The following is a 72,089-nucleotide window of genomic DNA, read 5'->3' as shown; positions in this document are numbered from 1 at the left end:
TTATTATTATTAATTTTAAGCTTAGGCCTATGGTATCTTTGGAAATGAATTCCTTTGAAAGTAGTAGAGTTATAATCTTTTTTTTTTTTTTACTTCCAGTTAGTCCTATGTGCCAGTAACCACACCCAAAGTGTCTTCTGCACATAATTCTCAAGCCTGATTTACATCTTTGCTTTCTCACCTCTAAGAATTTCTTTTAACATAGTGAAGTCTGGCTTCAGACTGGCTTCGAGATCTGGCTTAGGTGGAGAGGCCACTCTCTTCAACGTTCTTTGCAGCAACACTTTGTTTTAATAGACTCTGTGGCTCAAAGGCTTTTTAAACTCTCATTTCATATTTTCTGGGTGTAGAAACTGCCAGCTTTTTAAAGCTTTCAGAGCCCCAACTGTCTCAATTCTATTTTATTTTTATTTGCAAACCAGCCAATTCTTTTCCTGAGTTTATTTCTTTCCGATAATACATTATTAAAAGTCAGCTAGTCATAACCAACATACACTATTATCATGATTCTTTTCAAACATTTCCCCTTAAGCTGGTAGACCTGTGATCTATCCCCTTCCAAGTTACTGTATGCTATAGTTCTCCCAAACATTTGGCTAACAAGGCTCTCCAATGCACTAGTTTCCTTTGACCCTTTACTTTCCATCTAGTACCGCACGTTTTTGTTTAGTAGTACTGAACTCTGAGTTACAATATCTATATTGGCCAGGCCAGTGTGGGCTGAATGTTATAACATAATCCACCTAACACTAAGACTTACTTTGACCAATGAATGTCATGGAAATTATGTGAGTGCATATCCCAGCCTTTGTGTTCTTGAGTTCCTTTTCTCACTTTCTGGAGCTCTGAGATCACCAGGCTATGAAGAAACCCTGTCAATTTTGCTAGCAGATGAGAGGCCATGTTGAGGAAAACCGAGGCACCCCAACAGATAGCAAGCAGCAAGGCTTTTAGACATGTGAGAGTAGGACATCATGAAATTTCCACCACTGAGCTTGAAACAGCTCAGCAAAGCTGCGTTAATGAACCCCAGTGGGACAAGCAGAACCAACCAGTAAATACATAAAATTTGAAAAAAGTAATTGCTGTTTTTAAACACTAAGTTTGGGACAGTTTTCTATGCAGTGAACCTGATAAATTAAGTATTGTAAACTCTAGGCAACCCCTAAGAAAAGGAAGAATATTTAGATACCAAGTAGAGTAGACAGTCTCAATACACCAAATTAACATACAGTATACCTCACAAACCAATTTTTGGAGAATACTTATGTAAATTTAATTTTTAAGATTCTAAATATTATTGGCCTGCTATGACAAAAGAACAAAAGAATTTTTTAGTAGAATTGTGTTTCTTTTACTACAGTATAGATTCATTCTAAATTCCAAAGTAAGCTATTATCAGAAAACTCAGAAAATGGTGAAATTTGCACAATTACCTACTAGCCTTATTTTTCTTTAGAGACATATTGCACTTGATGAGCAACCTTTGAGCTTTCTTCCTTTTTTTTTCTCAACATATAACTTTGTATTAGCTGTAATTATAGAATATCATAAAAGTAAGATGATAAAACTTGGAATCTCAGGAAATATAAAAAAATGTGTGGTAATCAGACATTTTTATAGAGAAAACGTGACAACCCCATTAAGCTGGTAGTTGACTATGAAGAACGTAGAAAAAAAAAATCTAAAATTGATCATCACTCCCTCTACTTTCCATTTTCACTAGATTCCCCTGAAATTTCATCTCATTTTGTAAAAGAAGAATTGGAAATGTGGTATAATTATGTATATAGTTAATTTTTCTCTACTGGCATCTTCCTGGAACTTTTTCCCCATTGTTTTTTGTTTTTGTTTCTGACAGCCTTTGAGAGGTAATAAGCCTTTAAAACTTTCTGAATTTGGTAGTCTTTAGGGAGGTGGGGATGAATCTCAGTATGATTTTTGAAGAAAGTAGTTACAGAAGAATATTAGAATTTGATGGTTAAGGAAATTACACTAAGGAACCCTTGGCTTTAGTCGGATTTTTTTTTTTTATAAACATGGGCATATGCTGTTATGTCCAAATGCTTTCTATATCCCTCTTCTTTCATTTATTTACAAGGTGATTGAAGATAAAAGACTAAAAGTTTTGACTACTAATCAGAATTCTCTGTTATAGAAAATTCCCTGAAGAAGAATGGATTTCCTGGTTTCAAAGTATGGATACATAGTAAAGTGAATTGCAAATGTGTGCAACTGTGTATATAAAAAAATGCCATGCAAACATTCTTTACCTATGGGACACCTGGGTGGCACAGTCAGTTGAGCATCTGACTCTTGGTTTCAGCTCAGATCATGGTCTAAGGGTTGTGGGATCAAGCCCCAAGTTGGGCTTTGAGTTCAGCATGAAGTCTCCTTGGAATTCTCTCTCTCTCTCTCTCTCCCTCTGTACCTCCCACTCATGTGTTCTCTCTCTCTCTCTCTCAAGTAAATAAATAAATCTTAAAAAAAAAAAATTCCTTACATGTTGATTTGGACAAATAGTTTACTTAATTATTTATATTTTGTGTTTAGATTTGATAACATTTTGTACTACTGATACACTAAAAATGGAAAAATAGCAGATTTTCAGAACAGTCAAAATTGCTAATGTCATCAATTCATTTGAATTTCAGGAAATGATATAGTCTTAGATTTGGAAATATAGTTTAAATCATCTCTTCTGATCCCTATATTGCAAAAGTATACAATCTGTTGCCTCGTTGGAGAGATTGTAAGACCTACTACAGATCACGAAGTCTTTCTTTAGTTTTCATCAAATATGTAGTTTCATGTTTAGGAATGGCTGGAGGCAGAAGAAGCAATGTTTCGGAATTTTGGAAAACAACACATAGATCAAGCTTCCATGTGACAGATTTCCTAACAGCTGTGATGTTTGCCAAGGAAATTCTGCTGGAAGCCCCAGATACTGAATTCAAAGTAAGTCACACATCCCATTCAAAAAACAATCTAAATATGAATAATGTGCTTTGGAGAATAGGGCCTAGAAGAAAAACTCACTCTAGCCTGCAATTCTGAATAGTGCATTGATGCATATTCCATTCATGAGGGAAATTTATTTATTGACTTATGTACCTTGATATTATGTTACTCTTTTAGCAGATAGTACTCATTCCTGAGATAATTCTAAAATAAAAATCATTAAGAGCCTACTAATTAATTACCCTTAGAATTAAAGAACTACATTATCTGTAATTTATGTTCATTTGACCTAAGTTCCCTTTTTTTTTTTTTTACAGATACGTTGGAAATTAAAACAGAGATTTCCAGCTCTTGATTACATTAAATTCAAAGCTCACTTAATCTCTGATGTTTTGTTTAAATAGCAAATCTTGACTTGATTTGAATAAATAACTTCATTTATTATTGGAGCCTATTTTCTTCTCTTCTACTTTTTATTTTGTCAGTTTGATAGGTCCTTCTTTTTATTGTTATTGAAATGCTAAAGGAATTATTCCATCTGGCATCTGCAAAAATCCATAATCATTTTCTCTTTCAAACATCTCTATCTAAAATGTGTGTCGTAACTATGAAGCACACCAAAGCCTTTCGTATTTTCTCTTTGAAGACTTCTCTTTTTTTAATAGCAGAGAAAATATATTATTCATTTCTATCAACTTGCAATTATTTGAAATATATTCATTTCTTTATCAAGTCTTTACTGAACAACCAATGTCTTGCCATAGGCATCTGTATGAACAGATATGTATGAACAGATACATATCTAACATGATCTGACCTTTGATTGTTTCTCAAGAATCACTTTTTACCACTCTTCCTCATTTATTTCGGACACACTGGTCTTATTTCTGATCTTGCCAAGCATCAAATTCATCTGTTCAAAGAGACTTTCTCAAAGGACTCTGGAATGGCATCCACCTCTGTCATTCTCTGTCCTCTTATCCTGATTTATTTTTCTTCAGTTTGTATCACTGACTTATATTTAAATATGTATTTCTCCTTCTTTTCCACAATGTAAGGTTCACAAAGGAGAAATTTTCTTTGTTGTGTTACTATTTCTACATAAGCAATAATTAGAATAATGACGGGCATAGAAATGAAAACATTTGAGTAGTGACTGTTGAATAAATGTAAAAAAGAATGGGGTCAACGGGTCAGGAAAAAACATATTTGAGTTAAAATAAGGAAAACAAATTAGCCAGATGATGAGGCAAACCAGGATGATAAATTACAAACAGTAGAAGCAACAACAGTATTTCTTAACATTTGCACACAAAGTTGATCTTAACCAAATACCTCCAGTCTATAAATATTTGTAAATGAAGATGTCAGAGACAGGAAAAGGGCATTGTCTTCCCCAACTATTAACCAAATTTCACTTATAACACTATTTGAATAATTTTAATACATACATATTATCTATTTCTTATAGGAATCCTCTCAGGTAAGAAGATAATTATCATAACAGTTTAATGAAACACATATATCTATATTATACATTTTTAAGGTCATCAGTAACATGAGACTTTCTTATGCAAAGTATGAAGTGAAAATTCATGGAGCAATATAAGTCCATACTGCTTATCCTCAATTGCAAATTCAAAAAGATATGCACATCTAGAGCTTATTTCTTTTGTTTGTTTAGGCAACATCAAAAATCCTTTGGAGGACCTGACATGTTATATGGAGGCTGGTGTATGAACATACATAGTTTTTACCTCAGAATGTTAACGTGTTCAATTATGTGATGCCATAGGGGAAGGAATGCTACATATTGTGTAGTTAAAAATATTTATTTCTTCCTAAATTTGGATAAAATTCTGAATTTTGGTTTCAGGGATATCAAATAAAAGATGTGGATCCATAGAAGCAAAAAATATAAATTAAAATCTCTAAATTTTTAATTTTCCAATAGAATTAAAAAGAAAACTAAATATTTTTCTACAGTATGACATATTAAGATTATATAAAATAGAGGTCAATAGCACTGCAGCTCAACCTACGAAAACTAAGCTACATTTTATATATATATATAAAGAAAATGTCTCCTTTGTGAACCTTACATTGTGGAAAAAAAGGAGAAATACATATAAATATAAATATAAATATAAATATAAATATATATTTATATAGAGAGAAAGAAAGAGAAAGAGGGAGAAAGAAAGGGAGAGATAGAGAGGAATGGCCACTAAATATATAAAACATTTAACTGCATCAATAATAAAATTAAATTAAGATGCTATAATTACCCTTAATTTATCAAATTAATACAGATTTTCTATTTTAAACATAGGCAGTAGACAACCTCAAATTTTAATGAAAGGATAAATTAGTACAGGATTTCTGGAAAATATTTTGAGGGTATATATATCAACAGCCTTAAAAATGTCCATCCCCCTTTATCTGAAACAATGACACACTTCCAAAATGAACTAAAACACTCATCAACAAACTTTGTTGAAGACATACACACAAAGGAAGATTCTTCAACACTGTGTAACAAAAATACAGCAACTGCATACAATGAGTTTGTTAAATGTTCTCTAATTTAATCATGTGATCAATCACAGTGGATATTTAAATGATTATAAAATATTTTAATAATATATTAAAATTTATATTAATTGAAAAATATAAGCTACAGAAATTTATATATAAGAATAATGGTTAAATATGAAAGTTAGGTTAAATATGAAATATGAAAATTAGGTTAAATATGAGATATGAAAATTAGGTTAAATATGAAATCGTAATTTTTGTATTGAAAGTGACCTTATTTTGGCAATTTTATATAATTCACTTTGATATATAGAGTTCAAAAAAAGACTGTAAGTAGATACACCAAAAATGCTATTAGAGGTGATCTCTACAAGGTAGAATTTCGAGTATTTTCATTTATCCATTGTGTCTTTAGTAGTTTCAGGTTTATGAAGTGAGAACAACACTATTATTATTTTAAACAAAATATTTTGTCAAGAAAATATTTTTTAAAGTATGACATTTAGCAATATTGATAGGTTTGTATACAAGGCTGTCTATTAACAACTAGCTTATTTCCTACTAAATATTTTCTTTTTTTTTCTTTTTCAAGTCTTTGTTCCAATTTCAGTTAGTTAACATACAATGTAACATTAGTTTCAGGTTAGATTAGATTCATTAGATTCATCACTTACATACCAGTGCTCATCACAAGTACCCTCTTTAATACCATTTTAACCCATTCTCCCACCCACTTCCCCTCCAGAAACTCCCAGTTAGTTCTCTATGGTTAAGAGTCTGTCCCATGGTTTGGCTCTTTTTCTTCCCCCTGCCCCTTTGTTCATCTATTGTGATTCTTGCATTCCACATATGAGTGACATGATACAAATACAGTATTTGTCTTCCCCTTCACTTAGCATAATCCTCTCTTGTTCCATACACATCATTGCAAATGGCAAGACTGCATTCTTTTTGGTGGCTGAGTAATATTCCATTGTATATATAAACCATTTATTCTTTACTCATTCATAAGATGATGCACATTTGGACATTTTCCATAATTTGACAATTGTTGGGAATGCTGCTATAAACATTTGATGCATGCATTCTGACAAGTATTTTTGTAATCTTTGGGTAAATATCTAGTATTGCAGTTATTGCATTAGAGGGTAGTTCTATTTTTAACTTTTTGAGGAACCTCAATACTATTTTCCAGAGTGGCTACATAAGTTTGCATTCCCACCAATAGTGTCAGAGGATTCCCCTTTCTCCACATCCTTGCCAACACCTCTTGTTTCCTGAATTATTAATTTTGGCCAATCTGACTGGTGTGAGGTGATATCTCATTATAGTTTTGATTTGTATTTCCCTGATGATGAGTGATGTTGAGCTTCTTTTCATTTATCTGTCGGCCATCTGGATGTCTTCTTTGGAAAAAATGTCTATTCATGTCTTTGTCCAGTTTCTTAACTGGGTTATTGGTTTTTTGAGTATTGAATTTGATATATTTTTAAAGATTTTGGACGCTAAGTCTTTATCAGATATGTCATTTGCAAATATCTTCTCCCATTCCATAGGCTGAATTTAATTTTAGTGATGGTTTCCTTCACTGTGCAGAAGCTTTTTATCTTGATGAAGTGCTAATAGTTCACTTTTGCTTCTGGAGCCATATCTAGTAAGAAGTTGCTATAGCCAATTTCAAAGAGGTTGCTGCCTCTGCTCTCTTCTAGGATTTTGATGGTTTCCTATCTCACATTTAAGTTTTTCATCCATTTTGAATTTATTTTTGTGTATGGTTATGGTATAAGAAAGTGGTCCAGTTTCATTCTTCTACATGTTGCTATACAGTTTTCCCAACACCATTTATTGAAAAGACTTTCTTTTTCCATTAGATATCCATTGAATATTCTTTCCCATGTCTGTTTTTGTGCCGGACCCATACTGTCTTGATCACTACAATTTTGTAATATAAAGTCTGGAATTGTGATGCCTTCAGGTTTGCTTTTCTTTTTCAAGATTGCTTTGGCTGTTCAGGGTCTTTTGTGGTTCCCTACAGATTTGGGATTGTTTGTTCTAGCTCTGTGAAAAATGCTGGTGGTAATTTGATAGGGATTGTATTAAATATGTAGATTGTTTTGCATTTTAACAATATTTCTTCTTCCAATCTATGAGCATGGAATGTTTTTCCATTTCTTTGTGTGCACTTCAATTTCTTTCATAAGTATTTTAGTTTTCAGGGTACAGATCTTTTACTACATTGGTAAGGTTTATTCCTAGGTATCCTATTGTTTTGGGTGTAATTGTAAATGGAGCTGATTCCTTGATTTCTCACTCTGCTGCATCATTATTGGTGTATACAAATGCAACAGATTTCTGTATGTTGATTTTATATCCTGTGACTTTGCTGAATTAATGTATTAGTTGCAGCAATTTTTTGGTGGAGTCTTTCAGGTTTTCCATATAGAGTATCATGTCATCTGCAAGTTGTGAGAGTTTGACTTCTTCCTTGTTGATTTGGATGCCTTTTATTTCTTTTTACTCTCTGATTTCTGAGGCTAGGACCTCAAGTACTATGTTAAATAACAATGGTGAGAGTGAACATCCTTGTCTTATTCTTGACCATAAGGGAAAGGTTCTCAGTTTTTCCCCATTGAGAATGATATTAGCTGTGGGTTTTTCATATATGGCCTTTATGATGTTGAGGTATGTTACTGTGTCCTGACTTTGTGGAAGGTTTTTATCAAGAATGGATTCTATACTTTGTCAAACACTTTTTCAGCATCGACTGAAATGATCATGTGGTTCTTATCCTTTCTTTTATTTTTATATCCTTTCTTTTATTAATGTGGTGTATCACATTGATTGATTTGTGAATACCGAACCATCCATGCAGCCCAGGAATAAATCCCACTTGATTGTGGTGAATGATTCTTTTAATTACTTGGATTTGATTTGCTAGTATTTTGTTGAGAATTTTTGCATCCATGGTCTTCAGGAATATTGACCTAGAGTTCTCTTTTTTTAGTGGAGTCTTTTTTTTTTTTAAGATTTTATTTATTTATTCATAGAGACAGAGAGAGAGAGGCAGACATAGGCAGATTGAGAAGCAGGCTCCATGCAGAGAGCCCGATGTGAAACTTGATACTGGGTCTCCAGGATCACACCCTGGGCTGCAGGCAGCGCTAAACCGCTGAACCACCGGGGCTGCCCTTTTTAGTGGAGTCTTTCTCTGATTTTGGATTTAGGGTAATGCTGGCCTCATAGAATGAGTTTGGAATTTTCCTTCCATTTCTATTTTTTGAAATAGTTTGAGAAAAATAGGTATTAACTAATCCCTAACTGTTTGGTAGAATTCTGGTCCTGGACTTTTGGTTTTTGGGAAATATTTCTGATTGCTGATTCAATTTCTTTGCTGGTTACCAATCTGTTCAATTTTTCTATTTCTTTCTGTTTCAGTTTTGATAGTTTGTTTCTAGGAAGTTATCCATTTTCTTCCATGTTGCCCAATCTGTTGGCATATAATTTTTCATAATATTCTCTTATAATTGTTTGTATGGTGTTGGCTGTGATTTTTCCTGTCTCATTAGTGATTTTATTTCTTTGGGTCTTTTTTCTTTTTGATAGATCTGGCTAGGGGTTTACCAATTTTATTAATTTTTTCAAAGAACCAGTGCTTAGTTTCATTGATCTATTCTATTATTTGGGGGGATGTGCATGTTTCTATTTTATTTATTTCTGTTTTAATCTTTATTATTTTGCTTCTTCTACTGCCTTTAGACTTCATTTGTTTTTCACTATCTATCTCCTTTAGTTCTAGAGTTGGACTGCATATTTGAGATTTTTCTTGCTTCTTGAGGTATACCTGTATTGCTATACACTTCCCTCTAAGGACGGCTTTTGCTGCATCCCACAGGTTTTGGACTATCATGTTTTCATTTTCATTTGTTTTAATTTTTTTGTTTCTTCTTTAATTTCTTGGTTAACCCATTCATTGTTTAATAGGATGTTCTTTAACTTCAATGTATTGGTGGTGTTTCCAAATTTTTTCTTATGGTTCAAATTTCATAGCATTGCATTTGGAAAAGATGATGGTATCTTTTTGTATTTGTTGAATCCTGCTTTATGACCTAGTATGTGATCTATTATGGAGAATGAATCTTGTGCACTTGAAAAGAAAGTGTATTCTTCTGCTTTAGGATACCTTCTGAATATATCTGTTAAGTTCACCTGGTCCAGTGTGTCATTCAAAGCTGTTGTTTCCTTGTTGATTTTCTGCTTAGATGATATATCCATTGCTGTAAGTGGAGTGTTATTGTTATTGTATTGTTATCAATGAGTTTCTCTGTTTGTTATCATTTTATATATTTGAGTGTTCCCAATTTGGGGGCATAAATATTTACAATTGTTATAGCTTATTGTTGGGCAGCCCCTTTTATTATGATACAGTGCCCTTCTTCATATCTTGTTAGTCTTTGGGTTAAAATCTAGTTTGTCTGGGATGCCTCGGTGGCTCAGTGGTTGAGCGTCTGCCTTTGGCTCAGGGCGTGATCTTGTGTTTCCAGGATCGAGTCCCACATCAGGCTGACTTTATGGAGCCTGCTTCTCTCTCTGTCTATATCTCTGCCTCTCTTTGTGGGTCTCTCATGAATAAATAAATAAAATCTTTAAAAAAATTCTAGTTTATCTGATATCCGTGTGGCTATGCTGGCTTTCTTTTAACCTCCATTAGCATGATAAGTGGTTCCTTATCCTCTCCTTTTCAATCTGCAAGTGTCTTTAGTCTAAAATGAGTCTCTTGTAAGCAGCAACACAGATAGGTCTTGTTTTTTTGTTTTTGTTTTTGTTTTTTAATCTATTATGATACCCTTTGTCTTTTGATTAGAGCATTTATTCCATTTACATACAGAGTAATTATTAATATCTATGAGTCTAGTGTCATTTTATTGCTGGTTTTGTCATTGTTTCTGGAGATTTTCTCTGTTCCTTTTTTAGTCTGTGTGGCTTTTGATCTTCCTTTTCCACTCAAAGAGTCACCTTTAATATTTCTTGCAGGGCTGTCTTAGTGGTCACAAACTCTTTTAGCTTTTGTTTGTGTGGGGAGCTCTTTATCTCCTCTTCTATTCTGAATGATAGCTTTTCTTGATAGAATATTTTTGGCTGAGATTTTTCCCATTCAGCATATTGAATATATAATGCCATTCTCTTCTGGCCTGCCAAGTTTCTGTGGAGAGATCTGCTGCTAATATTTCTTGCCTTCCCTTGTAAATTAGGGACTTCTTTTGTTTTGCTGCTCTTAGGATTTTTTCTTTACTGTACATTTTGCAAATTTAACTACAATCTGTATTGGTATTGTCCTGCTTTTGTTAATTTTGATGGGAATTCTCTGTTGCCCTTGGATTTGGGAGTCTATTTCTTTCCCCTGATTAGGGAAGTTTTCAGCTATAATTTCCTCATATAAACCTTCTGTCCCATTTTCTCTTTCTTCTTCTTCTGGGACCCCTGTGTTATGAATGTTATTACACTTTTTAGTGTCACTGAGTTCCCTAAGTCTATTTTCCATATAATTAGAATAATCAATAGACAAATGACATTACTTTGTTAATAGTTTCAATAAACTTCTAGGAGATAATCATAATGAGATCAGTTTAATTAAATTACTTCTTATTCACATTTCATACAAAAAGTGAGTATTTTAAAATATATATGGTGATTTTTAAGAAAAAATTACACAAAAATACACTTATTAATTGCCATTTAAATTAATCTTAAGAGTTTTTAGTTACTGCTTTATACCCAGTTTTGATTGAAGGGATCTTAGACATAATGTTCAAAAGCCTTATTGATATATCTATAATAAATTATTTATAAGTAATGATAAAATTAGTAATTAATATGTATGCAATAATTAATACATTCAATACATCTTATATGGTATGATGTATGCCTGCTCTGTGCCAGGGGTTGGTCTAATCTGAAAATTCAAAAGTTAACAAGACAGGTCCTTGCATTTCTTGAACCAAAATACAGAGGAGGAGACCAACAGAAACCATCCAACAAACCATTAATAACATAATTATGAGAATATGGGGGTTATAAAGAATGTGGACAAAAAATAGAGATAGAGAATAATAGTTCCTACTTAAGATAGGATATGAACAAAGCACCTCTCTCAAATGACATTTAAGAGAGTTAGTTTGACACCCAGAATCAAGAAGCAGTTTTCAACATGGTCTGTTACTTAGCAGCAAAATCAGGGTGCGGCCCCAGGTTCTCAAGTCAAAATAATTTATATTTTAAAAATAAAATTATTTTAATTTTCTGTTACTGTAACTCAGAATGGATAATATCAGAGTAGAATGTCTGACGTTAAGGTTATTAACAATTCATCAATACAAAAGTATAAAAATTTGGTGAAAGAAAATTTAACTAATTCTAGTTTATCTCCCTTGTGTGTAAATAGAAAACTTACAAAGTCTTTGTAATGCCATTTTCAGTACATTTGCTAAGAAATTTCAGAGTCATGGCTGAAAGAGTTTGATGACTTGTTTGATGAAATGAAAATTTCTTTGGTAACATTAAGGCATTTTTTTCTACCTTTGAATTTAGTCTACTTTTTATTTTTTGGACTTCAAATAATGTTTACTAGGCCCTTAATTTCAGAAATTCTCTGGATATAAACTTCAAAAAACTAAATATTTAGTGCCATTATCCTGAAACTAGAAACATATGACTTTCATTTGGATTTTCTATAAGCATTTTTTCTTTCTTTCTTTCGTTCTTTCTTTATTTCTTCTTTCTTTTTTCTTTCTTCTAACAAGCAAGCAACAAAGAAATTGTGAAAGGAAGGATTATGAAAGGAATATTTCTATTGTCATATATTTTCCTTTATTGCTCTTCTTTTACAAGAGCAAGTCTTGCTGTACTCCTGTACTCCTTTTGCTTTCTCTTTTTTTAAACCAATTATATTAAAGGCGATTCAGTAGTATGACTTTGAGCGAGGCAGGTTAGGTTAAAAAAAATTATCATCTTCCTATAGTAGCTGTGCACCCTCTATGGTTTATATTTTCACCATAAATTCTCAAGGATGATCTTCCATAATGCCTATCATGACCATTAACACACTAGGTATAGAGTAATTGAGAGAGAAATCAGAAAGTTAACAAAAGATTGGATGAAGTACAAAAAGCTTCATTTCATTGTATCAGGAAAAATAGTACCCTCAGGAAATTTGAAGCCATACACCAAAGCAGAGTTGTCTACATTTGTAGCATACCTCCTTATTTTCTCAGTGGGAAGATCAGTTATTTTAATTTTTTTCAAAGGAGAGGAGAAATGCAGACTGGAGAATAAGTTTTGAAATATGAATAACTACCAAAATAAAGTCATCCATATTTAAGATGACTTATATTAGTAATGCTTGCTCATATACATTGTATATAACACTAATGCAAGACTGAATTTTTTTCCTCATGAGTCCTACACTCCCAGAGTGAGAATATTGCTTCATTAAATTATTTGAAGTTTGTCAAATCCCATATAGAATGGCATCATAACCAAAAGCAGTATCTCTGTGCTGGGAAGAAGTGAAGGGTTGCATTACTATGATTCATTCATAGAAGTAGGAAATGCACTGAGATGCATCATGCATACATCTGTTAGAGAGGTAGAATTACTCCACACAGAATAAAGAACCTTTTGAAGAGGAGTGTAATGTAATGCACACCAAAGTTTATAGCTAGGTGGCTAGAGCTAAAACTTGGCTGATGTTTTCATTACCAACTTTGTTTTTCTGGAACTTTCTGTTTTTCTAGCTTGGCTCTAACTCAGCAGAAAAAAAATCCATATCTAGGAAACTTTAGAAAAGGTAAAATTTTAAACACATTCAGGTAAACTGGATTAAGGACAGATTCCCAAGTAGAAAGTAATCCATATTTTAACTGTTTGCTTTGGAGAGAGTAGGCCAAACAAAAAAATGATGACTTTGATTCTAAAACTGAACAGATTGATGACTCCAACTCTGTTTATGATTGCTCTCTAGTCAATTCACTAGCAGACCAAGAAACAGAGTAAAGGATGTAGCTAGAAAATAACTGACATGAGTTGGCACAGCTTCCCAAAGCCTCTGCTTGGCAATATGCTTAAGTTTGGTAGTCAGTGCAATGTGAACAGGTGAAATACCTCCAGGCCAGAGGAATTTCAGGGCTGAGTAGACAGGAGAAAGACTGAAGCCAGGACAGAAACTTCTATCTTCTAACAGCACTCTCTAATACAGTAGGATCTAACCACAAGCCACCTGTGGCTAATTACATTCCAATATATTAAAATGAAATTAAAGATTTAGTTTCTCAGTTTCACTAACTAGATTTCAAGTACTCAATATGTATGATTGGTTAGTGGGCCATTTGGCAATACATATAGGACATTCCCATCATCTTGGAAATTTCTGGTGGGCAGTACTGGTCTAATGTAAGTTAATTCTTACTATGCCACAGTAACTTGCTCCTGTGTTCTGCTTCCTATTGGGCTATTTGGTCTTTAGTAGGTCTGAAACTTTGTGAAGATATCATACTGATGAATATATCAAATCCATGCATATTGTTGAAAATTTTTGTGGGAAGCACATGATTTTCTTTTCTTTGTGAATTAGAGGACAGAGTCATTTTACTAATGATCCAGAATAATACAAACAACAAAAGACTTAGGAAAGTGGCAAATATTAGGAAGAGCCAGCATGGGGAGTGAGAGGAAATCACCTAAAAAAATTGAGAAAAAAATTCCGAGTATCACAGGGGTACAAACAGATAGGTATAGACCATTTATTTTACATGAGTTGGCTCAATTTCTAACATGTAAGGCCATATTTTATGGGTATTACACTTTATTTGGCATTAGTCTTCTGATTCTAGGGTTTTAGCAGAAATAAATTCTTCCCATTATCCAGAATCTTACATTTGTAAGAATATCCAACTTATGTTTATAAGACTCAGCATAGAAAAGCATTATAATATATAATATTTATATATCATTAAATATGCAGATTAAAACATGATCCTCTAAAAATGTTCTTGGCCTAAACCCTGGATCCTGTGAATACATTGTAATAAATGATAAAAGGGACTTTGCAGATGCAATTAATGTTCCAGACCAAAAATAAGGTTATATTCTAGACCATATGAATGGGTCCAGTTTAACCAATTACGCCCTTAAAAGTTGAGAAATTTCTGCAGTTGGAGTCAGAGGAGATGCAACAGAAAAGATACGGAGGATGAAAACAGAAGGGAAGGTCAGAAAGAACGGAACTGTGAGAAAGACCTGATGGACCTAAATTATTAACTTTGAAGATAGAGAAAAAGGATCATAAATCAAGAACTGTAGGTGGAATCTAGAAGCTGAGAATAGCCCTTGGCCAACATTCAGCAAGGAAATAAGCATCTGGGTCCTACAGGCAGGTAGAAATGAATTTCATCAACAATTTGGATAAGTCTAGAGGTGGATTTTCCCATAGAGCTTCCAGATAAGAACCCAAGCTGCTCAATAACTTAATGTTAGCTGTGTGGGACCATAAGCAGTGTAACTAGAGAAACTTAGTGGACTTCGGAACTAAAGAACTGTGAGATAATAAATGCATGTTGTTTTAGGCCTCTATGCTTAGTTTCTCATAGCAACAAAAGAAAATTAATACAGATTTATATATGAAAGAATGGAGTCCACCAGTCTTGTTTCTCATGAGTCCCCTCAAGCATGACAACCTTCCCAGTTCATTAAGGACAAAGAATGGAAAAGAGTGTGGAATCTCCTCTTTCTAGATGTCATCTTCTTTATAAATCCTTCTCCTTCTATAACTACTTTCTATTCTCACCAAACTTGAAGGATTTGATTCTTATATTTTATCTCTTATTCAAACATAATAATATTCACAAAAAAATTGTGAGCAAGTGGAGTTTTCCTAGTATTTTACAGGAGTATGAGACATTTATACTATACCCAGTTTTAACCATTCCTTCCCTACATGTAACTGTCCACTAGTCTGTCTCTAGCCACATCATCAACCTCACTCTCTTTGACCTTCAGCACACACTATTTACTGTCCCTGGATCCAGGATTTCCTATTCTTATATCTGTCCACAGATTTCTCTCCCTTTTCTTTCTAAATTGGAGTTATTCATCTGTTTCACCTTTTATCTCTAGAATAGCGTATTATAAGAGATATTGAAAGACTAGACAGCAAAGAACTGAGAATTTTTCTTTGTGGCCTTCATATGGACTAGCTCTCCACAGCTTTTTCTTACAACCCTCTCTTAAAAATAAAACAAAAAAATTCATTTAATCTAGAGAAAGAGAGGGAGGAAGGGCAGCAGAGGGAAATTTCAAGCAGACTCCCTGCGAAGTGTGGAGCCCAGCATAGGGGTGATCCCAGGACCCCGAGATCATGACCTGAGCCAAAACCAAGAGTTCGACACTCAACCGAATAAGCCACCCAGATACCTCTCCCCACCCTCCTCTTAAACATGACTTTAAACCCTAACTATTCTTCTCCCCCTTGATAAAATGGAGACTGCCCTCAAATTGGCTGCAAATGCATACACATTTCCTCTATTATTGAATCTTCTTTACGTTCCCTCCTGGTAAAGTCTTGTGAACATTTTATCCTTCATCTCCATGTTAGAAACATTCTTTTGGAACCTTATCATGCCTGGCATTAGTTTCATCAGAATTCATACATGAGTACAAAGCAGGTCTCAAGATCTCTCATACCTGAATGCCTTAGATAAGTCCTGGGACTAGAAGTGAAAGGTACAAGGAAGCACGAGGCTAGGCATTGTATAATAGTGTCTGCATAAAGTCCTCAAGGCCCATAGAGACTATGTTGCCTGTGATGGTTAATATAGAATAAGCTGCCATGGATCTTTAAGACAGTGAGTCCTAGAGAAGTGGACATGATGTTTATATGTTTGCTACAGGTTTATATTGAGGGTAATTTCTAATTAAACTTTAGTCTCAGTGTATGTGCTCCAGAGAGCACAACTTCTATGCTGTAACTACTTTCTTTATCTGCCCACTCATATCCTTAATAATTCTGGCTTTTGTTTAGGTTCTTAAAAGAAACCTATGGAAAATAACAGAGCTCTTACTTCACATAACAAATTGAGTAGAATCAGGCTCAGGTCAGATCTATACAACATTTCAGTACAGCCATCTGAATAATTTTAATGATGTGGGATGTTTGTTGCATAATCGAATTAGTTAAGGCAATTAATAATATGAATCATGGACTGACTTGAGAGGGTGTATAATAGTCTCTTCTGATTTAATAGCCAGATATAGATCTGACACTTATCATAATGATTTTTATATTGTGTCCTCTATCTCTCGACTCTGTCCTACTGCATTTGAATTGATAATGTCATTGCCTATTCTAAGTTATTTATGTGTGAACATGCAAGTTATCACTCAAACTGGGACATTTTTTGAGACTACAAGGAGGCATTCTTCATAATTAGTCTAAGCCAACAGACATAAATCAGGATGATACCAGGTACACTAAAACACAAATACACCTGATTGCTCACACATTCACTCAAGAATCATGATCAAAACCTTCTATTTGACTGGCTTAATAGGCAGAAATTCTGAGATTAATTTAACCACTGAAAATGCAATATTACTAATTTATATTAAAAATGAATTGTTTCTGGGATCAAGTCCAACATCGAGCTCCCTGCATGGAGCCTGCTTCTCCCTCTGCACATGTCTCTGCCTCTCTCTCTCTCTCTCTTTGTGTCGCTTGTGAATAAATAAATAAATAATCTTTAAAAAATGAATTGCTTGCTATCATAAGATGTTGCAGAAAGATTGATCAAAGTGCAGGTATGATGTCAAATGCTTATCTTGTAGTCTGAATATTATAGATGGTTAGAGTAACAGGTTGTTAGTGGTAGTCCACCTAAGACACTGGGATTGAGTGACAGTTTTTATCAGGTAATGAGGTTTTATTTAGTTTAATGAAACATAAAATAAGGAATAAAGGCATAGTAATAAGCAGGTCTGGTAGACAGGATATTCCCAAAAGAGGTAGACATAAATAGATAATAATTAAGCCTTTCTGATGATCATAAACTTAGTATAAGCTCACATTTCAATAATGTGAAAAAAATGAAATCTTGTCAATTTAATAAAGACTAAAATAAGGTAAATGGCACCCTTTCTTTGTATGTCAAATCCAACACTGACATTTTTTTTATGGAAAATACTAACACAGACATGAGAGAGGGCTTTCTTTTTCCCCCTTCTCTCCCACCTTTGCCCAATTTTCTTTATTATCATCTACCTCCCCTGTCCCATAAATTTGACTAGATAGGAAAACCACAAGCCTTGTGAAAATAGTTCTAAGAAAATACTGATATGATGGCTGTTGAGACAGCATGTTCACTTCTCTTGGACTCACTGTCTTCAAGATTTGTGGTGACTAATTCTATACTAACAAACACAGGCAACCCAATCTCTATAGGCCCAAAGGAGCTTCATGCAGACACTCCTACACAGTGCCTAGCCTCATGCCTGTTCCTTAGTCACATACTCTACATCACCTATCCTATAAAAACCCTGAGCCTACATCAGTTGGGGAGTTACCTGGTTTTTAAGTACTCACTTATACATAAGCTGGATAAATCCTTTAACTCTGATTTGAATCACCAGATCATTTTCACCTACCTAATTTTCTATGCTTTAAAAGGGAACTCTGACAAATTAGTCTATACCTAAAGTCAAATAACTAAGACATTATAACGAATGAGATATTAAGAACTGGCAGGAGAAACTCTATTGAAAATATTAATCTTTAAATCAGAAGATTTATTGAAAAAGAGTGTTGATTTGTTCTATATTTCTCTATAGATTAAAAACAAAAAAAAAGAAATACTCTAAAGATAGGTGCTCAATTTTAAGACTCAGATTTAGAAATTCATTTTGCAAAGCAGTGCACTGCTCATTTTTGTGAATGTTCAGAAAAACATTGGACAACCATCTTCAAAAATATTGTTGAATGGCAGACTTCTACCTGCAATAAGGAGAGTGCCCTTCTCACTATAGTCAGCAGCCTTTAGTTGATCATCATTGACAGCTTAATAGATGAATGAAACTTTATCCGGTGAAAAAGCCTAGGAGCAATGACATCCCAGTAGTAATGAGCACATCTAGCACCCAAATCTTGGCTTTAAAATTTCAGTCTTCAGACTAGGATGAAAACATAGGAGACCCCTGAATTTCTCTCCTCCATGGGCACACCATGGAGCAATCCCCTCTGAAAGGAATCCAGAAACTAATTTAGTAGTTAGTCCTACACACCAGGTAACTGTGAAAATACCCACATCAAGACAGAGAAGAAAAGGTTGTAATACTCTCTCACCATAACCTCTACCCCCAGCACTGCACCATACAATCAGGAGGGAAGCCCCAACTCAAACTTCTCTGGCAGAGCAAAGGCCAGGGACCTCATCTAACACTGTAGTTTTTAAAGCTGCCACCTGAACAATGGACTCTCAAATCACCCAGCCCTGATAGCTAACAGGGCTTTGTTCACAAGTCCCATAGGACTATAGCAAACAAAGAAGCTTTTGTAAATGGCCAAGAAAGCACTCACCTCAGCTAGCCTCCCAGGGCTCAGCATAGTGGAACAGTCAAAAACACCCATTTCCCGGGAAGCAGTTTGACTGTGCCATTTACTAACAGCTGCCTGAGGGTCCAGCTTCTAATTAGCATGCATTTAGGTGCTGACTGTGACCTTCCTCAGAGCTCAAAAAAGCAGGCAGGTGTTTCCACCACTTTTTCCCTCCAGCTCACTCCAATAATAAAACCAAGTTGCCAGTGTTTTCCTGGAACGATCTTGTTCACACATCTAGTACCCCAAATTTTATAGCTGCCTCTCAAGGGACAGGCCCTAAAATTAGTTCTTATGGCCAATGGGGCTTGAATTTATGATCCTGCAAGACTACAGTAAACAAAGAAACAGTTTGTAAATGGGTATGGAAACACTCCCTACAACTATACACTCAAGCTCAGTACAGAGGGAGCAGGCAAAAATGCTAATCTCCCAGTTTGAGTGCACACTTTCCCAGCTGCTGCCTCAGAGTCCAGCTCCCCACAGCCTCCATACAGGTGCTGACTGTGATACTTCCCTTTGGAACGCTCACAGGTTTTGTAATGCACTGGATTAACAATAATGAAGAATAAAGATAATCTGATTATCTCAATAGGTACAGAAAAGAATTAGACAAAATTCAACATCCATACATGATAAAAACTCTTAATAAAATGAATATAGAAAGAATGTACTTAAATATAATAAAAGCCATATATGACAAGTCCATGGACAATATCATACTTAAGTATGAAAAACTGAAAGCTTTTCTGCTAAGATCAGGAATAAGACAAGGATGCCCACTCTTGTCAGTTTTGTTCCACATAGAAAGGGAAATAAAAGACATTAAAATTGGAAAGGAAGAGATAAAATGGTGTCTGTATAGACAATATAACCTTATATATAGAAAACCCTGAAGATTCCACCAAAAAAAATCCCAAACTGTTAGAACTAATAAATAAATTCAGCGCAGTTGCAGTATTCAAAAATCAATATAAAAAATCAGTTGCAGGGTTGCCTGGGTGGCTCAGTGGGTTAAACGTTCAACTCCTGAATTTAGATGGAGCCTTTTGTGAATCTATGCTCTGGGAGGAGTCTACTCAGGATTCTTTTTCTCTCCCTCTGCCCCTCCTTTCACACATGTGTGTGCATGTGTGCATGCATGTGCATGTGCTCACTCTCAAATAAATAAATCTTTAAAAAATCAGTTGCATATATATATATATATATTAACAATGACTGTCAGGAAAAATTTAAGAAAATTGTATTATTAAAAATAGATTTAAAAAGAATAAAATACATAATAAATTCAACCAAGAAGATGAAAACTCTGTTCACTGAAAACTATAAAACATAGATGAAAGAAATCAAAGGCACAAATAAATGGAAAGATCTTTTGTACACATGAATTGAAAGAATTAATATTATGAAAATGGCCATACTACCCAAAATGATCCACAATCAATGCAATCCCTATGAAAATTCCAGTGGTACTTCTCATAGAAATAGAAAAAGCAATCCTAAAATTTGTATGGAACCAAAAAAGATCTCAATAGTCAAAGCAATCTTGAGTAAAAACATAGTGAGACGCATCCTAGTTTCAAACTAGATCACAAAGCTGTAATAATCAAAGCAGTATGATATTGGCATAAAGACATACACAAAAATCAATGGAACAGAATAAAGAGCCTAGAAATAAACCCATGTATACATGACTAATTTTTTACAAAAGAGCCAAGAATATACAATGGGGAATGTATAGTCTCTTCAATAACTGTTGTTGGGAAAACTCGATATCCTCCTATAAAAGAATGAAACTAGACCCCTATAGTATACCATACACAAAACTCAACTCATAATGGATTATAGACTCCAAACCATAACAGTCTTAGAAGAATATATAGGAGGGATTTTTAGATTGACACCAAATTACTTTCTTAGATTTGACATCAAAAGTAAAGTCAACAAAAGCAAAAATAAGTAAGTGGGACTATAATAAACTAAAGAAAAAAAAGCTTCTCAGCAAAGGAAGCCATCAACAGAATGAAAATATAACATACAAAATGGAAGAAAATATTTGCAAATCACAAATTCCATAAGGGGAATATGTATAATTCTATACATATTCTATAATGTTTGAATATCTTTAATATTCAAAAATGTAGAAGGAACTCATACAACTCAATAGCAAAAAAACAAATAACCCAATCAAAACCAGGCAAAAGACCTGAACAGATATTTTTCTAAAGAAAAATGGCCAACATCCAAGTGGCCAACAGGTGCATTGAAAGGTCTGCAACATCACTCATCATCAGAAAAATTCAAAACAAAACCACAATTCTATCACCTCACACCTGTTAGGATGACTTTATCAAAATGACAAAAGATAACAAATACTGGTGAGGATATGGAGGAAAAGGGACCCTTGTACACTGTTGGTGGGAATATAACCTGGTACAGCTACTCTGGGAAACAGTATGGTGATTCCTCAAAAATTAAAAAAATCGAACTACCATAAGATTCAGCAATCTCACTTCTAGGTATATATTCTAAAGAAAGAAAAACAGGTTACCAAAGAGATACAGGTACTCCCATTTTCACTGCAGCATTATTCACAATTGCTAAGGTGTGAAATGGAAACAACCCAATTGTCCATTGAAGATGAATAAAGAAAGTATGAAAAGAAACATGTAAAAGAAAATACATGAAAATACAAAATAAATTATCATTCACCCTTAAAAAAAGAAAAAGGAAATCTTGCAATTTGCAAAAACACAGATGAAGCTAGAGGGCATGATGCTAAATGAAAGAAGCCTGATAGAGAACACAAATACTGCATGGTACCACTTACATCCAGAATTAAAATTTTAAAGAAAGTTGAGTAGAAGGTGGTTATAAGGGGCTAAGAGGAATGGGAGATAGAGATTGGTAAAAGGTTACACACTTCTCAGTTATAAGATTAATAAGGTCTTAGGATCTAATATATAACATGGTGACTATAGTTGATAACACCGTATTGTATAATTTGAATTTGGTAAGAGATTAGAATTTACGTGTTCTCATAAAAAAAAAAAGGTTAAATATGTGAAGTGATGGTTATATTAATTAATTCAGTGGTGGAAATCCATTCCCATAAATCCATAGTTTATGTTTATATCAAATCATCACATTGTACACTTTAAATATACTAGAGTTTTATTTGTCAATTATGCCTTAATAAAGTAGAACAAATATTGAATTGCTAAGTAAGAATCTCTTAATAGCCATCTGTATCCAAATTTCTCAGCCTTTCATGTGATGATCTCAGGACATATTTTCAATAACAGCTTCTTATATATTTTCTTTGAGAATTTTAACACGTTTTGCATATGTATTAAACATTTACACATATATAATTTGGGGGAGGATGATTCTGTTCAGCAAGTTGTTCTCATTTGCTACACACATTTCAAAATGAGACATGCTTCCAATTATATTCATTCTCAGGAAATGATTTATGAATAAATATTACTTAAGAGGCAAAGATAAGTGACAGTGTAAGACTTGATTCTGTAAGATATTTTTATATCTTCTTGTGTTTTACAAGAAATTAGAAAGAAAAAATCTTTTGGAGCTCTATAATGTTAAAAATTATGTAAGGTACTTTTCTCAGGGGACTAGAAGATTAGAGTTTATTCTAATTTTGGGATAAATGCCTCTTATTTTTAAGCTAGGTGAGTGAGATCGTAGTTCTTCTGACACGGACATTTTACTGAGTAGAATCAACTACAGTAGATGAAACACATCTGCCAAAAATACATCATTATTCTGGAATGTTTTTTTCCTGGAATACACCATATTCCATATGGGTGGCTTCAATTAATTCTCAGCTCAATAAAAAAATATCTTTGGATAATTTCATTGCATCCACTATTATCATTATATTCAAAAACATTTAAAATACCCAAATCATCATTATATTCAAAAATATAGTTATTATATTCAGAAATACATAAAATATGTATAATTTGAAATTATGCTTTGTCCTCTGGTATGTACCAATTTAACTCTGAAATTAAAAATTTTATCCCTTCAAGGATGCCTAGGTGTCTCTGTGGATAAAGTTGGTAATGCTCAGTTGATTTCGGCTCAGTTCATAATCTCAGGTCCTGGGACCAAGCCCTGAGCTGGGCTCCACACTCAGCGGGGACTTTCCCTGAGGATTCATTCTCTCCTCCTCCATCTGCCCCTCTCCCTGCTCATGCATGCTCTCTCTCTTTCCCTTAAATAAATATATCTTTTAAAAAATTTCTATCCCTTCCAAAAAAAATTTCTATCTCTTGCCATGTATTATTTTCTTCCCTCAGAATGCCTATTCTCATGCTCTATTTCCCCTTTCCTCCTCCATGATTTTTTGCTTCTTGAAGTCACATCTGTAGTCTAAAATTCATATAATTTAATATCCTTTCTGTCTCTTTAATGGCATTTCTTATGCTTGTAGGTTAAGTCTAAGATTTAGTGTTCTCCTTGCTTTTATACCATTACTTCCCCTACTTAATTACAGATCCGTTTTTGTTTGTTTGCCAGTGCAAATAGCTTTTAGTTCAATTTATACTCCCATAAGCATAAGTATCTGCTTTGTGCATGTACATCCTTTGTAATTATTTATTGATTAACTGATTTTCACCATTTTTTAAGTAAAAAAAAAAAAAGGCAGGGATTTGAATACAAGCAATTCATCAAGTTCAGAATATCTATAGGAGGGATTGGTTGGGAAATTTGCCACACTCCAGGCTTAAAATGTCAGCTTACCTAGGTAGAAACTGAATCTTGTCTGGGCCCCAGATGTGACAGGAATCCAATTCTTGGATTCACTTTGACTAAACTGAGAAGAGGCAGGGATATATGAACTAGAATTCAAACTATTCCTTTATATTGAGAGATAAAGGTTAGATTAGACCAGATGACTTGACTGTGTTTCTTATGGTGCCTTCTTCCCCATAGAGTATTCAGTGCATACTGCTATAGTGCTCTCTTTATGTGCCACAATTATTGAATGAGCCTTCATATTACTGACTCAGTCTATCTTCAGCTATGTTAATATTTTCTCTCTTCAATTTTAAGTTACTAAGATTATAAGCAAACCCGAAGCTTTAGAAGTACAATTTTTTTGGGGAAAATACATTTAAAAAATAAAGGAAAAGGAATAGAAACAAGAAATACATGTTGTAATTTAAAAACACATCCAGGGACCCCTTGTCACTCAGTAGGTTAAGCATCTGCCTTTGGCTTAGGTCATGATCCCAAGGTCCTGTGACGGAGCCCTGTGTTGTCAGGCTCCCTGCTCAGTGGGGAGTCTGCTTCTCCCTCTTCCTCTGCTACTCTCTCTCTGTCTTTCAAATAAATAAATGAAATCTTAAAAAAAAAAACACACAACCATCCAGGTTCTAATAAAATAAAATAAAATTTTGGAAAAAATGTTTCAGTCTAACCTAAGGCAAACATTGATCATTAATTGGTTTTCTCTCAATTCTTATTATACTGATATATATATATATATGAACATATATGTACTATATGTGTATATATACATATATATGTGAATATATATGTATGAATATATATGTATTATATATAATCTACATATATATGAAGAGATTATATGGAAGAGATTCCATATGTTTTCTTTGATGTCCCATGGTTTAACTCATATAAAACAGTCATAATTTCCTTAAGCTTTTTGAGGCATCTGTTGAGTCCCATTTGTCATCTAATTAGCTGATGTCACCACAAACACAATTGTACATAGTTTAAATGATAAATTATTATTATTCTCTATTGTTACCAGTAGTTCTTCTTCTATATTAGTTTCATAATTTTTAATAAAAACATTTTATATTCTCCATGTAATAAAGTGATTTCATATTGAAAGTTTGCATTTTTAAATCTGCACAGAAGCCCTTCATGTCCAGCCAGTAGGTTGCTGCAGTTCTGTAATTCTCCATGCATTCTACAAGAGAGGAGCCTTACTTTACATCACTATCATTGTCTAATTGTCCATTTGAACACTGCCTGGAGAATCTAGTTTCCTGTATGTATGTATGTATGTATGTATGTATTTATTTATTTTGGGGGGGTATTTTTTTATTTTTTTAATTGGAGTTCAATTTGACAACATATACCATAACACCCAGTGCTCATCCCACCAAGTGCCCCCCTCAGTGCCCATCACCCAGTCACCCCCACCCCCTGCCTACCTCCCTTCCACCACCCCTTGTTCGTTTCCCAGAGTTAGGGGTCTCTCATGTTCTGTTTCCCTCTCTGATATTTCCCACTCATATTTTCTCCTTTCCTCTTTATTCCCTTTCTCTATTTTTTATATTCCCCAAATGAATGAGACCATATAATGTTTGTCCCCCGATTGACTTATTTCACTCAGCATAATACCCTCCAGTCCCATCCACGTCAAATCAAATGGTGGGTATTTGTTGTTTCTAATGGCTGAGTAATATTCCATTGTATACATAAACCACATCTTCTTTATCCATTCATCTTTCGATGGACACTGAGGCTCTTTCCACAGTTTGGCTATTGTTAGTCTCCTGTATTTAATAGGTATTTTTTTGTTAGTATTCCTTTCAATTCAGTATTTTTTGCTGTAATTACTGTAGCCTGTGTTAAAAACCACACTGAATTTAGAATCAATTTATTTTGATTTATGATACTGTTATATATAAGACCTAAATAAATGGCCCTTTGGACCTGATTGCAACTATAAGAAATACATTCTACCTTGCATTTTAAATTATAAACATTAATTTTTCATGTTCTATATAATGGCATCAGAAAATAAAATTCTGATTTTCAACAAAATTCTGATTTTCTGAAGAACTAGATCAAATGAAGAGTTTGACTCTATCACTCTTATATCCTCTTGACAATTTTCATTTGCCTTTGGATAATGTATTTACTTCTCCACATCTTTGTACTTTCAGTACTCATGTTTCCACAAAAGAAGGAAATGTCTATAGTAAGTTTTATTAATGGGGTCTCAAAATTATATTTTAAAAAACTTGCTTTCTCAGTATTAAAGGAAAAGAGTAGGCTGACTTATTTATCCAGTTAGAGTTTTTAGTCTTGTCATTCCAAATTATGTTATCTAGTTTATATTCTTCGCTTTAGAGTTAGGAAGTATAGGCTGATGTAACATATTGCAAATTTACCAGTGCTTCTACTTCTCCTCAACCTTTTTGCTTTCTTTTAAACATCATAAAATAGTGAAAAAATAATAAAAATCTTAAAAATGTTTCAACTGTTACATAATAAAACTATTTCCTCCATCTATACTTAATCCTGATTATGTAAATAAAACTGATTTTTTATAAGAAAAATGCCTGAATGTAGATGTTGTTTCTGTGATTTTCTAATTATGTAAATACAGTTAAATCATGTAACCTTCTGGAGAATGTACATTTGGAATAATAATTTATATTTACCTTCATAGATAATTGCTGAAGTATTTTGCAAAATCTTAAAGTATATACATATTCAAGGTAAGATTTTGCTATGGTTTTCTCTTTTCTTGTTCTGATAGAGTTGATCCCATTGCTTGTTCCATTAGGAATTTTTCAACCTTTATATTTGTTTTTCATATGTAAAAATTTTGCAATGACATATTGCTAGAGCATATTTCCTGACAGTGCAAAGAAACTCTGATGTTTGATCTTTCTGAAATACGTCCTGAGGATCAATTTAAATTTAAGGCAGCGCTGCAACAGATAAGCAAATGTCCCTTTTATCAATGACTATTAACAGAACTGTCCTACAGGTTTGTCTCTAATACATTTGAATTCCTCTTTAATCAACAAAACAGAATATCAGTAGTTTTAGTCATTTGTCGTAGAATTCAATATTAGATTGACTTTGAATCATTACTTGCCAAAGACTTGCTTGACTGAGTCACCTGGTATTTTGCTCTGCCACCCATGTTAACTACACATTTCTTTAGGCTCTGTACTGAGTGAAAACAGTAAGTAATGTGAAGGGACCATTTTACTTCAGTTCTAAGAGAACCACTTTTATCATCATCACTTTCTAAAATATATACGCAAGTCATATGAAAACCTAGGTCACTCCTGGGAAGAAGAAAGTAACACTTGAACTAGAAAGAATTCAAAGGAACTTTTTGGAGGAAAGGTAGTCTGTGCTTTACAATTATCTGATTAACTTTCAAAAGCACGCTTTAAGTGAGAGGTTGGTATGCCCATTTTACAAATGAGGAAGTTAAGACTCCTAGATACTAAAAAACTTTATATGCAGTATGTGGACTGTGGTAGGCAGAATGGTCCCCAGTGATGACCATGCCCTAGTTCTCGGAACACATGAATATGTTATGTTAGATGATAAAGAGGACTTTGCAGCTGTAATTAAGGTCACCAACCTTAAAACTTGGAAATTACACTGAATTATCCCAGCGTGCACAATCTAATCATACAAGCCCTTAAAAGAAAAAAAAATTATTTGACTGGAGGCAGGAGAGAAGAAAGAGAAGTCAAACAGATTTAAAGCATATATCACTAGATCATGGCACTCATATAGACTTATTAATGGCATTTAGCGTATTATCTATTATACTGCAATTATTAGTTTCCACAATTTTAGTTTTCTTCCTAAAATGAAAATGATTAATGTAATAAAGAACACCTTATTCAAAACTTTATGATCTGTAGTGTTAGTTAAATTCTCAATTAAATAGATGACATGTGTATAATTGTTTAAAAATATTCTATTTCACTTTTGCAGTCAGTATAGCAAATATCCATTTGAACATCCTAACTATGTTTTGTCAGCACTTTATTTTAAAATATTATTACCAATTAATAATGGTTATATAGAGAGAATTATATATATGCATATATATGCACCATACATTTATATATATATATATACACACATAACATACATATACATATATATACATATATACACACACACACACACACACACACAGAGGCAAAGAGAGAAGAGAGAGAGACTGAGTGAGGTCATGAGCATAAAGTTTCTGGATCTGAGAAACAGTTTATTATTCACAGAGTGGTATCTTGTGCCAGTTCCCCATGTTCCAAATTCCCACAGAGTGACATCAATGAGGATCATGTTTCTCTTGCACATGTGGTTGATTTACATTACAGTAGAACAACCCCAAAATTATGAGACTAAGAGCTTATATAGGTGCTGCTGACAATCTTTCCCCCTTTCCCAGGCCCCCACAAAAAGACTTAATCACTCTTCACTGAAAAAAAAAAAAAAAAGCCTCTCTAGGAAGGAGTGGGGAAAGTCTTTATCCTTATTTATTCTACTGGAATGGAAGCAAATGTCTCTGGGTAGACATCTTCAAAATTCTAGCTTCCCAAGACTTTGCTATTCAGTCATTTTTCTTGATTAGAAGTCTTCAACCATGCAAATCATGAAATATTCATAGAAAATTCTCTTTCAACACATAGTCATTCTGAAAATCAGTAAACATGTCCAATTATTGCTTGCAAAACTAATCAGATCACTGTATCCATTCTACACCCCCCAATTGTTTTTCTAGTTCAATTACTCTTCCAAATATCCACAACCAAGTTTAATATTTGCTCTGGATTTTCAGCATACTAATTTTATGCATCACAACCACATTATAATGTGATAACTGATATAAAAAATTAATCACATAAACATATGTTTGGATTATTGCTAGGTTTAGGGAAAGATTTCAAAACTCAATATCTGGGAGTTCTGAGGTCTCTTCTGCACTATTCAAAACCACTCTGGGTTCAGCTACAGTTTGGTCCTTCCTGGATGTGGTATCTACTCCCATTTAAATATCGGTATGGGTAATTATTGGTCCTATGACTAGCCAGAAATTCTAGGAAGTGATTCCAAAAATCTCCAGGTGATGGATATCTATTTTACTGTCATTGACTCTATAGGGCTAGGAGCAAACAGGGTTAATAACAAGCATTATTATCTTGAGAGTTTTTGAGACCGTAAACTTCGTTGCCAATAAAAATCTCCCTTCTATTTCCAGAACTTTCATATCTAAAATAAGCTAAGACCTTCAACATATCTGTATCATCAGGGTATCGAAATAATACTTTGTGTGTGTGTGTGTGTGTGTGTGTGATTGCATTCATATGTGTGCATATATACATATACATACAGTTAGTTATAAATGGGGACTTTATACATGTGCGTGTATATTCAATTATATATACATATATATTAATATACTTAAAACATATATACATACATATATGTGTATAAACACACATGTAGAAGGGGGGAGATTAATATCAAGGAATTGGATTGCATGATTGGCAGCTGGCTACAGAAATCTGTAGGTGAGGTGGGCAAGCTGGAACTTTTGGGCTGGAACTGGTAGGAGAATTTCTTCCTCCTTGTGGACATCTTAGCTTTATTTCTTAAGACTTTCAACTGATTGAATGAGTTCATATTATCCATATTATCAAGATAATCTCCTTTACTTAGAGTCAATTAATTATAGATTTCAATTATATATAGAAGATACCTTAAAAGCAACACCTAGATTAGTGTTTAATTGAATAATTAAGTGATATAGCCTAGCAAAACTGACATGTGAAAGTTACAGTCACACATTTATGAATGTGGTCTGGGTAGAGGCCTAATTGAAAGTCAATTCATTTTCTATCTGAATTCTTTATATTGTGATGTTTTATATATATATATATATTTTTTTTTTTTTGTGGACTTATGGATGATACTATAAAACACAGTGATAATAATCTGATTCCAAATAAGGGGCTACATTTACAATTTTACTGTTATGGCCCAGTAAGTTGTCCTGTCCCTCTCTAGGTGCTTATACACTTGTTGATGGGATATCATCAAAAAATTTCCATCTCACAAAAGACATGAATAGAAATCTCACAGAGGAAGACATAGACATGGCCAACACGCACATGAGAAAATGCTCCGCATCACTTGCCATCAGGGAAATACAAATCAAAACCACAATGAGATCCCACCTCACACCAGTGAGAATGGGGAAAATTAACAAGGCAGGAAACCACAAATGTTGGAGAGGATGCGGAGAAAAGGGAACCCTCTTACACTGTTGGTGGGAATGTGAACTGGGGCAGCCACTCTGGAAAACTATGTGGAGGTTCCTCAAAGAGTTAAAATAGACCTGCTTACGGCCCAGCAATTGCCCTGCTGGGGATTTACCCCAAAGATACAGATGCAGTGAAACGCTGGGACACCTGCACCCCGATGTTTATAGCAGCAATGTCCACAATAGCCAAACTGTGGAAGGAGCCTTGGTGTCCATCGAAAGATGAATGGATAATGAAGATGTGGTTTATGTATACAATGGAATATTACTGAGCCATTAGAAACGACAAATACCCACAATTTGCTTCAACGTGGATGGAACTGGAGGGTATTATGCTGAGTGAAATGAGTCAATCGGAGAAGGACAAACATTATATGTTCTCATTCATTTAGGGAATATAAATAATAGTGAAAGGGAACAGAAGGGAAGGGAGAAGAAATGGGTAGGAAATATCAGAAATGGAGACAGAACATAAAGACTCCTAACTCTGGGAAACAAACTAGGGGTGGTGGAAGGGGAGGAGGGCGAGGGGTGGGGGTGAATGGGTGACGGGCACTGAGGGGGGCACTTGAAGGAATGAGCACTGGGTGTTATTCTGTATGTTGGCAAATTGAACACCAATAAAAAATTTATTATTAAAAAAATTTCCATCTCTGCCAGATAAGAAACATGAGTGTTAATTTGAACTCCATTAAAATGTGAATGCTCATTTTTATTTATAAACCATACATTCATAAATGCAATTCAACAAACATGGCAAGTAGTGACAAATATGCACATATCTAATATTTTTTGAATGCAGTCAAGATGAGTAAAAATTGAAAACTAATCCTTATAATAACTCTATACTACTTCATTGGACAAAAAGTTTACACTTTTTAAAAACATTACTTTTCTTTCATTAGCAATAATAGAGTATTTAAAATGGAAAAGTCAGAATTTTTAGTCATTCAAAGGCTTTGAATATGAAAACCTCTTAGAGATGACACAATATTTTAGCATAAATTATTTCATATGCTATATGTATTTGAAAGCAAGAGAGGGTCATTTTATTAGCACATACTTCACTTTTACTTAATATTGTGAATCATAGTATTTGTTCCACAAAAGAGTTAAGATTTAAATTAATGCTCTATTTCATGTGTACTGGTAGCCTTTTCAATGTACTGCTAATTTTAATTATTAAAATATAATCTACCAATTTATCACAGTCTTTTACTCCCTTAGTATTATTAACTGTTAGTAATCTTGCTAAAGATTTAGTAAATTTTTCATTTTATAGTTTTACCAAAAGCTTAATTACTGACCATAAAATTAAGTATATATAATTTCCCAGAAATAGTCTATAAGATTAGGATGTATATACCTAAATAGTGATGCACTATCATTGCATGAAGGTTGCAGTTTATATTAATCATATAAAAACCAATAAACAAAGACTAATGTTATTTTCCTGTATTTTATTAAACGATCAAATTTTAACATAATTTTTTAAAAAGAGGAATAGTTTCTACATTCTGCATTCTGGGAAAATGTACATCTAAAAACAATATAGATGAATGATATTTTAAATATCAATTACCTTTTGATTTAGTCCTTCATTGTGAAAAGCTTTACAATACTTTTCTTTCCAGCCCCCAAATGAGTTTATATTAAGAATGCTGATACAATATTTTTTTTCAAAAACGTTGATGGATTCCTGTCATAATCCAAGAGATTTTCCAATGGTTTTTAAACCTGTAAAATGACTGACCCCCCTACTCCCAACTGCAGTGATGATATCTCCACAGTGGGTGCCCTTTAATTCCTCCTTGAGCTCTAAGAATCCTTCTGTCAAGCAACAAATGGAAGAACATACACACTCAGCTGTTGTGTCATGTAAGTGACAGCAAATATCTCCCTGCCTGTTTTCTTGATTATTTTTTCTGTTGTAGAATACAGCATTTAGGAATACAAGAAAAAGCCTATCTATCCTATAATTAGAATATGTTTTAAATCTTTAAAATTACTAACCCATTGACAGGTCTCTACACAGGATCTAATTCCCTAATTTGCAATCTACTCATAGATAGAGTTGGTAAAAAGGGGATGTATGATTACAGGAGACAGAAAAGAGTAGAATCCAGGTCTGGAAAATCCAGCTGATTCCCTTCATGCTTTGTTCTGAATAACTTCTCTTTTCAAATTCAGAAACCTGGAATATGTGCTCATTTTTGTAACGTAGATATATGAGTTAAATGCTGTCTTCTCTTCAGAAAGTGTGGTAAGTTTAGAAATTATTATTGTCTTGGGTTATGTTTCCCAGAAGTATATCCTGAAGCAAAGATCCTTGTATGAGTGATTTATGCAGGAAGTACTTCTAGAAGAAACCACAAAGGAGTGTAAGACAGGACAAGCTAGTGGAAAAAAGAATAGTATATTAGTTAACACTTGCTGTAAATCAAATCACACTAAAATTTACTAATTTAAGATAAAAACCAGGGGGAGATTAAGATGGTAGAGAAGTAGGGTGACCCTAAGCATGCCTCCTCCCTTGAACACAGCTAGATAAATATCAAATCATTGTGAACACCCAAAAAATCAATCAGAAGTTTTAGAGAACAAAGCTCCATGTCCACAAACAGAAAAAAATGACCTGTGGAAGGTAGAAACTGCAGACAGTTGATTTGTGGGAGAAAGGAGCTGCAAGTGCTGTGGAGAGGTGGGAGCCCTGATCCCAGAGAGGGTAGCAAGATAGAATGAGAGACAGAAAGACTGGGGGGGGGGAGTGAAAACACACACACACGGAACTGCACAAAATAATTGTTTCCCAAAACCATAAACAAAGAAAAAAAAAAAGGATCTCAATACCTCCAGTATTTTTATAAATGATAGAGTGCAGAGTCTGAAGTTTTAGAGGTCAGTGCCATCACCAGGGTCGAGCCTGACAGTGCTCTGGTTGAGAAGCAGGACTGAGTCCTGGGAGTAGGCAACTGAAGATACCCCTGGGTAGTGGGGGAAAAGTAGTTCCCCTGCTTTGAGTGCATTTGGTAGAGGTGATAGGCTTTCCCACAGGCAAAAGACCCTTTGGGCACCATTGAGCTATTCCATTCACCAGCATAGGAACAAAGACCTCACCTGAAGGCAACAAACTCAGGTGCTGCCTGTGTGTTGGGATTACCATGAATTCTGAACTGCTGTGCTGCATGTTCACACAACTGCTTTCTAGTACAATCTGGCACCAGCTACAGCAGAGTGAGACAGACCCTTGCCCAGAAGCTCAGAACAGGTCCACACCTCAGGGGTCTCTGAAGTGTGGGGCTTTGAAGCACAGCTGAGACTGAGCTAAAACACAGTACTGTGCTGGCTGCCAGCTAAGCCCACAGCTTGGTCAAGAACAGGGTGAAGGTGGGGATCTAAGGGAAGCCTGGGACTTAGGAGGGGTGATTGTGTGTCTATGAGGGCTTCCTATGGAGCAGTGAGTGGGAACTTCCTGTCCTGGAGATGAGAGTGGGGCAAAACCATTTTCACCCTTGTCTACCAGCACTGATCAATCTCAGTGAGCTAAACAGCCCCACCAGGTGGAGAATGTAACTGCGACATCAAGCCCTGCCCCCTGTATCCTGCAGGTGAGTAAAGGACAGGCAAGGCTAGGTAGGGGGTCACAGAATCAGACTCACAAAAATCCCCAAGATTTGGAGATGAATGGAAAACAGAGATACATAAACCAGGCCATCTTTTTTCCCCAGGTGATAGAGGAGGGATCTTGTTATAATAGCTACTTGTGACCATCAAAGAATTATGGGACCCTAAATAGGAAGTAAGCCATTAAAGATGTTATCACGGTCCTTATTCAGAGGTATCAATAGAGATATTAAAAGGATTTAGGTTCCCTCATTAGCTTCCAATAAAAAAACAAAAAAAAACAAAAAACTCTACAAGCCCCCCAGTGGCAACCCCGTTGGGACCTTTCTAACTTTTGAGAGCTTTCTTTGTATCCTTGCTTAATAAACTTACTCTCCTATGTATGGGAGATTCCGTGAGACAGGAACCAAGCTCTCCCACTTCACAGGCACACATTCATTAGGGCAAATCCACCTGAGAATCAGAACAGCAGGCCCCTCTCACAGAAGACCAGCATAAACCCCTCATCTGTATCAAGTGTAATGATTATAGAGTGGTTTGTAGTTTCAGCTCTAGGGAAATAGGGTCTTGCTTCCTTTGAGTTTTTTTGTTTGTTTGTTTGTTTGCTTCATTTTTCTTGTTTTTTTTTTTTCTTGGATATAGGAAGAACATTTTTTTATTTTGATTTTTAAATTTTTTATCTTTTTTCTTTTAAATATTAAGCTTTTCTTAATAAGCAGACAAAAACACACCTAAGTTCTAGCTTCCTTTATTATTTTTTAATTTTAATTCTCTTTTGATTATTTTTTCCCTCCAAAGCAACAAGACAAAGGAATTCACCATAAAAGAAAGAACAGGAAACAATGATGGCCAGGGATATAACCAATACAGATATAAGTAAGGTGTCTGAACTAGAATTTAAAACAACAATTATAAGTATACTAGCTGGTCTTATAAAAAACATAGAAAACACTGAGAATCCTTTACTGCAGAGATAAAAGAACTACAGTCTACACTGGCTGAAATTAAAAATACTGTAAATGAGATGCAAACCCAAATGGATGTCATAACAATGAGGATGGAGGAATCAGAGGAATGAACCAGTGGTATAGAAAATAAAATTATGGAAAATAATGAAGCTGAAAAGAAGAGGGAAACCAAGGTAATGGATCACAAAGGTAGACTTAGGGAATTCAGTGACTTATTGAAATGGAATAACATTTATATCAAAGGAATTCCAGAAGATGAAGAGAGAAAAAAAGGCAGAAGGTTTATTTGAGCAAATCATAGCTGATAACTTCTCTAATCTGGAGAAGGACATAGATATTAAAATCCCAAAACACAGAGAACTCCCATTAAATTAAACAAAAGCTGGCCATTGCCAGGGCATATCACAGTCAAATTCACAAAATACACAGACAAGGAAAGAATCCTGAAAGCAGCAAGGGAAAAAAGTCCTTAACCTAGAAGGGAAGACAGATCAGGTTTGCAGCAGATCTGTCCACAGAAACTTGTAAGGCCAGAAAAGAATAGCAGGATATATTCAATATGCTAGATTAGAATATGCAGCCAAGAATATTTTATCCAGCAAGGCTGTCATTCAACATAGAAGAAAAGATAAAATTTCCCAAACAAAAACCAAAGGAGTTTGTGACCATTAAACCAGCCCTGCAAAAAAATAATAAAGAGGATGATTTGAGCAGAGAAAAAAAAAAAAAAAGACCAAAAACAACAATGATTAGAAAGGAATGGAGAACATCACCAGAAATACCAATTTTATAGGCAACACACTAAATTCATACCTTTCAGTAATCACTCTGAATGTAAATGGACTAAATACTCCCATAAAACAACAATGATTAGAAAGGAATGGAGAACATCACCAGAAATACCAATTTTATAGGCAACACACTAAATTCATACCTTTCAGTAATCACTCTGAATGTAAATGGACTAAATACTCCAATAAAATATAGGATATTGGAATGGATTAAAAAAAAACAAGACCCATCTATATGCTGCTTACAGGAGACTCATTTTCAACATAAAGACACTGGCAGATTGAAAGGGCAGGGATAGAGAACCATCTGTCATGCTAATGGACAAACCATTTCTTTTGTCATGCAAAAGAAAACCAGGGTGGCCACACCATCCTTATATCAGACAAAGTAGATTTTAAAATAAAGACTGCAACAAGAGATGAAGAAGGACATTATATCATAATTAAAAGGTCTATCCACAGGAAGATCTAACAATTTTAACTACTTATGCCCCCAACTTGGGAGCACCCACATATATAAATCAATTAAAAACAAACATAAAAAAACTCATTAATGATATTACAATAATATTAGGGGACTTTAACACACCACTTACAACAATGTGCAGATCATCTGAGCAGAAAATCAACAAAGAAACAATGGCTTTGAATGATACAGAGGACTGGGTGGACTTAACAGGTATATTCAGATTTTTCCATCCTAAAGCAACAGAATATACATTCTTTTTGAGTGCAAATGAAACATTCTCCAGAATGAATCACATACTGGGTCACAGATCAACACTCAACAAGTACAAAAACAGTGAGATCATACCATGTTTTCAGACCAAAATGCTATGAAACTTGAAGTCAACCCCAAGTAAAATTTGGAAAGACCACAAATACATGGAAGTTAAAGAAAATCCTACTAAAGAATAAATGGGTTAACCAGGAAATTAAGGGCGAATTTTTAAAAAATACATGGAAGCAAATGAAAATGAAAATTTGACAATCTAAACCCTTGAGATGCAGCAAAGGCAGTCCTAAGAGGAAAGTATATTGCAGTACAGGTCTACCTCAAGAAGCAAGAAAAGTTTCAAATGCATAAGCTAACTTTATACCTAAAGGACCTAGAGGGTACACCAAATAAATCCTAAAGCCAGCAGAAGAAGGGGAATAATAAAGAAGACAACAGAAATAAATGATACAATAAACAAAGAAAAAACAGTAGAAGAGATAAATGAAACCAAGAGTTGGTTCTTTGAAAGAATTAAGAAAATTTATAAGCTCCTTGCTAAACTATCAAAAAGAAAAGAGAAAAGACTCAAATAAATAAAACAATAAATGAAAGGGAGAGATCACAATCAATACCATAGAAATACAAGCAATTGTAAGAAAATATCATGAAAAATTAAATTCCAACAAAGTGCGCAATCCAGAAAAAATGGATAGTTTCTGAGAAACATACAAATTCCCAAAACTGAAACTGGAAGAAATAGAAATTTTAAATAGAATTATAACCAGCAAAGAAATTGAAACAGTAGGGATCCCTGGGTGGCTCAGTGGTTGAGGGTCTACCTTTAGCCCAGCATGTGATCCTGAGGTCCCGGGATCAAGTGTCACATTGGGCTCCCTGCATGGAGCCTGCTTCTCCATCTGCTTGTGTCTCTGTCACTCTCTGTGTTTCTCATGAATAAATAAATAAAATCTTTAAAAAAAAAAAAAGAAATCGAAGCAGTAATAAAAAATCTCCCAACAAACAAAAATTCAGGGACAGATGGTTTGCCAGGGAAATTCTACCAAACAGTTAATGAAGAATGAATATCTATTCTTCTAAAACTGTTTCAAAAAATGGAAATGGAAGGAAAACTTCCAAACTCATTCTACAAAGTCAGCATTACCTTGAGTCCAAAATGAGACAAAGATCTCACAAAAAGTAAGAGTTAAAGGCCTATATCCCTGATGAACATGGATGCAAAAATTCTTAACAAGACACTAGCAAATTGAATTCAGCAGTACATTAAACGACTTATTCACCATGATCAAGTAGTAGCCCAGTAGTCCTGGCTGCAAGGGTGATTCAATATTCACAAATCAATCAATGTGAGAGAACACATTAATAAAAGAAAGGATAAAAAAATATAAGAATAAGAACCACATAATCACTTCAATCGATGCAGAAAAAGCATTTGACAAAGTACAGAATCCATTCTTGATAAAAAACCTTCAACAAAGTAGGGACAGAGTAAACATACTTCAACATCATAAAAGCCATATATGAAAAACCCAAAGCTAATGTCATCTTTAACGGGGAAAAACTGAGAGACTTCCCCCTATGCCATGAATAAGACAAAGATGTCCACTCTCACCACTGTTGCTTAGCATAGTCCTGGAAGTCCTAGCCTCAGCAATCAGGCAACAAATAATAAAAGGCATCCAAATCAGCAATTAAGTCAAACTCTCACTCTTTGCAGATGATATAATACTTTATATAGAAAACTGGAAAGAGGGCAGCCCTGGTGGCTCAGCGGTTTAGTGCTGCCTTCAGCCCAGGGCCTGATCCTGGAGACCCTGGATCGAGTCCCACGTCAGGCTCCCTGCATGGAGCCTGCTTCTCCCTCTGCCTGTGTCTCTGCCTCTCTCTCTCTCTCTCTCTCTCAGGAATAAATAAATTAAATATTAAAAAAAAGAAAACTGGAAAGATTCCACCAAAAAATTGCTAGAACTAATACATGAATACAGCAAAGTCAAAGGATAAAAATCAAAATACAGAAATCTGTTGCAGTCCTACACACCAATAATGATGCATCAGAATAAGAAATCAAGGAATTGACTCCATTTATAATTGTACCCAAAAAACAAGATACCTAGGAATAAATCTAACCAATGAAGTAAAAGGTCTATACTCTGAAAACTATAAAACACTTATGAAGGAAATTGAAGACAACACAAAAAAAGAAAAAGAAAGAAAAAAAAAAACATTTCATGCTCATGGGTTAGAAAAACAAATAGTGTTAAAATACCACAGTACCCAGGTAATCCAAATATTTAATACAATCCCTATCAACATACCACTAGCATTTTTCACAGAGCTGGAACAAATGATCCTAAATTTGTACAGAACCACAAAGGACCCTGAATAGCCAAAGCAATCTTAAAAAAAAAGAAAAAGAAAGAAAAAGAAAAAGAAACTACAACAAACAAAACTGGAGTCATCACAATTAGATTTTGAGCTACACTACAAAGCTATAGTCATCAAGACATTATGGTATGAGTACAAAACAGACACATAGATTAATGGAACAGAACAGAGAGTCCAGAAATGGACCCAAACCATATGGTCAACTAATCTTTGACAAAGCAGGAAAGAATATCCAATGGAAAAAAGACAATCTCTTCAAAAAATGGTGTTGGAAATACTGGACAGAAGCAAGTAAAAGAATGAAACTAGACTATTTTCTTACACCGTACACAAAAATAAATTCAAAATGGATAAAAACCTAAATGTGAGATAGGAAACCATCAAAATCCTAGAAGAGAACACAGGCAGCAACTTCTTTGACTTTGACCAGAGCAACTTCTTACTAGATATGGCTCTAGAAGCAAGAGAAACAAAAGCAAAAAATAAACTATTGGGACTTTATCATGATAAAAACTTCTGCACACACACACACACACACACACAAACCTTCTGTACAGCAAAGGAAACTATCAACAAAGCTGGACCACAACCTTCAGAATGGGAGATTTGCAAATAACATATCTGATAAAGGGGTAATATCTGAAATCAAGAAAGAACTTAACAAATTCATAGCCAAAAATCAAATAATCCAGTTAAGAAATGGGACAAAGGCATAGACATTTTTCTGAAGAAAACATCCAAATGGCTAATGGACAAATGAAAAGATGCTCAATATTACTCATTATCAGGGAAATACAAATCAAAACCAGGATGAGATACTACCTCACACCTGTCAGAATAGTAAAATTAACAACACAAGGAGCAACATGTGTTGGCAAGGATTCAGGAAAAGGGGGGAATGTAAACTAGTGAAGCCACTCTGAAAAACAGTATGGGGTTTCCTCAAACAGCACTGCTGTACAATTCAGGAATTGCACTACTAAGGTATTTACCCAAAGGATAAAAAAAAAACACAGATTTGAAGGAGTACATGCACCCCAATGTTTATAGCAGCGTTATCAATAATAGCAGAAGTATGAAGAGAGCCCAAATGTCTATTGACTGATGAATGGATAAAGAGGTGATATATATATCCATTATATATATTTATCCAATGGAATGTTACTCAGCTACCAAAAAGAATGACATCTTGCTATTTGCAATGATGTGGATGGAGCTAGAGTGTACTATGCCAAGCAAAATAAGTCAGTCAGGGAAAGAGAAATCTATGATTTCACTCATATGTTAGCTGCACCTTTACAAGCCCATTTCAGTGCTCTAAGAGGATACATCTTCTGTATCTGGTAATACCCATGAATCCCATGGAAAGGTGCCCATTGTTGTTCCTCCCTAGTCTTAAATTAGTCCCTTTTATCCAAGTAAAGCTCTGCAGGATCTCTCAATAAATCATACAGCCTATGAGCCTGCAGATATTGATGGGGTCAAGGCTGCATGAGTGAAATTATTCCTAAGTTTCCTTAGGAAAACCTTGGTTCATTAAGCACTGCCAAGATCCTTGTAGAAAGATTTTCCACTGGCTACTTTGAACTAGTTGCAGATTATAGTAATTAAATCTATTTTACTTTTGACTTTAAATACTGCCAACTGGTTTCTGCATTTCCAGCTTCCTATCATTTTTTTAATACTAAGGAGCCCAGTTGTAAACAGCATCTCTTACTGTCAGCACCAGACAAATACAATAGCCATACTGGGCTTCTCTATGATGCATTTTTTTTTATGATAGTCACAGAAAGAGAGAGAGAGAGACAGAAAAGGCGCAGAGACACAGGCAGAGGGAGAAGCAGGCTCCATGCACCGGAAGCCCGACATGGGATTCGATCCCGGGTCTCCAGGATCATGCCCTGGGCCAAAAGCAGGCGCCAAACCGCTGCGCCACCCAGGGATCCCTGATGCATTCTCTATCATTGTTGAAAATAGTGTCCTCTGTCTCTCCCAAGAACCATGATCATCAGAGGAGGGTGTAGTGGTATAACAGATTCATTCTATCAAGCTCACTTCTGTGTGCCTTGGGAATCTTCTCAACATCCTGCCAAGAAAAATCTGACATCTCCACTTTATTTAATAGAAACCATCATTTTTCCCCAAGATTCACAGAGACACTCCAGAAGCATAATCAGACCTGTTCCAGGTGCCTTTTGTTCAGTGTTAAATCCTGAAACATGAGAAAGTGGTCCAATATTTAAAAACACTTCATTACTTAGCTTCACAGGATGCCTATAGGACTAGGTCCTGGAAGATCTATCCCAGATGTGATTCCATAGTTCTTACCAGTACATAATAGCTTTGTCCTTAAGCTCCTTTGGTGATTGATCCTTCTTGGCCCCTAGGAGGAACAAGAATCCTTTGACTGGGTGAGGCCAAGACTTAGTTGAGAGGGAGATTGTTATCTCTGAGCAAGGAGGAAGCACACCAAATCTATAGACCCAGAATGTTGAGAGAGACTTAGGGTTCCAAGACTCTGAAGCACATCCCTCTAAATGTCCCCATCTGAAATGTCAGAAGACTTAAGACACAAAGGCAGTCCTTTCTGAGGTTCTTCTTTCTTATCATTAGTCCTTAGCTTAGTCAATAGAATAATCTGTTCTTGGGCTGTATCAGATGAGGATCTCTTTCTGTGAAGGTGTTCCTTTATACCATGCTGCAAATTGCCACTCGAATAGACTGAGGTTGCCATTTTCATTTTTCAATGCACCACTTGAATTCAGCAAATATTATTTTTTATAATCACTATTTTTTATAATTACTATTTACCCTCTCCATATAATCTCAAATACTAGAGATATGAGACAGAGCATCCATTTCTACCTCTATTGCATCCAACCTTACCACAAGTGAAGGTCTTAAAAGCATTGTCCCTGTGGCCGTCTAGCCTGTGAGTGATCCCACTTTATTTGTTTAAAGATTTTATTTACTTATTTGAGAGAGAGAGAATGAGAGAGAGAGAAAGAGAGAGAGAGAGAGAGAAATCACAAGGAGGGAGGAAGGGCAAAGGGAGAAGCAGACTCGCTGCTGAGCAGGGAGCCCAACATGGGACTCAATCTCAGGACCCCGGGATCATAACCTGACCCAAAGATAGATGCTTAACTGAGTGACCCACCCAGGCACCCAAGTGGTTCTACTTTAGAACTCCTCATCTTTCTACTACTATGAAATAAATTATCACACTTAGTGACTTAATTAGCAATACCTATTTGTTAGCTCATTGTTCCTGTAGCCCAGAGTTCTAGGCTCGAATCAGCTGGGTTCTCTGAATAGAGTCTCAGTCTTGCCCTCAATGTGTCCTTGGCCGCTCTGCATTCTTATTTAGTAGCTCTGGGGAAGAATCTGCTAACAACTTATTCAGGTTATTAGCATTCAACAAACTTGATTATTTTATTATTAAATTATTTTGTTATGAATTCCTTGAGGCTTTAAAGCTGAAGTTCTCATCTCCTTGCTGGTTTTTGGTGGAGGCTGCTCTCAGCAGCCAGCAGCTGCCTACATTCCTCTCCACTTTCAAAACTAGCATCTGATAATCCTCCCTCAGGTTGAATTTCTTTCATGATTTTAACCACCCCTATTGTTTAATGCAATGAGATTCTGTGCTGTGGGCTTGCATCCAAGAGAACTGGGGATATGATAAGTAGTACATTGTTATCACTTAAAAGAAGAAATTTGTAGCCATTCAGTCCTGAATTTGAGTCCTATCTATGTGATACTGGGTAAGCCTCTGTGGCTCAGTTTCTTCAGCCTTAAATATGGAAAATATTATCTTTCATTAGATCGAAGACTACACATTTCTTTTACTACTAGAAATAAAGGCAACAATTAGCAGTTACAATATTACATACAATTTAAGATACATCCTAAATCCTGAGATTTTAGAATGTCAAAATTACACTATGAATCAGTGAGCTAAAGTAATGTCTATCTCATATGGCTACCCTAAAGGATAATTTATATATTCCTATAAACTGTTCAATGCTGAGTTTGGGGATAGTATTAGACTTAGTCAAAGTATAGGTGTAACTGTAAAGTCTGTATGAGTCTGCTTGCTATTTCCTTAACCTAAGATCATTTCCTCAAGAAGAGAAGGGGAAAATGTCACTTTACTTTCTTTCTAATTCTTCAGCTACCACTGCAGTTGTTAAGAAGATCTGAAATGCAAGGGAGTATGGCTAAAATCAACAACACAAGAAACAACATGTTGGGGAGGATGCGGAGAAAGGGGAACCCTCTTGCACTGTTGCTGGCAGTGCAAACTCGTGCAGCCACTCTGGAAAAGAGTATGGAGGTTTCCTAAAATCTTAAAAATAGAACTACCCTACCACCCAGCAATTGCACTACAAGGTATTTTTCCCAAAGGAGACAAAAATATTGATTCAAAGGGCCACATGGACCCCAATGTTTATGCAGTATTATCAACAATAGCCAAACTATGGGGAAAGCCCGAATGTCCACTGACTGATGAATGGATAAAGAAAATGTGGCATATACACACAATGAAATATTACTCAGCCACACCAAAGAATGAAATCTTGCCATTTGCAATGATGTGGATGGAGCTAGAGTGAATTATGCTAAGCAATATAAGTCAATCAGAGAAAGACCAATACCATATGATTTCACCCATATGTGGGATTTAAGAAACAGAACAGATGAATACAGGAAAAGGGGGAAAAAGAGAGGGAGGCAAACCACAAGAGATTTTTAATTATAGAGAACAAACAGAGGGTTGTTGGAGGGGAAGTAGGTGGACGATGGGCTAAATGGGTAATGGAGATTAAGGAGGGCATTTGGGATGAGCAGTAGGTGTTATATGTAAGCTCTCAATGACTAAAGTCTACTCCTGAAACCACTACTACGCTATATGTTAACCAACTAGAATTTAAATAAAAACTTGAAACAAAAAAACTTTAAATTTAAAAAGAAGAAAAAGAAATGCAAGGGAACAAGGCTTCTACCACGACGGAACATTGACCAACCATGAAAGAAAGGCAGGGACCTCTCAATGTTGCATTGTAACTTTCACACTGGCACTCCAAACATGCTGCGTCTTCCTCAATGGGAAGGCATGTGACTTCTTTATGCAGATCTATAGATGGATTTGCCTTCATAGCTCTGCAGTTACCTAGCCCTCTGACTCACTGAGGGTGAGTATTATTGAGTCCGAGCCAATACTTTAGAGGATTCATGCCCTTCATGTGGTACAAATGGACACAGGAGTTTTATTATCTAGTAACCACTAGATATGCGGGGCATGGATTAGAAGCATTATTGTGTAATTTTGAAGGAATTTTTTTGAAGTATAGTTAAAACACAATGTTAGGTATTATTATGTAATCTCTAGCAATTTCTCAGCTGATCTTGGATGAGTGTATTAAACCTCATTTTAAAAAATTCTATAGAACTGGAGGTGTATATGTCACTAAAACCATTTGATGAAGACTTGTTAACATTAGATCATAGCTAGATCATTGGCTAAATGTGTGTGAGTATATGTGTGAATATTCCACATGTTAAATGGCAAATAAAAATCAATTGACCTGGTTTATTTCTTCTGTGACTTTATAATTTAAAAATGAGGACTTTTTTCCAAGATTTTATTTATTTATTTATTTATTTATTTATTTATTTATTTATTTATTCATTCATTCATTCATTCATTCATTTATTTATTCATTTATTTATTTATTTAGAGAGTATGTGTGTGCACACACAGGAGCAGGGGAGCCACAGAGGCAGAGGGAGAAGCAGGCTCCCCACTGAGCAGAGAACCCAACATGGGGCTGTATAACCCTGGGATTATGACCTTAGCCAAAGTCACATGATTAATTGACTGAGCCATCCACATACTCCTAAAAATGAGGATTTTTAACTAATACTCCATTCCCATGATTCTCATCACATCAAATAGGGACATTATAAAGGCAGAACAGAATACTACAATGCACAGAAAAAGGAAAGAGTTATTTTAGCTTTTCTTTGTATAGGTAACATTCTTACAGTATATAATTTTCCTTTCTGCCTAAATATGTAAAGTCATGAGTCTCAAAATATATGCCCTGAGATACATTTTTTAATGCCCTAGGAGATATTTAAGACAATTCAACTCTTGTTTTTATCAGGACAATTCAAATTATTTTTTAGAAATGTGTTCAAGCAGATACAGAAGGGGGCACCCAGGTGGCTCAGTGGTTAAGCATCTGCTTTTGGCTCAGGTTGTGATATTGGGGTTCTGGGATCGAGTTCTGCATCAGGCTCCCTGCAGGGAGCCTGCTTCTCCTTCTGCCTGTGTCTCTCATGAATAAATAAATAAAATCTTAAAAAAAAAAAAAACAGATACAGGAGGATGGGAATCTTAGCCATTATCTGTATCATATTTGGTGTACAGGATTTCAGGTACAAATCTGTGGCTCATCTTATTCAATGGAAGATGATGAAACTGGAATATTATGGTCTTTTTCATCTTATTGAGCATAATAATTGATTTCAGACCTCACAAAATAAAGAAAAACTAATTTCCTGGATTTATGTCTCTGTGTTGGGTGACTCTGACACTTCTCTGGTAGTATGTGTTTGGACTCTTTGGGAGTGTGACAAAGACAAACTTTAGTGACACTTTTAAAGATGCTTTTTACATTCTCCCTCCAAAACTCCCCTCAACTTGTTCTACAATATTTCTTATTTTTTATCAAAAAAGTTTAATGCTAAATCCAACATTAAAGTGCTCTTTATATTTCTTCACAAATATGGGGTATTTTATCCTTTTTCTTTTCTTTCTTTCTTTTTTTTTAAGTCTATCAACTGAATTCAGAACTACAAAGTAACTTGCACATAACTTTGCATTGAATCAAAGGGCAGATTTCTTCCTGTTGTTAATTCTGCTTTGATTCCTTTTCCGTCAAGAAAGGTAGCCCACTAAATTTGCTTTTGACAAGCTTCGGAAACAACTTCATAACCAGCCAGGCTGTATCAAAACAAAAAAGCATTCTGCATAAATGTGCTCTTTTAAATGAATTTGATCACAGAAAACAAACCTGACAGGAAAACTTCCCTGCAATTATCTCCAGGTCTTCAATTACTATTAGAGATTTTAACTGTACAGCAAGTTCCTTTAGCTCCACTAGAAGTGGCTGCCTATATACAGACCAGTGTTGATAGGTTATTTCCTCTTTAGATTATAACTTTTCCTCTTGCTATTAAAATTTTGTAAACAATGAAAATATATCACTCATTAATATGATTTCAAACAATTTAAAAACAATGGGTATGGTATGTTGAATTACGTTTACATAACCATATCTTACCTCTTGCAGTTTTTATACTTTGATTGCTATGTATTTTTGACAGTGAGAGAGTTAACAAAATGTACTATATTTCTTTAAGACCTCAACATTTATCTGCCTATGGTTAGGTGACCAAAAATAGATAACCCTTATTGAGAAACCATTACATTTATTTTTAGATTTATTTGGGCTTTAAACAAGTTACTGGTTTTAGTTGAAAGTATTCCATTGTTTCCATAAGGCCTGCTTTTAGATACGATAAGAGGTTAATTATTGATTGACTTGTTTAAGAAAAACATGTTTGGTATCCTAGGGCTTTGAGGAAATCTTGGTAATTACAATTATTGAAAAAAAATTAAATGTATAGAACAGTTAATCTGTCATGTTAATTTCCCATTTAACAGAACAAAGAAATTTGGCTTATTTCAAAATATTTCAATACATTTAAACAATGTTAAATATAATATAGATGTATATTTTAATAATCATTCCTATAATAAGTAAAAACATACCTACATCAGAGCTGTTGGAATCAACACTTAAACCTCTCATTTTCTTAATTCTTTAGCTAGAAAAAAAAATCAGGAATATGTTCCCAAATCATAAATTTTAAATCATAAATCTTGAGACTTAAATAGAAATTTAGGAATCAAAAGGATGTTTTAAAAGAGAAAAATACAAAAATATTTTATGACTTAATCATACCATTAAACAAAAGCTATTAAATCATCTCATCCATATTGCTTTTATTTATTTTTTAAATAATTGTATTTATTTATTTGAGAAAGAGAGAGAGGAAGTGAGAGAGAGAGAGAGAGAGAGAGAAAGCACAAACTAGTGGAGAGGCAGGGGGAGAAGGAAAAGCAGGCTCCCCACAGAGCAGGGAGCCCGATACGGGGCTCCAACCCAGGGCCCTGAGATCATGACCCGAAGGCAGATGCTTAACTGACTAAGCCACCCAGGCAAACCCCCCACCCATATTGCTTTTTAAAAAGTGTGTAGTCACTGAAAAAGAGTAAAGAATTGCCCAAATCCCAGATTTGAGATGACAAAGACCAGCAGCTCTCTAACCTTTACAAAAATCATTCAGATTATACATATTTACTGGCAAAGTAAGGTTAATGCTACCTTTTACCTACCAATTCCAAAAATGTTAGAATATAAAATGAAAGTAGTACCCTTTTAGGGATAGTCATACTTCTATATCTAAATAATACTGGGATACCTGGGTGATTCAGTGGTTGAGCACCTGCCTTTGGCTCAGGGCATGACCCTGGAGTCCCAGGATCGAGTCCCATGTCGGGCTCCCTGCATAGAGCCTGCTTCTCCCTCTGCCTATGTCTCTGCCTCTCTCTCTGTGTCTCTCATGGATAAATAAATAAAAAATCTTAAAAAATAATACAAAAACACAGAAAGCATTATATCATTTGGGGAATTTCTGCTTTATGATTAGAATACAAATTACTGACATATGTTACATTATCTCATATTGGAAGCTCCATAAAGGCAAGTTTTTGTTTTGTTTTGTTTTGTTTGTTTGTTTTATGTTTTGTTGACAGATGCTTCTCTAGCACCTAGAACAGGGTCTGTTAATAGGAAGGAAAGGTTTCCATCCCCCTCTCAGAAGTGGAGGTGGGATGAGGAGCTATATCCTTATCCTCTCTCAGATTCAGTTTCATGGTTCCTTTCCTTGGTATGACCCATATATGCGCAACATTGTCCATCTCGCTCTCATCACATCACCCAGAGTTTGGAAATTTAGGGCAAAGGAAAATAATATGGTTCTTGCTCTGAGTAATAATTAATTTTTCCCTGTCGCAGAAATCTTGTGTCTGATTTCAGGATGATATGAATAAACATAGATATTAAAAACATATTCAGCTACTGCATTAGCACTGACAATAGAAATGTGTTTGATATACACATGCAAAAATCCTTAGTGCATTTTAATAGATACCTTCATGGTGGACTTTGGCCAGTGGAAAGTCCAGTGGAGGGAACCTGACCCTCAACACTTATGGCTGATCCATCCTCCCATCCTCCTGTTTTCCCTCCCCTGACGTGCATGAGAAGGAGCAGAAGGCCAGGCCAGCAAGTGGAAGAGAGCCACTGACACCTCTACCTGGCACAAACAGAAAGAAGCTTTACGTAGAGGGCAAGGGGAGGCCCCACATTTGCATCCCCTTCCTTCCCAGTCTAGATGGATTTTGGGAATTGGCAGAAAGCTCCAGTGTGGAACACCTGGTGGCTCAGTGGTTGAGCATCTGCTTTTGGCTCAAGTTGTGATCCCTGGGTCCTGGAATCAAGTCCCACATCAGGCCTTCCCCAGGGAGCCTGCTTCTCCCTCTGCCTCTTTCAATCCTGTGTCTCTCATGAATAAATAATATCTTAAAAAAAAAGCTCCACGGTTTGCAACTTGAACTGGTGCTGGCCCAGGAAGAGATGTGGACTGTATATAAATGGTACTTCCTTTGGTAATTTATTCACACTTTCAGCAAATAAATTGTATTCATTGTGTTTTTATTTTCTATATATTATGATGTTTTGACAGCTTAAAAAAAAAAAAAAAAAAAAACCTTTCTGTCTAGGGAGAGACACTGCCCCTCCCAGGGCTAGCCAATTTTTAGAGATGGCAAAGGGCCCAGCCAGGAGCACATCCGACATGCAAACTAACTAATCCAAAACATACATGCCCCAACTGGCCATCACCCCAGGAGGCAATATTCCTCACTTTAGTCATCCTAGGCCCATGTGCCAGACAACTAAGGACCACCTCTATAGCCCAAAGCCTGCTGAAAATTTTCACACTAGCCAGTCCACCCTATTCACTCTACTCTGCGGCATCTTTCCTGAGGAAACCCAGATAAAAGCAACGGGGCTAAGATCTCCTGTTGCTCCTGCTTCTATTTCCTGAACAAAACCTGATGTTCCTCTTGTGGCCCTATGAGGATAATTGTGTGTTTTGTTTCCAGGGGAACTGTGAGTAAAATTGAATTTCTTTCAATGGTAGTGACCTCTATGTGTCATCACTCAGTCACTTTTACAAAATAAGACCCAGGAACAGAGCAGAAATGCCTCTATGCTATGGCTACTGTGAGACTACCTCTCCTGTTTTCCAAGACATGGGATATTCATCTAATCATATAGTGTCTTTACCATCTGTGGATTTCCTATGATGCTACAATGTGTCTAAATTGGAACCTACCTTCCTTCCTTCCTCCCTTCCTTCTCCCCTCCTTCCTTTCCCTTTCTTTCCTTCTCAATATTGCTTTGGGTTTACTGGCCATTTGAATTTGAGGATTAGTGTCTCTTTCAAATTATGTGCATTCTCTGCCTTCTCTCTCTTTTCTCCTAGTGGCACTCAGATTAGAATATGCCATACATTCTCCACCTGCCATGTCTTCTAACCTCTCCTTCATATTGCCTATCCCCTTCCCTTTCTTTGTCTATGCCTACATTAGCCAGGCTGTGTCTTAAAAAGTCACTTGTAGAAAACCTAAGAACTACACACACATACACACACTTGCACACACACACACACACACACATTCAGTGAGGTGATGGTGAAAACACCAGCATCAGAATTCAGTTCTCTTTCTTTGACATTTTTTTTTTCTATGAAAGCATATGATGCAGTTAGTCTCTGGATGTACTTCTTGCAAATCTGAAACAAACAAAAAAATCTCAAGTTTCATCAAAATCCTGGCCAGCGTGTAATTAGTTAATCAATTTGGTCCATCCATTTAGAGGTCTCCAAAGAGCCCTGGGAGACCGGGTAGTCACAGTATGTTGCCAACAGTGGCACTCTGGATTCAAATATGGGAGTGGGGGTGGTTGGAAGACCTACTAGTCTATAATCCAATCTCTGCTCTTCCCCTGGGAATTTGCCGGTGGGAGATCAGATTTAGGAGCTGGAGACATACTGTTACCTAGTATCTGACCTCTGTATTTAGATCATATCCTTATTCTCAAATTGTCCTCACCAATAGATGTCAGGCAACTTAAGTTTGTTCAGTAACTCTTTGCCGTGAACTCTGCTGTAGTGATTCAGTTCTGGAGTATATGCTTCTCCAAAATTGCTCTTTGCCACCCCCTTAGGTTGTCACTTGCAACAATTTCTTTTCTAGACAGAAGGTTTTTCAATTTTTTTCTGTCGACAAGTAGTTATTCAGTTAACATACCCACCCTATATTAGTCAGAGTAACTAATAGGAGCAAGCACAATAAAGAGATCTTGAAGTGTCAGTGGCCTAAGAGATTTACATATTCATAAGGTCCGATGTAGGCCTTCATCAGAAAGTGCATCAACTTGAATATCTGGCTTTTAAATTTTCCATGGAACTGTAAGAAAGAGATGGAGCCTGCCTATCAATTTCACTTCTTTTGCCCAGAAATAACATACACTGATGTTAGTCTCTTAGTCATCCAGAACCAGTCACAGGACTCCTACCTAACTGCAAGGGAGGCTGGAAGAATAAAATCTATCATAGCAAATTCACAGAACATTAAGTATTTCTTCCACAAATCCCATCAACTATTCACTCTGCCACATGTTTTGTTTTGTTTGTTTTTCTCAGTACCTCAACCATGTCTGTGACAACAAAAAAGGACATTTCCTATAAATTAGGATCACCTGACAATCCCCAACACCAGACTCTGTAGACTCTCTTACAAGCAGTGGAATTCTCAGACTCTGGGGACTTCCAACTTTATAGTATTTTTATGGCTCAATTTTTCTGTGGTCCTCTCTGGTTTCTCTCTCTCTCTATCTCGTAGTGTCAAATATCTCTTTGTCATGCATTGCACAATAGCAATCTAGTATCTTGAAGACCTAGTTTGAGTTTTTAGAACCAGGCAAAATCTCCAAAGTTCAATACACGTCACCAATTTCTTTCAATTCTAGGCAAGAATATTAATTGCAACAAAGGCCCACAGATATTTGCAGAAAAAAAAATCATTTCCAGAATATAATTTCCTGAAGCAGTTTTGTAAAGAGTTCTTCAGTTTAATGAAGTCATGTAATGTAAAGTCTAAATTACTATTCGATTCATCTATTCCTAAACTATATTTTCTCTCACCTATTGCAATTTTTGTCTAATCAATTTCTATCATGTCCCTTTGATTTTAAGATGGTATTATTTAAACTCTGATGAATAATTCTTCTAAATTCTTAGTGATTTAAAAAAATCTAGCTAGGTAACTTTATTGTACATGGTTGTATATTCACCCTGCAATTGCTGTCATAGTCAGATGTTTGCTGTTCCCTGAAGTGTCCACTGGGCACATCCACAGATTCACTAAAGAGGGAAAAAGAAGTTGACCATTATTTGTATTAGTGGAGTTCCATGGATGTTCCATTGGCACTATTCAGTTCACTTGCTTAGACTATTTTGTTTCCATGTGAATGCTTATATATAAACCTAAGTTTTTATTCCAAATTTCCATACATTTATTATGTTTTGCCATATATTTAATTATTCAGAAATGAGAAAAATTCTTTTTTTTTTTTAAGATTTTATTTATTCTTGAGAGACACAGAAAAGCAGAGACACAGGCAGAGGGAGAAGTAGGCTCCATGCAGGGAGCCTTACGTGGGACTCGATCCCAGGTCTCCAGGATCACGCCCTGGGCTTGAAGGCTGCGCTAAACCACTGAGCCACCTGGGTTGCCTGTGAAATTCTTTATGAACCAGAAATATGCACAATCCTTATTAAGTAACAATAACTGCTTAGTTTGTGAGAAATCTGTCTTTGTGATCACAAATAGGAAAAGTTTATCTTAACAGAATTAGATGAGACTAAGCATACTTATATGAATGAATCTGTGTATCTCTTGGATTAATATCTGTAAATTATATTTTTCACCACTATTAGATGTAGTAGGCTTATTCTTACTAGATACTCACCTCAAATATATATATTATTTAAAAATGAATAATACATCTAAATTTAATCATTTCAGTTTGGATAAATTAATGATTTCATATAACAGAGGTGGGCAAACTTCCACCTATAGACCAAATCTGGCCTGCTGCCTATTTTTAAAATAAAGTGTTATTAAAACATAGATAAGTTCATTCATTTGCATATTCACTATCACTGGTTTTGTATTATAGCATCAACAGTGACCATATGGCATGCCCAATGGAAAATACTTCTTTGCCCTTTTGCTAAAAGAGTTTACTGAACCAGGTTATAGAATAGCATATTTATTTTACAGGATAGATTTAAGAACTTGTCTTTGATACCTTTTCAAATGCTTAAAATGCTATTTTTTTAAAGATTTATTTATTCATGTTAGAGAGAGAGAGAGAGAGAGGGAAAGAGAGTGCAAGGAGAGGGAGGGGCAGAGGGAGAAGGAAAGTTTCAAGCAGGCTCCTCATTGTGTGTGGAGTCTGATGCAGGGCTCCAACCCAGGACCTGGAGATCATGACCTGAGTTGAACGCTGAGCCACTCAAGTTTCCTTTTAAAATGCTATATATAAAAAATAATAATTTGTTTTTATTGTTAAACAAATTCTATTGTTGGGGCACCTGGGTGGCTCAGTGGTTGAGCATCTGCCTTTGGCTCAGGTCGTGATCCTGGGGTCCTGGGATCGAGTCCTGCAACAGGTTCCCCATAGGGAGACTGCTTCTCCCTTTGCCTATGTCTCTGTAGCTCTCTCTGTGTCTCTCATGAGTAAATAAATAAAATCTTTAAAAAATTCTATTGTTTTGATAATATTTCAAGAAGGAGAATTGCCACAAAAATTAAAAAAGATGAGAATTATCACTGTTCCAAAAGAGGCACTGACTGCAAATTTTACTTTGTATGACCATATAATATGCTATAAACATTGTACAAAACCCTATGTTTCAAAAGTTAAAATAGAGTTGGGGGTCATTCTATTTAATATCAGTGTAAGACTTTATCTAAACTCTAAGGTTTCAGATATGTATACATGCATACATACAATGTTAAGGCCACACATAGACCTATATTATGGCTTTCATATTGCTTTTGTGGTTACCTATACGAGTGTGTGCATATGTATTGTAGGGTTATATACATACGTGTGTGAAAAGTACTCATTCTGTCCCTATGTGCTATTATGTTAATATGAATCAGATATCAGTGACTATAATCTCTTTATGAGTTCTTGTTCATATATTTTTTTAAATCATGTATTAGAATTTTAACAAAAACAGGGGCACTTGGGTGGTTTTGTGGTTGAGCATCTACCTTTGGCTCAGGTCATGATCCTGGTGTTCTAGGATTGAGTTCCATATCAGGCTATCTGAAGGGAACCTGCTTATCTCTCTGCCTGTTTGTGTCTCTCTGTGTGTCTCTCATGAATAAATATATACAATCTTCAGTTTAAAAAAAAGAATTTTAACAAAAACAATGAGGAGCCTCAAGTCATATTTGGGATAGGTTGTATGTGACAATGTGGTTATCTTCCTAGCATCCTTTTCACCACGCTCATCAGCCACAGTATTTCTAAGACTCAAATTATAATCTCATTTTCATACCATAATGAGAACCTATCCACTCCCTCTTGCTACGGTCATCAACTCAGATACCCATGCCTATGCTAACCAGCACATGGCATTTTCCAAGATAAAATGACATGTTCAACAATGAGCATTTGAGTCCATTTGCATCAATAAGATATCTGGAGCAGTTTAATGGAGAGAAAATGGATATAAAATTTATTCTCTCTTCTGGCATGACTCTAAGAATTTTCTTGTATGATATATAGATAGGAAGCTGGGAACAACCGTAACTACTCAGAGGAATGTTTAGGATTAGTAGAAAGCTGGCAGTATGGAATATAGAGAGGAGTAAAATTGATTGAGTTCTTGCTAAAATAAATAGATTTCACTTGCTAACATGAGTAGACTTCTACATCATTAAAAATAAGTAGATTCTTCATTAAGCATGATCTGAAAAATTCCGTGTCTCTTTGTCTTGAAGTTAAAGGAGCCAGCAAATATACATTTATGTTTTACAGTTTGATTTTAGATGTGACTTCTGTATCAAAGACTTTTAGCAGATACAGATATATTTCAATTCTCCAGTATAATTCAAGATTCATTAGCTAATCCATTAATTTATTTAAAGAAATCTTCACCAACTATTTATCATGAACAAACAGATTGTTAGTCTTAAACATGATTTTCATGATTCTTGTTTTACATTGTGACAAAGTAGTACCTATATAGTGCCCCATGCTTTCATATTAGGATGAATAAGAAATATTTCAACGGACAAGTTATAGTTTTGATTCATAAATTCCCCGAACTTTGATAATAAACTTAAAATAAATTTAGTCTTCTACATTGGCCAAAACATAATGCTATGAAATAAAAACTATAGATGTATTAATACTTAAAGAAGCATTTAACATTTTTAATTGCATGTTTATAGGGGGCGCCTAGGTGGCTCAGCTGGTTGGGCAGCTGCCTTTGGGTCATGATTCCAGGATCTTGGGATTTAGCTTCATGTTGGGCTACTTGCTCAGCAGGGAACCTGCCTCTGCCTGCCTCTCCTTCTGCTTGTGCTTTCTCTATATCAAATAAATAAATAAAATGTTTAAAACTGGTACATTTTAGCAATACAATGAGTCCCTGAAGGAAATCTTTTGGAAAGCAAATAAGATTCTATTCATCAATGGACTCTGATCAGACCAATTGGTCTGTAGCTTGTTTGAAGAGGAGACATATCACTTCTAGCTCTACTGGCAGGGGCTTAAATTTGATTGGTCTGCTTTTGCTCCCTGCTGGACCCTGTGGAAAATGAGAGGAAAAGCTCCACCCCTATGTATTAAAAAAAAAAAGATAGATTATATAGAAATGATTAAATACATCAAGAATATAACATCTTTAAGCTGTAGAGAGGCAATATTGACAATTCTAAGCAGCTGCCCTGGTCTTCCCCCAGCACACTCCCCCCTTCTCCAACCCCCACATCAGTGACTTACTGTCAGTTAGAGGTCATTGAGCCCTTCTGCTTCCTAAAGTGTTAAATACTTTTGAGTTAAGGGCTTTCCAACCCTAAAGTATTTGCATTTTAATAAGGAACTACTGAAGATTGAAAAACCTTTAGGACTTAAAGGAAAACAATTCTAATATTGCAAGGTGAGGCACTTGCAATTTAATTCACAGTAAAACAAAATTCATGATGTGGTTAGGTGCATAATTTAACCTTGTGCAATGCCAACCCTGTTTGAGTAAAAGGAAAAGGAGAGACTTGATAATATTTCAATGTTGTTTTTATTTCAGTCTGTGTAAAAGGCTTAGATCAAGTATCAGGAAAATTTCCTTTCCTCAACCATTTTATTAAAATTTTACTTCAGCCCAGTTTTCCTTCCTAAATTATATATTCATAAACACAGGAACTAACAATCATGTATCCACACAGAGTAAATCATGCTCTCATTTTCTCTCTGATGTCTGAGTGCATAGACTGTTTGGTGCCCTGTCAGGAATCTGTCCAAATACCACAATAAGTAAACTGGCAATATGCACCTTGGTGCAGACTTGTCTTTCAAATAGAGATTACTAATTGTCTGGAAGGAGCAATACCTGCTATTATCTTCTCTGAAAAATATTTCAAGCCCTAAATAATTCAAATATAAATGCCTTCCTTATGCTTGGTCTAGTCTTTAAAAATGACATGCTTTTATAAGTTCCACTAAAGTTTAGGGGGATGAAACAAATGACAAGTAATAAATAGGAACTAAAAACAACACAGAAAGAAACAGAATTTGAAGCGACTATACGGTAAATAAAAAATATACTTTTAAGAGCAATGGAGATGAATAGCAGTAATACAAAAGGGGATATAAGTAGAAAAGGCAAACATTACATTTTGTAAAGACTGTCAAGAGAAAAATATTGAGGAATAGAACAATCATATTTGTGTGAGAATAATTTAATTTCATTGCTTAAACAATTAAAAATTATGTTTAACGTGATTAATGATGGTGATTTGATTATTGTTTAGACAACGGGTTTCAAGAAAGTAAAAACATATAAGACCCAGAGATGCTATAGGAATCCCTTTGGAAAAAGAATTAATACTTATATGATCTAAATTCAAGCTTATTGAAGATTATGAACAGTTAAGAATGATGATTTTTGGAGATGCTTAAAGAAAACAAATAATTTAGATTTTAAAAAAAGGTGAAATTTTCCTTAAAAACTAACCAGAACCCACCAGAAAATCATGGAAGAGCAGCTTTAGTAGGATTGGCCTTATGCAAGCATGAAGTACAAGATGGCTGTAGAAAACTATGCAATTTGTTGAGTACCTTTCCAATGAACTAGGATGAAAGTTTTTTCATGGAAAGTCATAAAAATAACCATTGAATAAGCTTTCAGTTTTCTATCTAAGATAAAGAGACATCAGAAAATATCTGTATATAAGTTTTAAAGTGATATAGAGCTAAAAGCACAAAACTAAAAGATTTGTAGCCATTTCCAAATTTAGCCCATTTTATATGCTTACCTACTAAATGTACAGGAACTTACTTTTCTTACCACATTGTATGATTTGTTGTCATCAGTAAAATCAGACATTTAAAAAATATAGTTTATTATTAATAAGATATTCAAACAGTGGAGATAACTTACTTCAATTAATGTTTATCTGAAAAGCTTTTTACTTTTGAAAATATTTTTGATTATGTAAATGGATTCAAAGTTTGATTTTTATTATTTAAAATTCTAAGGACAATGACAATGAACAATAAGTGACCACCATTTCTGCCTGGACATTTATAAACAAACTTTATCATCTCAACCTTGAGAATTACTTCCTTATGAAAGGAAACTAATGCTATTTTCGTCTCCAGTTGACCCTTGAATTAGCAGGATTTGGGGACACTGAACTCTTATGCAGTTGAAAATCCACATATAACTTTGAACTCCCCCCAGAATAACTATTAATACCCCACTCTCGACCATTAGCCTTATTGGTAACATAAAGTCAATTAACACATTTTATGTATATGTAATATACACTATATTCTTCCAGTAGAGTTAAGCAAGAGAAAAAAAAATGTCACTAAGAAATTCATTAAAAAAGGGAAAATACATTTACAGTACAGTCTTGTATTTATTTATAAAAAAATCCACACAAGAGTGGACCCATACAGTTCAGACCCGTGTTGTTCAAGGGCCAACTGTATATCTCTTCCAAGTATTTTTTTTATGACTCTTATTTTACTAGAGGAACAACAGTATTGTGTATTACAGAACATCTATTACTTTACTAAGTGAATTGTGAAAAAAAAGAATTCCTCACAGGACATTTGATTTAAAATCCTGGGTTCAATCACATTACTGACCTGATGACAGTGTCCTGAACCAATCCATTATTTAATTAAGCTCCTATTCTGGCTAGGTCTTCTGTCAGTGCACTACCCTCAGGTTCTTGAAAATCAGCCAGATTGAGAAAAAGAACTTTGTATTAGTTTAACTATGGCACTTATCTAACTGGGTTTTAATTGTTTGGTCATTTCCCAGAGTTCCTTAAAAAACTTGTCCAGTGGGCAACCAATTATTTCATCTTGTTGTCCATTAGATCTATTCTACTTGCTAGTGAAACTGACACATACTAGGTGTCCAATAAATCTTTGTTAAATAAATGAAGTAACTTTTCCCAACATAGTGAAAGATAAAAAAGAAGGGTAAGCTCTCTATGAAAACAGGCTGTTTTCAACCACATGCGTGCCAGGTAGGTCAGGAGTAACCGAGAACCACAGAAATGCTAAGTAAACAGGCTACAAAAATATTACATGCATGAAGGTCACTCTAATGGCAGCTATTAAAAAAAAAAAGAATATATTTTCACAGTGAAATTTTATTTTTATTATTTTTCAGAGTTAGATTTTAAATTTAGGAAAAGGAGAGATGCAAACAGGCAGCTCCAGCATTGTTGATAATGTTCAATTCTTAATTTGGATGGTGGGTACACGGTTGCGTATTATTATTTCGCATAATTTACATATATACAGCTTAAATTATTTTGCATGTGTATAACAGTACAGATAATTTTTTAAAGACAAATATAAGATAGTCTAGCCTTTTATGCATTAAAAAGATTAATGATACCAAAAACATGTAAGGAATATATATCCCATTTAGATCAGAAATTTTTCTGCTCAGAGAGAAAGTCATTGTCAGAAGGTGGCAGTGTAGCACTTTTTTTTTCCAAATGAAATAGTTTTTAAAATACTAAACGTAGTCCTTTCCAGATGCAGGCCTTAGAGCCATGTTCAGTCCTGCAACTTACTTTTCGTTGCTGGGGATGTCTCATTAGGAGATTAACTGTTTAAAATGCAATGTGAAAGTTCTAATTGGGAAATCCTACGAATGTTAAATTAACCTTAAGTAGTTTTATCTAGAATTTGTTTCCTTTCTCTGATGTTTGGCATTTCCAAATGTTGCACACTATTTCTATCTATAGAAAATAAATTGTATATGGGATAGTAATGCACTTAAATATTTTAGATATACAGATTTGCTTTGCAATCCAGAAGTAGAGCATTCCTATTGAAACTTTGGTCAGCCAAAATGTCATAAAGTGAAAAAGCAATTACAATTAATTTATATGGAAAATTTTTTGAGCAGTCCCAGACCCAAAGAGTAACCTCTCTAGGCTTCTCTGCTACTTAGGATGCACAGAATACATTGAGATAAAGTGCAGATGCTCACAGACATAGTTCGAAGCTATGGCCACTTGATGTGAGATGCTGAGTGTAGTTCCAGGAAAAGAGTGTGGCGATGCAAGTCTCTGTACTCTGCTCTCTGCAAACCAAGCACTGAATTCTATTTTCACTTTTTATTCCTCCCCCTCCCTGTAAAAGTGCAAATTCTCTTTGAATTTCTTTCAGTTAGCCAAAACAGATGCTTCTTTGGGTCTTTCATAAAAGCAAACTGGCATAGCTCAGATTTTCAAAAAGCAAGGGAGACCCATATATTAAAATGCTGTTCAAGTTTCTTTGTAATCATTTAATGCATAGCTTTAGTTTAAACAAAATATACATCGCTAGCCATTTGTTTCGAAGTAACAATTTCGGCAAACATTAAAGTATAATTGATTATGGAGAATAAAACCACATGGAAGGAAGGAGAAGTAAAATCTGGCTCCCCATAAGGTAGAGAATGGGGTAACATTTATCTGAAGGAAAAATAACTTAAGCTTTTATCCAGGACTCAGCATTGCACATTAATAGAAAATAATCAGGAAAAGGTAAGACTTTAAAATGGAGTAATATCATGTCATAATATTTTTTAAAGTGATTAGCTTTGTTGAAGATGTATAAGGGCATATAGACATGAATATGAGTTGCAATTTCTAATTTTTTAACTCATTTTAAAAATATATTTAGTTATTGCATATATACATTAGAAAAATTGATCACTCTTCAACCAATAAACACATTAATCATTAGAACTGTAAAAGTAGTTTTTGGATGGCTTTAGCCATTCCGGTCTCAGGGATATATATTTTATAATTTTATAAGTATGGTTTTATTGACATTAAGAATATGCATTTCACAAAATGACTTAATCACACTCATATTTGTGTTTCTTAAAATTGCAGTCAGAGGAGATTTTCACTTAAATCGTTCTTAAGGCAGGTCATTAACATTTAAAAATTACAAATTGTATAGAGCAAGATAACTGGACTTGAAAAATATGCATACTGGTCAAATTTTACATGCCCTTGTATAATAGATGAAAATGGGGGACTATTTTATTTCTCATTATAGTTCTATTAATAAGCCATTTTTATGAAGGTGGTCAAAGATAACATATAGCCCATGTCCTTTAAGAGTAATGTTTATGAAGTAATTAGCAAACAGAACAAAAGAGGTAATTATGCACTAGTCTTAGTGCTACCTACATGACCTATGGGAGAAATGGGAACAACAACAAAATGAATCAGGAGAGGCATATATATGAAGGTGGATCTTTAATTTTAACATTTTTAAGGTCTCTCTTATCAGTGCAAAATAATGCAAAATGCTTGTGGATTATAGTTATTCCCCTGGGGGGGGGTCAGAGACCAAAAATCATAATATTTACTCCGAGATATAATGATATTTGAATTGGAAGCAACAAGAGCCTCTGCTTTCATCACTGCTCTGCCAGTCTCTTGTCTGATGTTGAGCTCTTTATTTTTTCTAGCATAGCACAGCACACTGCGTCAACTATGGTGACATCGATATGCAAGGTGTAACCTACCGTCTAGTGATACATGACAAGCAAGACAGCAAAGTCTGTCTTCCAAAAGGTTCTCTAAATTGCCCCATAATATAGCCTTGTCTACTCTAAACAGAAAAGCATTCAAAATTTCTTCTAACTTCTGTTATAAGCTCCTCCTGCCACCTGCTAGGAATCATTCAAGAATCCCATAAATTATTATTTTTTTCACTCATATTGATTTGTAAGACCATTTTCTAGACGCATATGTATTCACATCACAGAACAATGGGTAGTTTAAAGGCATATACAAGGAGCACAAGGGTGGCTCAGTGGTTGAGCGCCTGCCTTTACCTCAGGTCGTGATCCTGGGGTCCTGGGATCCAGTCCTGCATCAGTCTCCCTGTGGGGAGCCTGCTTCTCCTTTTGCTTATGTCTCTGCCTCTCTCTGTGTGTCTATCATGAATAAATAAATGCAATCTTCTAAATAAATAAATAAATAATAAATAAATAAATAAATAAATAAATGCATATATAATGCTCATTTTCAGTAGTGGGGTTTAATTTGCTCTTTTCCCTGACATTTTGGAGTATTGGCCTTAAGAAAATAGAGGAAATATTCTCTTAGCAAACATGAGAAATTCCAGAGAAAGATTTCATCTCTTGGTGACAAAAATATATTCATGCCTATCTGTTCATGGCTTTATTGACTCAGAGTTCTCCAGAGGCAATCATAGATCTATAAAATATCCCTGAGTGCTACATTTTGTCAACTGCCACAGTTGTCAGGTTTGAGGAAGCCCAGAATCAGACTCAACCATCTGATAGCCCTGCTGCACAACACTGTGGAGCATAAACTAATTCAGTTAAGGTCAATATTACTCAATGCTCGAAATAGGAATACAGCTGTATGGTAAGAGTCATATTAATAATAAACTTTCTTCACACATTTTGAGGCTTTGCTCCAATATTATGTAGGGATGTAATGCTGAGAAATCATAAGATACCTTTTTTGTAACTTTACAACATAACTGTGTTGCAACGTGGCTCATCTCTATATGGTCATATCCTCTTCCTCACTTTCTTTTCCTCAGTTAATTTTGAACCCATAGTAAGTACAGAATTAGGCTATTGTGACTTTTTTAGGAGCATTGCTCCATTTTCATTTTTGAGGTGGGGTCTGGTCTGGAGGTGGGGCCAGAATAATGATGGTTTTCACCAATTGTATTATTAGAATGACTCATGTAAAAGGCTTATTGGAATGGCTTCTGTTTTAAAGGAGATTGCATTTTTTAAAGGCAGTTTTAAATAATTTTTCTTTGGAAAAATTATTATATTAATTAAATTATTATTATAAATTATAAATTTAATTAAAATTATTATATCCTTGTCACTTATTTCATAGACATCTGAAGATGAAGTTCTAACTTTATTATGTAAACTTGCTTATTATGTAAAAGTATATTACTTTTTCTCTGTCATGTACTAGGATTTTTTTTCATGATTATACATATTCTAGATTCTGGCTTCTAAGAGAATAAAAGAAATAATGAATATGTGATATTCATTATTGGGTATGTGATATCATTTGGGAAAATACTCTTTAACTTCCATGACCTTTCAAATTGATTTGCCATCATGAAATATTTTTACACTATTTTGAAATACATTTAAATTAACTGAGAATTTCTGAACAGTAGCTTTGATGACATATTGCCTAGATCAATGTATAATCACAGGGTATTTTAATCCAGTTTAAAAATTATGGAATGATTTTGCTTTTGTTTGTGTTTGTATAAAGTTTCAATCTTATATCAAGAGTAGTGGGTGGAATGATTCTCATCTCAAGAAGAGTCATAAGTTCCAAATTAAGGCTAGTGACCACTATGGTAGGCTGAATAATGTTCTCCCAAAAATGTCCATGTCCTAATTTCCAGAATCTATGAATATGTCACATGACATAACAAAAGCGGCCTTGAAGATATAATTCAGTTAGAGACCTGAAATGGAGTGCTGGATTTGTTGAGTAGGTCCAGTGTAATCACAAGGGTCATTAGATAAGAGGGAAGCAGAAAGGTTAGAGTCAGAAAATGCAATAAGGGAAGCAGAATTTTGGAGTAAAGCTGCTAGGAACCAAAGAATGCAGGTAGCCTCTAGAGTTAGAAAAGATAAGGAAATAAATTCTCCCTTAGAGCTTCTAGAAGAAACACACCACTTCTGGCACCTTGATTTGGGCATACTGAGTATCATTATGACTACAGATCTCTAGAAGTTTAATATAATAAATTTGTGCTGCTTTAAGCCACTATATTTTTGGTAATTTGTTGTAGTGGCAATATGAAACTAATACAGTTACCTTTGAATTCAATTTTATGAATGAAATTTGGTCATATATTACCCCTTCTTCTTTCTCTTCCTTTAAATATTTAATTCTGATACTAAGATGTCAGCATAAACTACTCTGCAGTTGATATGGCTGACAGAGTCCTAGACAAGGAACTACCATAGCTTACTGCTTGTCCATCAGCAAACAAGACAGATAAAGTGTCAGCAGTTGCTAATAATTATTTAAATACATTGTGATTTAGCCCATTACACTTACAGTTAAAATTCTCTCAGTTGTTCATGACATTTTAAAGATATTGCATATTAACAGAGGAGGGAATAGAGTTAAATTTGTCTTTCTTTGTTATGTTTTTATTTAAATTTGTTTATGTTTTTACTTAAATTTATTTAAATTTATTAAAGTTAAATTTATATAGTGTAATATTGGTTTCAGAAGTAGAATTTAGTGATTCATCACTTACACATAACACCCAGTGCTCATCACAACAAGCGAAATAAATCTATTTTTAATCTGTGGAAATACATTAAACCTCCAAAAGGTAATGGATGCATAAATATTTCTCATCTGATACTCTTACCTTAACTCTATCTCTAACAGGAGACATAAAACATACAAATTCAAGCATTAACCTTGTCTAAGTAATGCTCCTCATCTTTAACCATTGTAGAAAATCAATTCATTATTTACAAAATTGTCCCTTCAGTTGGAAGGTTCCTTCCTCTCCCCACATCGTGACTACAGAGGTTCAGAACTGTTCCTCTCACAAAGACAATCCACCAAAGTAACTTAGAAATTATGTAAAATAGTAGAGATAATCATGCAATTAAGCTTAGCACAACACATGATAACAAAAGATATGTAAGCGTATCTATTAATAGTGAGTTGAAGGAAATATCTTTAAAGGTAATATAAGATATTGAAATTTCCAATAGAATATCAAAGTTTTGTGCTTTGTATAGTTTTTTGTTTTGTTCTGTTTAGGTTTTTGTTTTGTTTTCCCACTTTATTATTTAAAATATAGACATATAAATGATGTTAGGAACATTACGATATAAGATTAAATCAGCTTTAACATTACTTCTTCTTGTCCTTTTGGCTATTCCTGGTGTGAACTTTTGTAGTTGTAAATGCTAAACAACATTATGAGAACTACAGCCTCAGTTATTTAACAATTCACTCTGAAGGTCATACTATCTCCATGAGGTTGCCCCTCAACCCCCATAACAGCAAAAACAACAAAAATCTAAAACATAGAAATAAAAAGAAAAATTCTACTTGTCACCTTTGGTAGTGTATTCATGCTCTGAAATTTACCCATGCCACATAGATGAATTCCAAATTTGTAGATACTCTCCAAATGTTCTAATATAACCTTGTATTCTTAATGGCCTTTGAGATAACACTACTCTCATGTTTTATTGTTTATTGAAAGCAAGAATTAAAAACACCCACAATCTATGAGTTCACTCCCAAATTCTACCTTTGTCTCCCAAACATTTAGTCCTCTCACATTCTCTCTTTTTGTTAATGGCATCTTATATTTACACATTTATCTTCACGGTCCGCTCAAATCTATCTGTTCTTCAGATGTGCAACATTCATTATTTTTCTGCCTTTAGCAAGATACATTTAATATATTCCTTCTCAATTTATTTGTGCCCTGGATAATTTTATCAAGTCTCAAATCTTCAGATAATTTTTTTTTGCTGATGACACCCACATTTTATCTCAAGACCCTAATGTACCAATGAACTCAGGCATCCAACTGTCTACTTGTCATTTCCATTTAGATTTAAAAAAAAATTCAAAGTTAATGAGATAAAACAGAACATTTGATTTTCCTTTCAAATCTACTTTTGTCTCTCTTTACCATCTCACTAAATGTCACCACTATTCACTTGATTGCTCAGGTGAAACTTCTCAGCTTTATTATTGATTAATCCTTTTAAACATACTCTACATCTTTTATAGGAGTACATTCTCTTGGGTTAACTGAATAGCCTACAACTTCTTGTCACTTCCTCACTTCCTCTGGTTCAAGCCACTGTAGTGTTTCACCTGGACTATAATAATGACCTCTCTTCTGGTGCTCCCTCTTTTACACTGCTCCCATGCAATGATTTGTCCACAAAGCAGTCAGTATATTTTACAAATGAATTCTGATCACTCAAAATCAAATTCAAATGTCTGACACGGCTAATGGGCCTGTGCAATCTGGTTCCCATGTATTTATTTCTCCAACATTTCCCTCCTCACTCCCTTTCACTTAGCTCTACTCTCCCTCAGCCTAGTCCTCATTTCCACTTCAAGGCATGTGCCCTTGCTGATTTTCCTGCTAGGAACTCTTTTCCTGCTGATATGTACCTGACATTTCCCACTCCCTCACTTAGTTCTTTGATTAGTGGACATCTCCTCAGAGAAACCTTCCTTTACCACTCAATCTAAAATATCTACTGCACCTTTACATCTTATAGTGCATGAATATATAATCTGGCTTCCCTATAAAGGTGTAAACACTGTAAGATCAGGGATTTTACATATTTCACCTCTGCGTTTCTGCGCCAGGGACAATGTTCAGAACCTGAAAGACACAGAGTTAAGTATTTGGCAAAAGATTAGGAAAATTTACATTAACTAAGTAACTATAACATTTGTATGATATTCCTAATAATATTTGAATCTTGTCTATTTTTTTTCTAAGTTAATTTCTGACTAGAAATATGTCCTTTGAGTGGGGTCATATGACAGAAGGGAGAACTATGGCAAAAATACTCACTTACCATGCGGGAATTGTATCCCATTTTGATTAAATGAATTGGTACAAGAGTTAGTACGTTGCAAGTATGATAATTCATAAGTGGACTGATAAAATTGTGGGTCTGGAATTGCATGTTGATAAGCAGATATAATTCACTATTAAAAGTCCAGCCTGAGCAGCAAACTATCTCCCAAAAACGAACTGAAAAGAAAACTGAACTGAAAGAAAATAGGTGAAAATAGTCATTAAATTATGGCTGAACAAAGGATGGATGTTATGTACTTCAGTATTGAAAGCCTATATATATGTGTGTATGTGTGTGTGTGTGTGTGTATATATATATATATATATATATATATATATATATATCTGATGGCATATAAATAGCATATATAAATATATATGCTATCATAAGCTTATGACTATCATTGATTAAGTTTGATCATTATAAGATAATATGTCTGATCACAGAAAAATATCCACTGTTATTCATGAATATAAAAAGATCTGGAACCTGTGTCTCTAAAATAGAAATAAAAAATGACTTTAGAGAAAGCATTTAGATTAGAGGATTGTATTAGAGTTTGCATTTTTTTCAATCATTTTTTGGCTTAGCTCTAGTTCAATTCAACTTCAACTATTTTATATTGATACTTTTAGTCACTTAATTAAAATAACAAATGTAGAAAATTGCATTTAATGTCTCAAATCAATGAATGTTGTGAAATGCTCCCAAAATGCAAATATTCATAATTTCAAAATCTATATTTATGAATGATAACAAATCAACTTTACACAAAGAAGTTAGGCACTAAAATTTTCATGATTACTGAAAACAGACTTGGCATATCTATGTATGAATATCTAATAGTCAACTATTATTTATTAGTTAGCTGTACTATTATGTACATTAAAAAGATAGAAGTTTAACTCAGATAAGGATGTTTTATCATAAATGATTGATAGGTTATTAGGACAATTTTTCATTTTATTTCATGCTTCTTCATCAGAAGCATTTTGAAGTTCAGTACAGAATAAATATACATTTCATTGTCATGACTTGTTCTTATATGACTCATATCTCTGTTCTCACTGTAGATTCTCTTCCTGGTTTACTTGAAAATATCCAACTTTAGCACCACTTAACAATTTTGATCAGCAAATGCTCTATGGAACATAATGCATTTTATTGAGCATCAGGTGGGGCCCTTGGAAAAATATGAAGAGACAAAACAAGATATTTTGCAGTAAGGAAGGAAAGAGGAATATGAGAAATTTCAAAATAAGCCACACATAGATACAGGAACAAAATTGGTTCACAAGCACATTTTAAATGAAGCCAGTATCCATATCTTTTGCTGAGCTGTATAAAAGGCAGTATATTATACTGGTTAAGAGATTGGGGTTTAGGGATCCCTGGGTGGCGCAGCGGTTTAGCGCCTGTCTTTGGCCCAGGGCCCGATCCTGGAGACCCGGGATTGAATCCCACATTGGGCTCCCGGTGCATGGAGCCTGCTTCTCCCTCTGCCTACGTCTCTGCCTCTCTCTCTCTCTCTCTCTCTGTGACTATCATAAATAAATAAAAATTTAAAAAAAATTAAAAAAAAAAAGAGATTGGGGTTTAAAGCCACTACACTGTGGTTGAAATCCTAACTATACCAAATAATAGGTTGGGTGAACTGTTTCTTTGTGCTTCCGTTTCCTTATCTATAAAACAGGGCTAGTAATTGTAATTACTTCATGCAATTATTATTGTTTTAATTATGTTAGTTACTAGGAAAATGTCTTAGACAAGTGCTTGGCATGTAGTATGTTCTTAGCAGTATCTACCAACAATATATATTCCTTTCAGCATACATAGGGTACTTTAATTTTTAAAAATGCTTATGCATTTTGCCATGGCCATGCTTTTTTCTTGTTCATCCATATTCTCTATTTTTTGAATTCCTAAAAATTATTTTGAAACTATAGCTGCAAGAGGAGTCCCAGATTGGATTCCCAATGATGATACTCACTTGTATACAATTTACACTGAAATTTTTCTAAAAGGATTTTGGTTGTTTTCATAAGGAAGAGGACCTCATCACAAAAATCACCATGCAGTATTTCCTCAGCATTGAACTGGATGTGTGACTATTCCAATGCCTGCTTAGGGTCCTCTCTGAAAACATCCATACCCTAAGCATATGCAATCCAAGGAACACTTATGTATACCAATGCATTGAAACAAGGAAAATATGGGAGGAAAATATCCTAATTCAAAATATATATTATTTTTTTCCAGCAGTATGAAACAAAGTACAATATAACACTTTGTTAAATTAAGTGTAAAATATATAATCGGAAGTTTCTAGTCTAAAGTCAGTTATTATCTGCTCTAATCCTCCTTGAAAATATGATATTCTAGGTACCAGTTCTTTCTCAGGTCTCAGATCAATTATTTTCTAGTTAGCTTTGATTATTTTTTTCCTTTTTACTTACTATATGCATGTTTTCTAAGACAGAACTGTGTACTCTGAATTGTTCTAGACTTTGGCCTATATCTCAAAGAAAAAAATCCAGATGTTCTTTCACATTTTTCCTTTACATATGTAATTATTTTAATGTATAAAATTCTCCCATAGTTTTATATGAGTCAGCATTGCTGCACTGTTATTTTGTATTGAGTCAAATTAATCACACTTGAACAACTTTTAAAAACTATGGCTCAAGAGGTGTCAAACTATTAAATATTTTTCTATTATAAGGACAGAGAATTGTTCGCTGCAGAGAATAAAGTACCACTTTTGCATATATTACACAAACATTTTATGCTTCATGAAACCACAATAAATTTTCTTGCTGATTACTTGTGTAATCTAAGGATCTCCTGCTGTTTTATAGAGAGTCTTATTAATTTCACTCAAGTAGTAAAATTAGCACCTGTAGAGAACTCTTTAAGATTTTTTTAACTTTTATCATATTAGTAATAACCTACTTCATTTATCATAGAACAGTTGCTTTACTCTGTCTCCCTATCTATTTATCTTTGGTGTTCTTTGCATTTAATTTCTTTTAAAGAAAACAGAATTGGATACAGAATAATAAGGTAAGAAATCTCAGCCTTCAGTTCAATCAGATTTAAATAAATCAGGCTCTGAAGTTAGCTAAGTATCGCAGACTTTAAAAAAAAAAAAAAAAAAAAAAAAGGAAATTTACCTGTCCTTTGATAGGTAGCAGTATTGGATACAGCTTAACACAATTATGGAGTGATTTACTGAATAGTACACTGTTGGCCTGAGCAAGTTAATAACCTTTCCTTTTGCCACCATGTGAAAGAAACAGAGGTATTACAAAAATTATTCAGTGTCTTTTTCAGAGTATTTCATACCTGATGAATTTTATTTGTTGGGCTGCACACATACTTGAAATGAACCAAAATATTCTCTAAGACTTCTTTGCTCCTTACTGGATCCTGCATTCCAACACAGGAAGAGCCACAGGGAAGGCATGAGGATCAGTTTACTGGTACAGCCTGAGTCACTGGGGGTCACTGAAGGATAGTTCGGGAATAAATGAATTTGGGTACAGAATAGTTTGCAGGGTAGATAAGAAAACAGTGGATGAGAAGTTAAGCAATATGAGAGGGAAAAAATCCATCTTACTAAATTCCTATTGCTAGATGATATGCTGGATGAATTCCATCAGGGTTCTCACTCATCCTCATCCTGAATATCATGGAGTCTAAGTGGCATGACTTAGATGGTTCAGCTTGTTTTCAAAGGCAGTATTCACACAAAATAGCCTGAACAAAGAGTGGCCTGAAGCCTAAACTCAAGCTTTTTCTTGTGCAAAAGCATGTTGTTTCAGGAGAAGGTGAAAATTGCCTCAGAGAAAACAAATAGGAAGTTACAGTTTATGTCATCTTCCAAATACAGAGTTGGCTTGTTTACTTTTCTTTCTTCCCTCCTCTTGTCCCCCTTTTTTCCCATACTCCTCTGGCTTTACCTTGTTTTGATTTTTTATTTGATCTCACTTAACCCCCCTTATTTCTTTATATTGAAGTGGTATGCACATGGGATATGCCCAGAGTTCTAAAACGGTTTTAATTATACGGCTTTAACGTTAAATATACAATGTACCATGGGATCTGGAGTCAGAATGTCTGGGTTTAAATCTTAGCTTTAGTTTTTATTACTTTCATCAATGTGGAAACAGTGTAGCACCTCTTCACCAATTCTTTACTATAAGATGAGAACGGGATACTTGGGTGGCTCAGTCGGAGCCTCCATCTCTTCAGGTCATGCTCTCAGGGTTGTAAGATCAAGCCCTGCATCAGGCTTCATGCTCAGCACTAGTCTGCTTAAGATTCTTTGTTTCCCTTTCCCTCTACCCCTCCTCCTGCTCAGGTGCAGGAGCTCTCAGGAGCTCTCCCTCTCTTAAATCAATCAATCAATCAATCAGTCAATCCTGGAAAAAAAAAAAAAAAAGAACATGAGGACAATTAAGAGCTACTACTTAATAGAACTGTGTTAGAATTCATGAGTTAATATATTACAAAAGTTAGTATAAGATCTTCTAGTTAATAAGTGTAATATTATAACATTTCATAAAACAACCTATTTTTATCGTTTTTCCTACTCCAGATGATCCCCCTATCATCCTTTCAGTTTTTAATAGCACCACAGATGTCCTAGATCTACATCCCCAAGTAATACTTTCTGAGAATTGACCTCCATTCTTCTTTTCTATCATTCCCAACTTGTCCCTTGAAGAGACATATTATATATTACTTTTACTTTTTTCCCTTTATAGGTTTGGCACTGCGGTTCATTCTCTTTCAGGGAACTTCTATCCTAACAGGTCATGTATATCATTTCAATGCTTTCTCTTCTTTTCTCTTTGTTTTCTAATCATTTCTTTGCTAGTGCTAGAAGCTTCTCTTTCTTCAGCTTTTCACTTACCTTTAAGACATCAAAAGGCATTTGTAGACAATTGGTTATAGATTTCTGATATTTTGAACAGAGGTCTTTCTGAACATGTAACTTTAGGGGACATAGGTACACAATTGGTAACTAAAGCCATGAGGGTGGATAGAGTAAATATGATGGCAAAGTAGGAGTCTTAGAGTGAACAGAAGTAGCCAAACACGTAAAGTCTGAGATGTCAGAGATACACTCTCAAAGGTGGATGAGAAGTTAAGCAATATGAGAGGGAAAAAATCCATTATATTTAGTGACACCGTGTCCATAGATCCCTTGGAGTCTGTTATAGATTGTCTCCCTGTTACAGTTTCAGCTCCCACTGAGAAAGTGGAAGGAGTTGAAATTTAGAGGTTAACTAAAGGAACTGGCCTAACAGGAGGAATGACATCTCTTTCACTGCAACTAGAGAAATGAAGTAACAGATGAATACACACTATGGTGGTTTTATGGCTTCTATGTACTCTGAGAAGTAGAAGAAAATTGAAAAGGGAAAATTTGGAGAGTGGAGGATTTTGAAATTCTAACTGAGAAAGTGAGATTATGACCTTATGACCGGGGTTCCAGGGGGATTAAGTAGCAACTAATTAACAGTCATTCCTATTCATAGTTGTGATAGAAGATTCGGGTAGTTCTGATCTTGGGTAGGAACGTCTCTATCAGTAATCATCAGTCCAATGGCTGACCAAAAGAAAGCAAAGAAATTCCTTGGAATGAATGATGCTAGGTTTCTGTAGTTAAAGGTTAATGGGGAAAATGATGATGCTATAATGTAAATAAGGTCAATTTAAAATTTTCAGTCTTACTCTTTTTCTAATTACTTGCATTGAAACTATTGTTTCCCATGGTTTGGATTTATATTGTATTTCAAATAAAGGCTACATTGGTAATTTTTGCAGATTTTTCCAGCTACTATTGTTGTTTAATAAAACACCCCTACAACTTAATGGCTTAAAATAACTCTTTTATGATAAATAAATTTCTGTAGATAATATCTTTTTGTTGTTCAATCTGTTGTAATTGCAGTTTGCTTTGGTCTGGATAACATAATGAGCTGCACGTTTTGCTACACTTGGCAAAAATAGACTTCAGATCTAGTACATGAAATATGTAGATTAAGAATTCAAAGAATCAGAAAAGAAAAAATTGTACTCAACACTTGTTAAAAATGGCAAGGAAAATTTTATTCAAGACTATTCAATAGGAGTCAAGTAGTCTTGACTCCTACTGCAGTAGGGGAGAGAGATTAAACCCAACTCCATTGAAGCAAAGGGCAGGAGGATTTTTACATGCTGGTGTGAACCAATGAAGAGTACTGGACAATATCAGAGGAAAGGTGGCCAATGTGATTAGCCCATCTGTGCTTGCTAATTGTAATTTACTGAAGTTAGGCTCCTCCCCTCCCACAAAGAATCAGAGGTAGAGGCAATATCTCTTTCAATATTTGTATTTCAAAGAGATGGCTCCCAGGAAATTGACAGAGGAATTACTGGGTTATATAAGATTTGCTTCCCCAAGAAGCAAAAAAGAATCCATAATTGTAAGTCTTCTAAAGTAAAATGCTCCAAACAAAAGGGGGTTTGGGACCTATAGTTAGAAAGAAGTTTGGCTTAAGTTTAGTCAAAGTGCAGGGAACTTTAAGGCCTTCTTGATCAGCAAAGGAGTGAGCTTATTTCATTTGCAGAAATAATGTGTATGTAATGCAAGTATCCAGACATAAGTTTGCATTAACAACTACTTTGGGGAAAGCAGAAAACTAGGTGGAAA

This window comes from Canis lupus, chromosome 20 (assembly GCF_048164855.1).
Source record: "Canis lupus baileyi chromosome 20, mCanLup2.hap1, whole genome shotgun sequence".
NCBI lineage: Eukaryota > Metazoa > Chordata > Mammalia > Carnivora > Canidae > Canis > Canis lupus.
This window is presented reverse-complemented; position numbering follows the sequence as displayed.